Below are 72,089 nucleotides of genomic sequence, written 5' to 3' on the forward strand. Positions count from 1 at the left end.
TGGACGAAGGGGATTACATGGTATCACTGGACATCAAGTCCCCATTTACCCTCCTCACCAGGAGTACCTCAAAATTGTGGTACAGGACTGTCATTACCAATTCCAGACGTTGCCGTTGGTCTGTCCCCGGCACCGAGGGTATTTACCAAGGTAATGGCCGAAATGATGATACTCCTTCAAAAAAAAGGGAGTTATAATTATCCCTACTTGGACGATCTCCTTATAAAGGCGAGGTCCAGGGAGCAGTTGTTGGTCGGAGTAGCACTATCTCAGGAAGTGCTACAACAGCACGGCTGGATTCTGAATATTCCAAAGTCGCAGCTGGTTCCTACGACGCGTCTACTGTTCCTGGGTATGGTTCTGGACACAGAACAGGAAAAAGTGTTTCTCCCGGGGGAGAAGGCCAAGGAGTTGTCATCTCTAGTCAGAGACCTCCTAAAACAAATACAGGTGTCGGTGCATCAATGCACGCGAGTCCTGGGAAAGATGGTAGCTTTTTACGAAGAAATTCCATTCGGCAGGTTCCATGCAAGGATCTTCCAGGGGGATCTGTTGGACAAGTGGTCCGGGTCGCATCTTCAGATGCATCGGCTGATAACCCTGTCTCCAAGGACCAGGGTGTCGCTGTTGTGGTGGCTGCAGAGTGCTCATCTTCTAGAGGGCCGCAGATTCGGCATACAGGACTGGGTCCTGGTGACCACGGATGCCAGCCTTCGAGGCTGGGGGGCAGTCACACAGGGAAGAAACTTCCAAGGACTATGGTCGAGTCAGGAGACTTCCCTACACATAAATATTCTGGAACTAAGGGCCATTTACAATGCCCTAAGTTAGGCTAGACCCCTGCTTCAAAACCAGCCGGTGCTGATCCAGTCAGACAACATCACGGCGGTCGCCCCTGTATACCAACAGGGCGGCACAAGAAGCAGGATGGCGATGGCAGAAGCCACAAGGATTTTCCGATGGGCGGAAAATCATGTGTTAGCACTGTCAGCAGTGTTCATTTCCGGAGTGGACAACTGGGAAGCAGACTTTCTCAGCTGGCACGACTTCCACCCGGGAGAGTGGGGATTTCATCCAGAAGTCTTCCAAATGATTGTACACCATTGGGAGAGGCCACAGGTGGACATGATGGCGTCCCGCCTCAACAAAAAGCTAAAAAGATATTGCGCAAGGTCAAGGGACCCTCAGGCGATAGCTGTGGACGCTCTGGTGACACCGTGGGTGTACCAGTCGGTTTATGTGTTCCCTCCACTTCCTCTCATACCCAAGGTACTGAGGATAATAAGAAAAAGAGGAGTAAGAACTATACTCATTGTTCCGGATTGGCCAAGAAGAGCTTGGTACCCGGAACTTCAAGAACTGATCTCAGAGGGCCCATGGCCTCTGCCGCTCAGACAGGACCTGCTGCAGCAGGGGCCCTGTCTGTTCCAAGACTTACCGCGGCTGCGTTTGACGGCGTGGCGGTTGAACGCCGGATCCTGAAGGAAAAGGGCATTCCGGAGGAAGTCATCCCTACGCTGATTAAAGCTAGGAAAGAAGTGACCGCAAACCATTATCACCGCATATGGCGAAAATATGTTGCGTGGTGTGAGGCCAGGAAGGCCCCAACGGAGGAATTTCAGCTGGGCCGTTTTCTGCACTTCCTACAGTCAGGGGTGACTATGGGCCTAAAATTGGGTTCCATTAAGGTCCAGATTTCGGCTCTGTCGATTTTCTTCCAGAAAGAACTGGCTTCACTGCCTGAAGTTCAGACATTTGTTAAGGGAGTGCTGCATATTCAGCCCCCTTTTGTGCCTCCAGTGGCACCTTGGGATCTCAACATGGTGTTGGATTTCCTAAAGTCGCATTGGTTTGAGCCACTTAAAACCGTGGATTTGAAATATCTCACGTGGAAAGTGGTCATGCTGTTGGCCTTGGCTTCGGCCAGGCATGTGTCAGAATTGGCGGCTTTGTCATGTAAAAGCCCTTATCTGATTTTCCATATGGATAGGGCAGAGTTGAGGACTCGTTCCCAGTTTCTCCCTAAGGTGGTATCAGCTTTTCATTTGAACCAACCTATTGTAGTGCCTGCGGCTACTAAAGACTTGGAGGATTCCAAGTTGTTGGACGTAGTCAGGGCCCTAAAAAATTATGTTCCAGGACAGCTAGTGTCAGGAAAACTGACTCGCTATTTATCCTGTATGCACCCAACAAGCTGGGTGCTCCTGCTTCAAAGCAGACTATTGCTCGCTGGATCTGTAGTACGATTCAGCTTGCACATTCTGCGGCTGGACTGCCGCATCCTAGATCAGTGAAAACCCATTCCACGAGGAAGGTGGGCTCTTCTTGGGCGGCTGCCGCTGCCCGAGGGGTCTCGGCTTTACAACTTTGCCGAGCAGCTACTTGGTCAGTGTCAAACACATTTGCAAAATTCTACAAGTTTGATACCCTGGCTGAGGAGGACCTAGAGTTTGCTCATTCGGTGCTGCAGAGTCATCCGCACTCTCCCGCCCGTTTGGGAGCTTTGGTATAATCCCCATGGTCCTTACGGAGTCCCAGCATCCACTTAGGACGTCAGAGAAAATAAGATTTTACTCACCGGTAAATCTATTTCTCGTAGTCCGTAGTGGATGCTGGGCGCCCATCCCAAGTGCGGATTGTCTGCAATACTTGTATATAGTTATTGTTTAACTAAAGGGTTATTGTTGAGCCATCTGTTGAGAGGCTCAGTTATTGTTCATACTGTTAACTGGGTATAGTATCACGAGTTATACGGTGTGATTGGTGTGGCTGGTATGAGTCTTACCCGGGATTCAAAATCCTTCCTTATTGTGTCAGCTCTTCCGGGCACAGTATCCTAACTGAGGTCTGGAGGAGGGTCATAGTGGGAGGAGCCAGTGCACACCTGGTAGTCCTAAAGCTTTCTTTAGTTGTGCCCAGTCTCCTGCGGAGCCGCTATTCCCCCATGGTCCTTACGGAGTCCCAGCATCCACTACGGACTACGAGAAATAGATTTACCGGTGAGTAAAATCTTATTTTATCACCCTATTTGGTACTTCTTACCTATGTAACACTTTTAACACGTAGTTGCTACTTCTTATTAATGTCTTCTAACACGTTAACTGCTACTTCTCAACAGTTTGATTCCATAGGGTAGTTGGGTTGAACTGGCCCAGGGGGTCCCGTGCTCTGGACCTGAACCTTAGGAATGTTAGGGACCCACCTGATGAGGTCACCTGGTCGTGGTACATGGGCCCATATTTTTGGCCAAACATTATGCTAAGAATCTCAATTTTATACCATGTTAAATAAATTGCAGAGTTTATTACAATTGTTACCATTAGTACCAATGTTCTCAGTGTTTAGAGTGTGCACCTGCATTTTTTCTTTCTCCTGCATGACACTACAAGTGTCAGCATGGTAGCACCTCTTATTATGTTTATAATTAGGATGTGCAGTCCATCCCTCTGCCCACCCTGCCCCCCGTATTAATATAAGAACCAAGCTGAATCAGCTTATCCCTAATTACACACGTATGAGCTTCATAGAGCAGAATGATTGGTATGTCTGCTGATCATTAAGAAAAATATAATCATCATGGGATGGTGACGGGATCCCCGCACCTGGGATGCCATCAGTCAGAATACTCAGGATCCCGACACCTACCTGGTAAGTATACTACCCCTAATTCCTAACCTCTCTAACCCTCTTTTCCCGCTGCCTGACCCTACCCTTCCCACCCCCGCAGCCTAACCCCAACCCTCCCTCATGGTGCCAAACCCTAATTCTCCCTCCCCACAGCCGAAACCTAACCCTAACTCACCCACAGCCTAACCCTAACCTTCTCCTGGTGTGCCTAGCCTTAACCCCACCTACCTACATACCCATTTCGATCCATGTCAGGATACCGGCATCAGTATTCTGAGTAGTGTCATGATTCCAAGCGTTGGCATTCCAACTGCTGGAATCCTGAACTGATCCTCTTCAGTTGTTCCTTACAATAGGAGTCCTGAAGGAGTAGCTCCACAATAGCAGATGGGGGCTGTTTATCCTAACCTTAAGGGATATGGGAGCATTGTCTGACCATGTAAGGTGCCCAGTCACAGCCTCATGGAGCATGTGGAGGTGTTTATATTCTATGAACAGGTAATCTATCCAGGAGTAAACACTGTGGGGGTGGGTGAAAAAAGTATAATCATGGCCCGCTGGTTCAGGTTCAGAGCATAAATACTGACAAACATAAAGGCCTGATCATGAACTGTACAATTAACCAACAGTCCTCTTCCATCAATAGGGACATGTAAGTCAATTTAAGTGAGAAGGAAGTGATGGGCAAAAAGATTTGCCACTCCGAATTCTTACCCAATCTATTGTTGCTAAAGTATGCCTAGGGATATCTCCAATTGCGAAGTATCAGGTCTTTGCCTTCCCTAAAGTGGGTCTCCTGAATAAAGGCCACATCTACAGTATTCTGTCTGCCTTCCATGTATTATTTTAGAGTATATCTAATAAAATGTATATATTAAATTAAACAATAAATACAAAGAGGTTTACTTCTTTATTTTTTGCTTTCTTGCAAGAGAAAAAAAGTTATGTTGAGAAAGTGCTAAGATGTTGGGAATTAGTTTAAAACCACAAGCCTTGCGCTCAGACTTTGGGGTTTATTATGAAGTGTCAGGGTGTAAAACCCGTTGCTTCTGATGTTTATGGTTAAAAAGGGCAATGATTTATCTAGCAAAAATCGTTAGTAAAATCATTGCTCTTTAAAATTTTGGGTATAAACTTAATCATAAGCTACGGGTTTTACAGCCCGATGTTTCGTAAATAAACCCTTTTGTTACTCTGCGTTCACATTACTACCACCTGTGACTGCTCACTTCACTCCTACAATGAACATACACTCTATACACAAAAAAGGCACACGGATAAAAGCAAAGAGCTACACAATGAGAGCAAAGGAAGAAGCAACTTCATACAAAGAGAAGGTAGACACTGTGCACAGAAAGTAGCAGAGGATGGCACCATATAAAAAAAGATCAGCTTACTACTATAAAAGAATTCTGTGCATTGTAGTGCGCAATGTGCAGAGTAAGCTAATTAAAATCTTAAAGACAGCTCCATCCTACTGCTCACTTAATTGCATGTATTTTATACAGTTTGACAGTATAATCCTTATTCTCCCAACGTGTCATTGTCTTCATCATCCTAGTAAACATTCTTAATTGCAGTCATTTTGCTTTTTGTGTTTTTCCACAATTTTTTCCAGTCTTGTCAATGCATTTTTCAGAGCCGTCCACTATAATATAGCAGCTTCAGCAACTTTGCTGTGAAATTAAGAAAAGAAAGATTTAACTCATTTCACTCTAGAATAAAAGGCAATACTTGTGCTCCAGGCATTTTCTTTATTCTAGGGACTAAAGGGGGACATTTACTAAGCAGTGATAAGAGCGGAGAAGTGAGACCAGTGGAGAAGTGGCCCCATCAACCAATCAGCTGCTCTGTATAATTTTATAGTATGCAAATTATAGATGTTACTTCAGTGCTGATTGGTTGCCATGGGCAACTTCTCCACTGGCTCACATTTCTGCTCTTATCACTGCTTAGTAAATGTCCCCTTAATTGCTCTACTACTGTAAGTATCAATGCCATGGAGGTCCCATGGCTGTCCCCTCTGCATTTCCAGCGTAGCCCCTGGTGTCAGGCCATAGAGAATAACTGATCATTAGAGCCAACAAGTGTCTCTAACAGTACAAGTAGGGAATTCACTTTACAGAATAATTATATATCTGCGCCAGTCACATTACAGACGCCGGAATCCCAAATACTGAATAGCCCGCTGGTCGGCATGTTGACCAATAGGGACTGTTCCTACTCTTGGCTTTGTTGCACGCCTCCTTCATCCCCCACCACCGGCCAGTTAAAAGTCGGGATCCCGGCATCGGTATGGTGACCGGCGCTCTCCCAACCGCTGTTCACACGGACCCACCCCATATGAGGAACATGGGTATATTTTTCATATATTAAAAGACTGATTTCTTGAAGGTTTCTTCCCTTTTAAATCATTGACAGATTTTGGAGCTGCAGAATAAGCATTTCATTTCCAGATGTTACAAAGCTGATGCAGTGAATATGCAGCTCAGTAAAGCACAGCCTATGTGCCGGGTGATGAAGGACATGTCTTCACCATCTTCTGACTAATGTCTCTAACAATGCAGGGTTTAATTCCAAATAGTTTGTCTTCGACTATGATTTTTTTTATTTAGTGCAGAACAAATGTATAAACAATTTTAGTTAAAGCATAAAAAGTAGGAAATTAAGGATATTATAGGGGAATACTGTATAATGTAAAATATGTTTTTATTCCATGCATAATATTTGTGTTAAATATATGTTAAATATTCTTGCCTTTCTGTGCATTAGATTTTAAATGCTATATTGTCTGCAGGTTTCATATAATTTCTCTCCTCTCCTTTAGATTTTTTCCCATTGTTATAAACCTTTTGTTCTGCCAGTTAATAAGTAGGTCAGTTACATTAGTTCACGCATGGACAACCTGTGGCTGCCCAGATTTTGTGATACTGCAAGACTCTGCATGAGCTGCCACCAGTGTTGGACTAGGGCATGAAGGGCCCACCGGGGGAATGCAATAGTAGGGGCCAATGTTTTGGGGTGTGGTCATCCTCAGGTGGGGTGTGGCCAGCTACCACATAAGTTTGGCTAACCATTAGAGAGTGCATGGTCTGGGCCTCTTAATAAATATGTATAATAAATACTTCTAGTGCATGCATATTAATGTACCAAATTAATAACAGCAATGAACTGTAGAAAATACACATAGTCCTGTGCAGCATAAGGTATAATTCAAGTGCACAGTCTGGAACCTAATCCCTGGAGGAAGATGTGCCCCCTCCCCGGTAGTGGGGCCCACCAGGGGTTTCCCTTGAACCCCTCTGGGCCAGTCCGAACCAGCCTGCCACCTATAATCTGGCAGAGCATACTGCTGCACTTGTACAGTACTTGCACATATATGAGTTGGAGGCACAGGTTGCCCAAATGTGACTCACTGTAGTTGAGTGTATTTCATCCCTGTGTTGGCACTTGTCAGAAGAATGTGTGTGTCCTATACTTTCCATGCAAGTACATGGATTGTCCACCCCTGAGTACCAAGTAGAAAAGGACTTTAGAGATAAAAGGAAGAGATACCCTTGAGTAAGGGCAGAGAAATGCAAGTGAATGACCCAGGATACTGAAGCTAGTGAGTAAAAGTGACAATCATACTTGCTGACTTTTTGTGTCTCCTCCCTGTGAGAAGCCTGGAGAGGAGATGATGTGATGCCTGCCATTATCTTCCGCATCCAGGACACTTCACTAGGAAGAAGGTGGGCTGCAAGAGATCCACCTACTCTTCCGGGGGTGCTGCGGACTACCCAAAAAATTGTGAGTCTCTGCAACTTCCAGGACAGTAGCCAACTATGGTGACAAATACAGCCAGCGACATCACTGGCCAGAACTTACTGTCAGCGTGAAGCCATCAGGAGCTGGATGCAGCAACAGCAGACAGCCCGCCCCCCAGCCTTCGTAGCCTACAAACTTTTATTCTCTAGCTAAATATCTGTCTGGCCTATCTATGACACATGAGTCTGGGGCTGGCCAGATCGCTGGATTATAGACGTTTGTTGACTATAGACTTAGAGGCTTGGGGAGGACTGATGATTCAACATTGGTTTCAACCTGTCTGCTGCTGCTGCTGCACCCAGTTCCCGATGATTTCACGCTGACAATAAGTCCCAGCCAGCAATGTTTGGCAGCATTTGGGTGGTGGTGAGGTGCTGTCAATTGGTGTGGCTCTCCTATTTCAATTTTGGACTATGCTGCAGACCCACCACAGCAACCGCCACTGGTTACAACTGTAGCTCTGTAAACCAAGACCTGTGCAAGAGAATAAGTATTTTATCTCATTGGAGATAGTCTGGCACCCATTAGTCAAATATGGTTGTGCTGCACTGAAATACCTGTGAGTTCCACACCTTTCTGCCCCTCTTTGGGGCAGAAATGGGGATGAAGAGGAAAGGACTCTAAGCCTGGGTGGTGCATTACCTTAGCAAGTGGGTTAGAAAATGTTATTCAAGATGAAACCACCTAATCTATCTAATAATGGCTAAAATGACACAAAATTATCTTATACTACTATTAAATATTAATTTTGCCATCATTAACATTTGTTTCAAGAGATGACAATCTTTAGGAAGGGTGAGGATCCCGGTGGTCAGAATCCCAGCATTCGAAATACAGACACCGGACTCCCAACACTATTCGGAATGCCAGCACCAGCATCCCAAATAGGGTCACAAGCCCGGCACCTAAAATTCCATCCCCTGGGATCCCGAAAGTGGGTCTGCCTGCCGGCAGGAGAGGTGAACCGCAGGGTTGGGGGTGGAGAGGTTAGGTTTACGCTGCAGGAGGAGGGAGAGGGTTAGGCTTTGGCCCTGGGGGGGTTAGGTTTAGGCGCTGGGGAGGTGGGTTTGTTTTAGGCACCTCTGGGGAGGGTTAGGCTGCAAGGGGGAGGGTTCGGTTTAGGCTGTGGGGAGGGGGTGTTAGGATTAGTCACCACCAGGGAGGGTTAGGGTTAGGCTGCGGGGATTCTGAACATCGGGATGCCATGTCTGTATTTTGACAGCCGACATCCCAAGCATCAGCATTTCAATACCAAACCTTTTGAAGTCTTCAGATACTCACTGACTTATTCCAAGCAGTTGTTGGCCTTAAATGTATGCCATTCTAACATGTGAATTATTGTTATTATTTTTTTTAAATAATGTTTATTGATTTTCACCATAATAATAGATTACAGAACATGTGAATTATTTAAGAAAACAGAGACAGGCACTCATATGATATATTGTCTTCTCTCATATTACCATTGCATCTGTATATTTGGATTACTGTGTTTTTATCCCTGGTTTTTAGCCATCCATCAAACCTTTTTTACTGTTTTAAAAAGCTTTCAGTAAAAAGGTAATAATGAAAAAAATAACATAAAACGCAACATCATTAAATAGACTTTATTATGATGAACAAAGTCACAATGCTTATTGAACAAAAATGATGATAATTAAAATAGAAAAATAAAATTGCAAAATTGGAATAAAAACAAAAGCTACAAGGCTAAAAGGACGGTACAGTTTATCAATAGAAAGACTAAGCACCATGAAATTACAATTTCTAATATAATTTTAGCACTTTTTGAACAGTCTCCTTTCCACCAAAACCCCCTTTCTTTATGACCTCACTGAATGTAGTGTGTTTGTATGCATGTCTATTTTTTCCAACTAACATGCGCCTCTAAATTCTACTGTATACCATATTGCATAAACGTCAAAAAACATTAATATACAGTTTGACTATACAAATATTCAAACTTCCATATTCCCCAGTATTCCAGAGGATCATTCCATAATAACAATGCAATCTTGATGATGTTTATCACCCTCCAATTGTCAGCATGTAGGATACATAGAAAGAAGAAAACAAATAAAAATACATAGCTTAATATGTTTAATAGCAATGGTGGATAAAAATGGGGATAATATAACACTGTATCCCAGATAAAAATTTAGAGCACATGAAAGACAGTCCTGCAGTGGCAGACGTTAGTCAACTACTGGCTGTGCCAAGAACTGGCAATGGACAGTTCTTAAATGAGCTGCTTGTTATAAACACCAGAAGGCGTCCCCGGGAAGGCTCTCTGGTTTCTCACTCTGCTTGGTTGATGTCCTATCTAATGCCACTGCTGTCAGTTTGTCCCTCTCACGCCAACACACTTCAACCCACTCTGGGGTCTTTCTCAAGGCAATGTGTGCTCCTTAGGTCTCCAGTAAATCCTTAAATACCCCAATTCACTAATTATATCAAATCTGTAATCCTAACTACACTCAAAAACAGCTGTCTGAACACTCCTCCCCTTCCATAAGCCATCTGGACTAATTACAGTGTAAGCTCCAGGTCATGTGATCTGTTTTGTGGAGGATCTCTATGGCAACAACCACAGCACATCCCCACCTGTCACATCATGTATTCAGTCACGTAACCGCTTTGGCTTCTAGGGAAGAGGATCATGGTCCTGAGACCTTATTTCCGGTTACACATTGAAGCGATAAGTCACTTCTATTTTTCCAGTTGCCCAGAAACCATAGTCATTGCAATGGGCAGTGATGAGGCACCGTTTCTGAGTCTATCCCATTACAGTACGTCATTTCCGCTATTCCAGGTTGCTAGGCAGCTGTGTGTCCCTCAATTTAAGCACATCATTGCCAGCCACAATATATGCATAAATGTTAGAAGAGGTTTACGGTGCACCATGTTTAAGTATGGGGATCATAGACAATCCATTCTGGACAATATGTCTAAGGATGAGGGTGAACATATTGAACTATTAGATGAAAGTCTGGAGGAAAACACTTTACCAAAAGAGAAGAAAATATGGTGGGAAACAGTCACACATGAAAAGTATGTGGCCTACCAGATCATACCTAAGGGATTACAGATTAACAAGAAAGCTTCTTTTGATACTAATAGACTGTAAAGTTAGAAAATGTATTATAGATAAGAATGAGGCAAGTAAACAAAATGATGATGAGAATTTTGAGGGATCACCTCATGCCATTGACCATTACCATTCATCTAATAATCAAACTCCTAAAAGAAAACCTCCAGCTAGGACTAAGTATGGAGGAAGAAAGAGGGAAGAGATACAACATGAATGGACAGTAGTTGGAGAACCTAAGGTTTATCACAGACAGCACAATAAGGATACCCCATATATAACATCGGTATGCGGTTAGCATTCCGATCGTCGGCATCCCAGGCAGCGGTCTTACATACTGAACCCATAAGACCAGATGCTAAAAAAGGAGACCCATTTATCCTAATTGGAATAGAACAGAGGACTATTTACCAGATCCCTTAGGAGAGGGAGGACAGATATCCAAAACGAAAGGAACAAACTTGAAGGAAGAATTTCACCAGAAGAGATGAATGTACAGTTGAAATTGGGAGGAATTGTTGATTATTTTGACACAGCCAAAATCTTTACATGTTTAATAAGCTATAAACACTCCCATTGTTAAAAAGCAGGTAAATCAGTATGTAAAGTGTTCAGAACATGTGTTACCCAAAAGAGACTAAGGCCCAGATTTATCAAGCCTTGGAGAGTGATAAATTGCACGGTGAAAAAGCACCTGTCATTTTTCAATCACAGCAGTTAGGAGCTGATTGGCTGGTACTTTATCACTGTGCCATTTGGGCCTAATTATCCATTGCATTCTGGACAAAAAAAAGTCTTCAATTATTAGAGCTGATTCTAACTAATAATATTGTTTGTACAGTATGATGGGAGCTACTACCTACAAACAGCAGGCTGCACAATCGTCATAAGCAAATGCCTTCAAGGTTAACAATGAAGATTTTTTTATTTTCTTTCTGAACAGGCGGTCTCTAACAACATTGTAATCTTCATCAAAAACATAGACAATCTCCTTATTTCTGACAGGGTGACAATGTTTATTTTGCCAATTTGCTGGACAAATAAAATGCTACAGAAAACCCTGTAGAGTTTACCTATGCCATGGATAAACAAACCGTCAGTTCTTTGGAAATCACAATAAGCAAAACAGCGGGTCTGAAGTCGGACATTTATTAAAGGGGCAATCACTTACAAGGCATGGTTTTGCGGAATACCGCACGTCGGACAAATTTGGGCGCAATTACATCCCGCCCCTTGTCTGGTTACAATTGATGCCCTGAAACAAGTGTCAAGAGATTTGAAAACAATAAAAATTATGTGGCAAACGCCATTTGACCTTAAAATGTGTATTCATATGTAATGTAGTATACCATAATATAAATTGAAGTATATTAAAATATAAATGTGTTAAAATATAGATGTCATTTCCTATAGGTAACAGAATATGAATGTGTTGTTCTTTTAATACTATAAAAAAACATTCACTTCAATATCTATATTTAATCCGTGGGGTCTCAGTGTTTTCAATTCATAAATACACCTTTTAAGGTCAAATGTTGAATAAACAGGTGCTTGCAGCCTTTTAAAAGAAGTTCCTGTTTTGTAACTTCCTTTTTTCAAAAAAAGTTTTTTCAATAAAGTTGATTCAAGAATTCCTATAAATAAGGATTCCAATACAAGCACCAATCACCCTAGACGAAGTGCCGCAGTGCATGAAACGCATTGGACACCAGAAGCCCCGCCGCTACGTCACCCGGAAGTGACGTTCCGCAACGCTCCCTGAACTTCCGGCTGGAGGGGGAAGATGCCGGCAGAGTAAGAGAACCCGCTAACGCAACCAGGGGACCGGAGGTAGGGTAGGGAAGTTAGAATACCCGCCTGGGCCCTCACAATTGTGTTTATGGACGTGGATGCACTCTGAATTATCGGGACTTTTTAAAAATATCTCCCTAAAAGAGCTTAAACATTATTCTATTAACATGCTTTTTCTTTTCAGCATTTGACCGAATATAATTACATCACACTTTTTAATACCTCAGTGCTTCATTTATTTATCTAATTAATTTATCTAGTCTAATATGAAGCAGCTATAGAAGGGTGCAGAACACTTATTTTTAATATATTGTATGTTTTTAACATAGTGAGCTGCTGCCTAAATACACTAACACAATGACCTCACATATAACATATTCATCAAAAAGACGAGATTTGGAAAATATCTTTTCCACAAATTACAGAAATGAACAAATAGAAGTCCCAGTAGAGGATGAACGATTTTGCACAAAATTCCTAATATTGGAAAAAAATTATATCCAAGAGGTAAAACAATGGTGGGAAATCACCACCCTGACAAAATATCTAGATAACAATATGATCCCTAGAGGATTAAGGATCCAAAAAAATCCTACCTTTGAACCAATAAATAAAGAATTTTTTTCCAAATTGAATGTTGAATTGGATCGATGTTCAAGAAACCTCATTAGGCTCATTATAGAGGATAGAAAAATTTCCATGGATAACATAAATAACTCTATTAAGAAGACCGAGGAAGAATTTTCACCCCTACACAACATGGATGACTATAACAATTTAATGAAAATGACAAACGACAAGATTGTCAAAATAGAGGAGGACATCATTCAATTGAAACAGAGAAAATTTCAACGAGATATAAAAGAAAACCAGAACTATCATGACAACAAAAATAAGAAAAGAACAACAGCATGGATGAAATCGTCCGATAATCACCAATTTCATCAAGACAAACACAACAAAATTGACCATACAAAAGACAAGAAAATGGGCAATATCAGCATATTCAAAAGAAATACAGAGAACCATTAATTAAGAACCGACCACAGACAACAGGACAACAGAGACAATACCAACCATATAACAAAAGATTTTTTTCATATCAGAAGAACAATAACAAAATCACCATCAACTCATCAAAGACTCATACAAAGCATGAATGCAAACAGCCATAACGGAGGAGAAAAATCAAGTACAACACCTTTTGAACAACATAGAGGTTAACCAGAAAAACCCTAGAAAAAGAAGCATTCTTGATAAAGACGAGGAGGATTTTTTAGAACTTGTCTGGGGGATGGCAAACCATCAGAGAGAGAGACCTCATGCAAACGACCCAAAAGAAATACAACCACAGAAAAAGAGGAACGAGAGGGGGCTCGAAGAAAAACAAATCAGTAGATATACAAGAACATGAGAAGGAAAAGGAAATAGTTTTCAATTTAAGCAATAAAACCCTAACTGAAGATCAAGTAAATCTATTAAGAAAGGGGTTGAAGTTCGCACCACATTCCATGATCAATAAATTTGACGTTTTCATTGATATACAAAAATTAATCAGAAAATTGTGCATAAAAATTTTTTCAATAAGGAAGAACAAATCAAACCCAATGTCGAACTAACTGAATTCCAACATACCAATTATAAACCGAATTCAACATTTTATCCCGCACACATCAAAGGTTCACACATAGAAACATTTCAAAAACTCATAGAAAAAGAAGTACGAGAATTGCCAGAAAAAACAAGGATACAATATAATCTCACGAAAAAAGAAAAAGAAGCAATAAAAGAACTCAAGCAGGAAAAAACAATAGTCATCAAACCCGCGGACAAGGGGGGAGGAGTAGTGATTTTAGACAAATCCCAATATGAGAAAGAAGCAAATAGATTGCTGTTGGACGTATCCACGTATAAAAAAAACTAACTATGGATCCAACCACAAAATTTCAAGAACAACTAAATAGACAATTAGAGGAAGGTTTCCAGATGGGCATCCTTACGAAAAAGGAATATGATTACATCACCATAAAATACCCGAAAATTCCCAAGTTTTATCAATTGCCCAAAATCCACAAGGACATCAGAGAACCTCCAAGATGGCCCATTATCTTAGGTATTGGATCACTAACAGCTAATCTATCCCACTATATAGATCACTTTCTACAGCCAATAGTACAATGACAAATGAGCTATCTAAAGGACACTATACACACTCTACAGATTTTAGAAGAAATCCAATGGGAAGACTCATACTTCATCTGCACCAGCGATGTCGAATCGTTATATACATGCATCCAATATCCATTAGGCTGTGAAGCTACAAGACACTATCTAACGCAACAAACTGCAATTCCAAACAGACAAATGAATTTTATCATGGAGCAGATAGAATTCATACTCTATAACAATTATTTTTGGTACGGAGGAGAGTTCTTTCTACAAATTAAGGTAACCGCAATGGGAACCTCTTTCGCGCAATCATATGCTAACCTGATTGTTGCACATTGGGAACATGAAATGATTTGGAACAAAGATAACAACAAATATCTAGACAAATTACTATGTTGGAAAAGATACATAGACGATTTGCTCTTGATTTGGAGAGGATCTGAAGAAGAACTGAAAGAATTCACAACCTATATGAATGAGAACAACGTTGGATTGGAATTCACAACAATTACCAGCAATACGAAGGTTATTTTTCTCGATTTGGAAATTTATACAGAGAATCATCAACTACTCACTAAATCACATATCAAAGAGGTAGATGGAAACAACATCTTACCATATAACAGCAACCATCACAAAAACTGGCTCAATAACATCCCAGGCAGCCAATTAAGGAGAACTAGAAGAAATTGCACACTGACAGAGGTATATGAGGAACAAAGCTTAGAAGTGAAAAGAAAATTTTTCAAAAAGGGATACAAGGAAGAAAAACTAAATACAGAAATGGAGAAAACAACAAAAATTGAAAGAAAAGAAACACTTCAGTATACAAGAAAAACTAAAGAAAATAAAGAATTACAGATGGCATTCATCACACAATACAGTTCAAATCACAAAGAAATAGAAAACATCCTATGGAATAATTGGCATATCTTAATCTTGGACGAAAACTTGAAAACAATCATCCAAAAAAAAACCACAAATAGTTTACAAACGTGCCAAAAATCTTAAACAAGAACTCATTCAAAGTTACATTCCAACAGACCAACGGCTTTTTCTCGTGCTTAACATGCATGGGATGTAAAACAATGAATATAAAAACAACAAAACCATTAACTTAATTTAAATCAAATCAAACAAACAAGACATACCACATAAAGAAAGAAATATCATGTGAAACAGAAGGAGCAGTATATCTATTGGAATGCCACTGCGGCAAACAATACGTGGGTCAAACAAAATGAAAATTAAAAATCCAACTTTCTGAACATATATACAACATTAGAAGAGGATTGGAAATACATAGTGTGATCCACCATTTTGCTATACATCATGGAAAAGACCCTAGTGGATTTAAATTTATTCCCATTCAGAAAGTCGAGCAACATTGGAGAGGAGGAGACTTAACTACAAATCTAAAACGAGTTGAAACTAAGTGGATTTATGAATTGAAAACACTGAGACCCCACGGATTAAATATAGATATTGAATTGAATGTTTTTTTAAAGTATTAAAACAACACATTCATATTCTGTTCCCTATAGGAAATGACATCTATATTTTAACAAATTTATTATATTTTAAATATATTTTAATATACTTCAATTTATATTATGGTATACTACATTACATATGAATACACATTTTAAGGTCAAATGTTGAATAAACAGGGCTTGCCGTCTTTTAAAAGAAGTTCCTGTTTTGTAACTTCCGTTTAAAAAAAAAAGCTTTTCAATAAAGTTGATTCAAGAATTTCTATAAATAAGGATTCCAGCACAAGCACCAATCACCCTAGATGAAGTGCCGCAGTGCATGAAACGCGTTGGACACCAGAAGCCCCGCCGCTACGTCACCTGGAAGTGACGTTCCGCAACGCTCCCCGAACTTCCGGCTGGAGGGGGGAGACGCCGGCAGAGGAAGAGAACCCGCTACCGCAACCAGAGGACCGGAGGTAAGGTAGGGAAAGTTAGAGTACCTGCCTGGGCCCTCACAGTTGTGTTGATGGACGTGGATGCACTCTGAATTATCGGGACTTTTTAGAAATATCTCACTAAAAGAGCTTAAACATTATTCTATTAACCTACTTTTTCTTTTCAGCATTTGACCAAATATAATTACATCACACTTTTTAATACCCCAGCGCTTCATTTATTTATCTAATTAATTTATCTAGTCTAATATGAAGCAGCTATAGAAGGGCGCAGCACACTTATTTTTAATATATTTCAGGTAGGGTTTCTGTTTGCCCGCAAACCCCATTCCGATTGGCCAGCGGCTGCATTGATAACAATGTCATATAATACGATTACTATAGCTGCTGCCACAATATGCAGTTTAAGGGACAGAGCAGAGTTACTGCACATGCCCAGTGTAGCAGCTTCTTCTACTACGTTTTCTATGTGTGGAGATCTGAGTGCTCCATCAGTGCACTGGACCAGTTCTATTATATTTGTGTATTTATTTATTTAATTATTGTGGGATGTTTAACCTTTTACCGCCCACTTCTTGTATCTATATTAGTTAAATATGTTTGATACATTCTATACTATGATCATTTCCCAACCAACAGGATGCCGGCGGCCACAATACCAACGCTGGTATCCTGATATTTGAAATCCCTGCAGGGGGGAGGTAAGTATGCCCCCCCCCCTAACCCTCCCTTCCTGCAGCCTAACGCTAACCTCCACCCTTGGAGTTTAACCCCAACCTCCCACACCGGTGGTGCCTAACCCCCTCTGTCCCTCAGCCTAACCCTTACTTCCCCCAGGTGGTACCCAACCCTAACCCCTCAGTCTAACCCTAACTACCCTTCCCCTCCCCCCGTTTCAGCCTAACGCTAATCCCCCCGGGTGGTGCCTAACCCTGAACTCCGCCCCCCCAGTTCTATCCCTAACCTTCCTGCTATACTTATGGTCAGGATGCTGGCTGTCGAGATTCCGGCATTGGTCTCCTGAACCTGTCGGGATTCCGGCGGTGGCATTCTGATGGATGTTGGTATTCCGGCATCTGTATTCTGACTGCCAGGATCTCGACAGTGGGCATATTAACCGCATCCCAGACCATCTATAGTGTTAAGTATTAATACTGTATTCCATACACTATCTAGTGTAACAAAAAAACTAATGTGCACACATATGTTCTATGTGTTTTATGGTCAATACTAACAGGGTCGGTTCTAGACCTTGTGGTTCCCAGGGCGAAAGTTTCCTTTGCCCCCCCCCCCCCCCTACACCCGACAGGCAAAACAGGGTTCAAAGCATGTAAAAAAATAGGGGTGTGGCTTCATAGGGAAGGGAGTGGCCCCTATAGTTGTACCCCCAGTAGATGTGCCCCCCAGTAGTTGTGCTCCCTGTAGTTATGCCCCCTGTAGATTTGCAACAAGTAGATGTGCCCCCAGTAGTTGTGCCCCCTGTAGATTTTCCCCCCAGTAGTTGTGCCTCCATTAGATGTGCCTCCAGCAGTTGTGCCCCCTGTAGATGTGTCACCAGTAGAGATGCCTCTGTAGTTATGGCCCCTAGTAGTGCCGCTTATAAACACACACACACAAAAAAACAATACTCACCAGCCCCGCTCCTGCTTCCCGACCACTGCTGCTGCTCCGTCTCTGGCCGCCCACTCCCCGGATCTCTCCCATTGCGCCGCACAGACACTAAAGGTCAATTAAGACCTCTAGCGTCTGACAATGGCGCCGGCTACAGCGGGCACCCACACAGCCCACGGCGCTTGCTGCAGCCGGAGTGTAGGATGTGGGTGGGAGGTGGGTACCTGCGGGGTGACTGCGGCCGCGGCCCACAGCACACCAGGTGTCCACCCTGCTTGCCCGTGGCTAGATCCGCTCCTGAGTACTAATTTCTTCTACTTCTCCCTCAGACTCCCACACTTGCTCCAATGTTCTGCAGAGTGACCTATAGTATGTGTGCTACTTACTATTACGTGGTGTTTGTAGTTGTTTCTTATGTTTTTAATCAAATTAAAACTGTGTTTAACTTGCATTTAGTGGTGGTAAAATACATTTTATTTGGGATTGCTTTCTCCCACCCACACACAGTTATCTCTCGTTTGCTTTTAACAATTGTGCAGTGTTAAGACAATACACACAATACTCTCTACTTTTGTTTTCTTTTATATGTACCTTGGCAATCTGGTGGTCATGTGACTACTTTTTTCCCAAAAAATATTTATTCACTCTACAACACTTTAGCACTTTTTTTTTGGAAAGTTCTGTATATTGGTGGTCATACCGACCCGATTGCTCGCTGCAGTTTATCGCAGCACACCGATTGGGTCGGAACTGCGCATGCGCCGTTGCCTTGTGATCGCCTCTGAGGCAGAAGCGGTCGTTGGGAGTGGGAGTGGGCTGTGGGAGTGGGCGTGTGGGCATGTGGGAGTGGGCTGTACGGCGGCACGGTCTGGCCAACGCAGGCATGGCCGGACCATTGGGGGGGGCGGGCCGCAGCGGCTGCATGAAGTCACGCGCAGCCGCTGTGGGCTGGGGAGCGATGAGTAGCTCCCGGCTAGCACGCTAAAGCTGCGCTGGCCGGGAGCTACTCCTAAAGTGCAAAAACATCGCCGCCGGGTGATACTTTTGCACTTCTGCGGGGGAGGGGGGGCGGCAGTGACATGAGGGGCGGGATAGCCCTGTGCTGGGCATCCCCCCGCATGTCTTTATGATCAACTCGGAATGACCCCCATTGATTTGCACTAATAGACGCTTTAAGCATACCATTGATCCTAACACTTGCTTATGTTTGACTCACATTTTGATTTTTGTTTGGAGTAGCCACCCATATATACTAAATGGAGAGTGCTTTCTGTAACTGTTTCCATATGAAAAAATTGTTTTTATATTTCACGTTTGATTAATTTTTACCTGTATGCTTAGTTCTACATTTTTTTTCTCATATTTGCATTGATGTTTATATTAATAGCACTGACAGTGACACTACATTTTTATATATAATTTCACAAACTAATTTTACAAAGACAGTAGTGCCATCTATTATTGTGATGTATATTTTATATTGTAGACAGTGATCACAAAATTTCTTGGTAAACAGTATTTGCACTTTTTCCTTCAGGGGTTAACACAAAAAGATACTTGGGGCTACTAACTCGTGAGGAGCTTGAATTTAGAAGGAATAAGGGGTATACATGGTATAACACAATCTCACCTGCACCACATCCTGTTAGAATCTCTGCCTCAATAAGGTTCCTCTGCAGAGCAGTGACTAAGTCGGGTTCCGTTTTCATAACTTGGGTGGAGTCAAGTTCCGTAGAAACATGATCGGACACCAGCTTTCAGTGCAATGCTGTGCGCTGGAAGTCCAGCTGCATTAAGTAAGTTCAGAAACCCCACTCATATAGTCATTTTGTACTTGAGGAGCCTGCACGCGCCAAGTGTCTGGTTTTTTAGTGTTCTTCTCCCTTATACATACCTTAGTTTCTTTCTAGGTCACTAAGGTTGGACACAGGTTGGCCCCAGCGCTCCTTATCTTCCAGGGGCCATCTCCCATGTCATGATTCTGCAAACCATTCAAACACAGTGATTTGGGACGGTGCTTTCTCCACAAAAGCAGCTCACAGTCGGTCAATACTCTCCTGCTGTCACAGGCCACTCTTGTAGTCATAGAAGATCATGGCTCTCCACTGGCCTCTGTTGAGCTCCATAACAAGTTTGTGAAGGAAGTGAACATGTGACTTCTTCAGTGTGCAGTGCTGCTTATATACGGTTCTGTGCCCTGACATTTCACAAGTACTTTAGTCAGAAATTTCAGTTCACAACCAAAAAGTCATATTGTGTCTACTCAACCTATGCACTACACATCCGGAAACTTATTGCACACCCCTCGTATATAAATAAATGTTAATAAACAATTTTAAACACATAAGAGTATTACTTTATTTCTATTAAACATCGGGGCTCAGATTCTCTGAACTACTGCACATAGGACCTAATTCAGACCTGATTGCTCCCCTGCAGATTTGCAGAGGTCTGCGTTCAGATAGTCGCCGAGAGTGAGAGAGTGAAAACCCGCCCGTGCAAGTGTGTGAATGCATGCAAAAACTTTGCCAGACAGCGGACATCGGCAAATCCGTTCGCAACTCACTCACCATTGAATGTTGTCTACAGTCTGTGCGTAGCCCAGGACTTACTGCTGCAGTGCGATAGAATCAGGTTGTTCGGGGCCGGAGCTGACGGCACACACCCGCCCTGAAAATGCTTGAGAACGCCTGCGTTTTTCCTGACACTCCCAGAAAACGTCCAGTATCCACCCACAAACATCCGCTTCCTGTCAATCACCTTACGTACGCCTAGCGATCAAAGTTTTCACACCATTCTGTCGCTGTTTGGCCTCGCGCCTCCGCATTGCGGTGCATACGCAGTCATTCGATAATCGGCCACTGTGTGATTTCGCACAACAGTTATTAGAAAGTCTCACCTGTTTCCTATTTAAACTGAGATTATTCTGTAACATAGGATACATGAGAAGAGAAAATGAAAATACTGGAATCTGCAGTACTGGACATAAAATAAGTTCTGGTTTTGAGTATGATATTGACACTTGATGATATTTTATCTAGCCACAGCTCTAATTACTGTCAATAGGCATTTCTGCAGCATTAACATCCTCATCATACATTATCTCTAGCAAATGAATATCCCAGTTACAGCCAGCATTGTTAACATCCATAAAATGTCAAATATTGTCATTTTAGTTTGCAGCAATCAATATTCACTCTACAAAAGTAATTCATACATTTGATTAAAAATAGTGTAATGTATAATTGCCATACCTTACTCATTAATCAAATGCTTTGATGCCAAGTAGCAGCACTAACTATAACCTTTACAGAGCACTTTCCACCCACTGATACAGAGTATAATTTACTTTCTAATCAGATCTGTTTTGCACATTTGCTGCATAATCTGACACAGTAGGGTCACCCCAGTGCAGGGTGAAGATCACTTGCGAGAGGGAGGGAGGAAGATAGATAGTATCAGCTTCCTCTTCAAATATCCCAGTGGTCTTTAACTTGGCTTTCCTAACTGCTAATGTATGTGTCTGGAATATATGTTAATAGACTCACTGACAACAGGGACATTGAGAAATGCCTTTTGAATAATATGCTGCAACTGTCAGGGCTGGAACGATCACTTCAAATGTCATAATGAAATGTAGTGAGAGGGACTTAAAAATACAAGAGTGGATTTCCCCCAAGAGATACTTTTAATATTGCAGCTGCCTTACTCATAATAGACTTCACTAGATAAAGTCAAAGGAGATTTAACTTAACGTACGTATTTTATTGTTATCAGATAAATGGAGTAAATTGAAATGTCGATCAGTGATATAACAATTATAACATGATCTTAAATTGAGCTACTTTATAGTCATGTCATGTCTTTATAGTATTGTGTGACTATTACGGCATTTGGAAAAAGTCTGGTTTTATAATTACTTTATATGGTTGTTTATTATAAATACATATGGCCTTGCTGATTCCCTTATAGTAGGTGTGGTTATTGTAGGAAGTGTTTTGCAAATATTAATGTTAATTATAAAATCAAGAGCAAGTTAAACACCCGGAAATACAGCTTTAATATCACACAAGTCAGCTAGAGGTCATTTCAAAGGAGCTGTGCATGGATGGTAAAATGTAGAGCAGGTAAATGTCGTATCCGATGAAGTCAAAATATCAACAATGACCATGTCCTCATTTTTTAATGTCACCAGCACAACGTCGACAGGTACAATGTCCACATTGTCAAAATGCCGACAGGCAATGAGTTGACCTTCTCAAAATGGATTTTTGACAGTGAAATGTTGATATAGTCAGAAAGAATGTCGACATTAGGGTTATGCTGCAAGGGGAAGTTAGGGTTAGGCAGCGGAGGGGGTGGGGTTTTAGGAATATGCGCTAGAAGGAGAGTTATGGGTAGGGGTTAGGGCCACTGATAACTGGCACACTGTGCCCATGTAAAACTCCGATCAACCAGCATTTTTGTTGAGCAGTTCCCCAAAATCTCCCTAACCATAAAAACAGTGTTCCATACCTGCAGGTCAGATATAGTGCAGGTTACAGTACAGGAGAGATACAGTGTTGGATGCATACTTTTCAGGTTACAGTTCAGGTTGGAAACAGTGTGGGTCGGATATGGTGCAGGTCGTATACAGTGCGGGTCGTATAGAGTGCGGGTCGGATACGGTGCAGGTTACAGACAGTGTGGGTCAGATGCAGTGCGGGTCAGATACAGGGCTGGATGTAATGACGGGTTTGTGCGAAGAATCCATTTGTACGGGCGTTCGCAAGGAGATTGGCAGGAAGAAACCATGTGTAGGTGTCAAATGACCGTTCCCTGGGAGTGGTTGGAAAAACGCAGGCATGTCCATGCGTTTGCAGGGATGGTTCCTGACATCAATTCCGGACAGGCTGATGTGTTCGCAGTGGCTGAGTAAGTTCTGGGCTACTCAGAGATTGCGCAAAATCTGTTTGTACAGCTCTGCTACACATGTGTTCGCACACTTGCAAAGCGAAAATACACTCCCCTATGGGCAGCGACTATGCGAACGCAGGACTGCACAAAACCTCTAGCGAGGTCTGAATTATGCCATTAGTTCTTATGGTGTGTAGACACGGTGAGATCCTTGCTATGCCCGATTTTTACTTTGCGATTTCCCTTGAACTCCCTGGAGCCCAGCACCACCGATTTTGACTAACTTTTCTTGAGATCTGGACTATGTGTGCTTACGATTTTGGCTTATGTGAGATTTTGGCTTATGTGAGATGTCATTGACATGTGAGATGAACTAGATAGTACACCGATCTAGCAAGGATTGACTTGCCTGCACAGTCTATCTTTTCTTGCGATACCGACCTGGTGGGACCGCGCATCTGGATCGAATTGGGATCGCAAGTGGCATAAAACCTTGCAATTTGCACTAACTTTTCTTACGATTTTGACTATATAGTCTAAATCGAAAGAAAAAATCTCACCGTGTGTACACACCCTTACAGTTACAACAGTTTGAACAATTAAAGCTTGCTTAAAAATTGGAATAAGAACAAAAGTAACAGAGATACTAGAAGTGCTTTATGTACCAGAAAACTAAACATATTGTATAGCAATCAGTGTCCTAAAACAGTGAGGCCACAAAATTTACTTTGCTAAAGTGCACTGCAAAACAGGGACCATCACACCTAAAGTCACTGGAACTCTGGCATATAAGATTTGATCACCTTGGATATGACCATGTTCAGAAGTTACAGAATGCGATGGTCACAGGAATGTTAGTAAGTGACACAAAGAAACCCATATGTGAGGGCTGTATATTAGGGAAACAAAGTCATCAGCTATTTCTCAAGTCAGCAAGCAGAGCTACAGCACCATTCCAAATAGTACATACAGATTTGTGTGGATCATGGAAGTACAGTCAGTAAGTGGATAATGATACTGTATTTTGTGATGTTTATAGATGACTTCACAAGGAAAATGCATGTACTTCATCAGAGAGAAATCTGAAGTGGTGGAAAAGATTGCAGCCATATTACAAAAGATTTGTAGATAATCAAACAGGTCACGGATTCAAGAACCTGAGATATGATAATGGTGGAGATTATCTCAACAGAGAGGTGGAACAAATGTTAACAAAATATAAACTAGAGCATCAGTTGACCATTGCCTATATTCCTGAACAGAATGGTGTCAATGAACAGGAAAACTGCAGACTATTGGATAGAGCAAGATATACAGTATGCTAAAGAACACAGGCCTAGACAAGCAGTTTTGGGCAAAAACCATGTTAACAGGGGTTTATCTAAAGAACCATTTTCCTATAGTTCCCTAAAGGACATAACACCTATTGAATCTTGGTCAAAAAGAAAACCATGTGTATATACAGCCTACAGCCTATGTACTGTACATATACCAAAAGAAAGAAGATGTAAGATGGTTTCAAAATCAGTGAAGTGCATCATGTTTAGCTATTGCCATAAAAGCAAAGGCTTATTGATTCCAAATACAAAACAGCGCAAGTTGTAGCAAAGTTGGAAGTTGATATGGAGAACATACAGTATTTCATGCACGAATTGTTTTTTATCATACATGTTGCACCTAAAAAGAAAAGGTTAAGCAGCATAAAGCAGCTAAACGCATCTAAACTAATGGGCGCAACGTAAAAAGTTCTGTTTGGGCACCCAAACACCCCACCTCGGAAGGCTGAGAGCTGAAATGTGTTTGCCCACAGCTGTTTGTGCTTGACCAGAGCAACAACTGACTTGCAGATTGCGAGGAAAAACAATTGAATTCCCCCCAGTGAGCTTCAGGACATCCAGAAGTCAAGATCCGATTGATGTGAATGGAAGGCCAAGATAGCAAAAAGACTGTGAGATTTAACAGTGTGACATATGCTAGGAATTGTAACAATGACAGCAGTTCCAAGTATGTGACTCAAGAGATTGTTGCCATGGTCCATGCTGTCAGTGAGAACATTCTTACTGATATGTTTACCAAGATGTCCAGACCAGGGTCATGTAATATGTAAAAAATGTTTAATGTGATTAACCCTACCTTTGTTACAGTCTGCTACAAGAAACTGAAATTAAATATTTGTGTACCATGGAAAATCACCAGAACAATTCAATATTGCTATGGTATGAAGACAATTGATCCGAAGAACAGCTGTCCCCACGATCCCTATTACCACTATGTTACTTACTTGGCAGTGCTAGGGCACATGTGTGAACTTGGGATGGAGTCGAACAAGGGTGAAGGGATTAGATCCTCTTTGCAACTCTGGACCTCCTTACTAGAGGAAGGAGCAAGGGTGCAGGAACAAATGCCTTCTGAAGATGGCAAAGGGCTCTGAAATCTAACTCTGAAAATTTGGTATTTTCAGAGCTTGATGAATTTAGGACCCTATACTAGTTTATGGGGACCAGGTCCAAAAAGGGAGGGGGGGGGGGGGGAAGGGTTGTAATTACCCAGCATGTTGGAGAGGCCTGGCAGTGGCCCGAGTTGGCTGACACTCCCCCTTCCCCCCTGTCTACTCTCTTACCTGATAGTAGTCTCTCACTCCAGGGCCGAATTAATGCTGGGGATGGCCCTGGGAAATTAATGTCTGGGGTCTCCCACTACTAAAACTGCTGGCAAAGCCCCAAGTGCAACACACACACACACACACACACACACACACACTTACAGTACCTTAATGTCACAGAGCAGCAGCCTGGGCAGAGACAGCACGCTGGAGCAGCAGACACTGCTCACAGTCAGTGTCTCATGGCATTTCCCTTTACTATCCCAAGAGACTGACTGTACACAGATCAGCTCCTCGGTGACTACTATTAATGAACAGGTAATCTGCCGGAGGGAGACTGCTCCGACTGAAAAAGCAGTGTGTGGGGGCACGTGTCACTGCTCCCTTAATATACTGTAGGTCTGTCCTTCTCCAGCTCGGCTGCTATGTGCTAGGTTGCAGTTAGAACAGAGAGGCACCTGCAGCAGCACAAGTCTCTGCCTGTGTAGGTGGGAGGAGCGATTACACTGATGCCCCCCCCCTGGATTTACCTCTGGCTGAGGGGCTCAAGGCGCCCCCCCCCCCCCTGCTCGCAGCGCTACAAATACAAATAATTTTTTCCTAAGGGGGCATTTTTTACCCAGGCTGGCAGAGCTCTTTATAGCACTGATGGGGACAGCGGGCATTGCGGTGCATGCGCAGTTCGGATCTGAACGCCCGCTGGGCAAAAACGCACAGCATCGATCAGATCTTAACGACCCCTTTAGTTTTCAAACTTCTGGATAACAATAATAATAATCTTAATAATAATAAATTGCTCATTTAGTTATCTATTTTAGAAAACGAAGGACCATAAAATAAACTTGATACAGTAATTGCCATGGGATTTAGTAAAAATATATAATTTTTTATGCATTTGAAACATATACTGTACAACTGAGTCACTGTAAATGCAATCAGGAAAGAAAATGTACTCCTACAAGTATGATTCATATCAGTTACATAATGATTCAGACTAATCATGTAGGTGTAACATTCAACATATAGATTGGCTTTAAGGAATAAATAACTGCTAAATAACCATAATAACATACTTTAGTCTTGCAGAGGAAAGTGTCTTCCTTCAAGCATTAAGTTAATTATATATATAGTATCATACATTCACTGCTCTGTGACTTTTATACATGTTCTTACCCAAAATGGAGTTGGGTACAGGTGGGTACATTAATAAATTCACCTTTACTCTTAGAATTCATGCAAAAGTTCATATGTTATTATTAATGGCATAATTAATATTGGTGATGATGTTAAAGTCATGCCGCCTAAGATTGTATAGTCATACTGTACTTCAAATATGAGGTGAACAATCTTTTTTAGGGAGCTTCAATGTTGGTTTTAGTTAACCAAGCACAAGAGTACACTGAGGGGGTCATTCAGACCTGATTGCTCGCTAGCATTTTTTGCAGCGCTGTGATCAGGTCAGAACTGCGCATGCGTATGCACCGCAATGCGCAGGCGCGTCGCACTGGTACAAAGCGGATCGTTGCTGTGCGATAGATTTTACGAAGAATCCATTTGCACAGCTGATCGCAAGGACATTGACAGGAAGAAGGCGTTGTGGGTGGCAACTGACCATTTTCTGGGAGTGGTTGGAAAAACACAGGCGTGTCCAAGCGTTTGCAGGGTGGGTGTCTGACGTGAATTCCGACCCCGGACAGGCTCAAGTGATCGTAGCGGCTGAGTAAGTTCTGGGCAACTCAGAAACTGCAAAAACTGTTTTTTTTGGGGGGGGGTTTTGTACCGCTCAGCTGCACATGCGATCGCACACTTGCACAGTTAAAATACACTCTCCGGTGGTCGGCAACTATGTGAACGCAGGACTGCAAAAAACAGCTAGCGAGCGATCAGGTCTGAATGACCCCCTGAGTACATGTACACTGGTTTGTGAAGGTCATGTTTAAATGTAATCCACATCGCCGAATACATTCTTGCATATAGCCCAATATTATAAGTAAGATGTATTCTATTTGCCCAAACAGTTAACTCATCTGTAGTTGGCTGATCAAATACCCCATCAAGTCATGTCTGTTGAAATATGGAGTGTGCTACTGTGCGGTCTCCATGGTGCTCCTATAGGGAAGCATCAGTCCTTTACCAAAATAGCTGCTGTTTGGTCTTCTGTGCATGTTTGGCGCCATGTTTTCACAGTGAGGCGACTTGTCCCTGCCATACCACTACCGATTGTGCCATCATACATCAGTGGCTGGGGATCTTTATGTTCCACTCCAGCTCTGCTCCATCCAGATGCTGAGTATATGTAACTGTGAGTATGGTTGTACAAACATACTACTGCTCAATAAACCACACTACTGGTTAAATCCTGGGCTGTTTGGTGGCACTGGTGGATCAGCTGGTGTATACTTCTACTCTGCTTATCACCATTGCCAAATAGTACACTCATATTCAACAATGTTTAGGTAATCAGGCAATTATGTACTATTTAAAAGCAGAGATAAGCGGGTTCGGCTCCCTGAGAACTGAACCCCCCCATCCCCCCCCCCCCCCCCCGAACGCCACGCACCGAGTCCGGATCCGACTCCAGCTCGGACTTTCCCACCAGACTCAGAAAATAGAACGAGGCAAAACATCATCATCCTGCTGTTGGATTCTTGTGGGTTTTGGATTCCATATAAACAACCGCGCGTCACCGCCATTTTCACTCCAGTCCTGGAGAGTGTAGTGAGAAATCGTGTCTCCTCAGTGTCTGTGCGGGAAAGTGGCGTGGCGCGTGGGGTGGTGACCTGCTCTTTTGTATCATTCCTGTGGTGCTGTCTTGTGCTGCATCAGTCCAGTAATGGTGTCTTGTGCTGCATCAGTCCAGTCACAGTGGTGGTGTTCTGTGCTGCCATAAGTCCAGTGCTGCTGTATAAGTCCAGTCCAGTGGTGCTGTCTTGTGCTACATCAGTCCAGTGGTAGTGTCCTGTGCTGCCATAAACCCAGTGGTGGTGTCCAGTGCTGCTGAATAAGTCCAGTCCAGTGGTGTTGTCTTGTGCTGCATCAGTCCAGTGGTGGTATCTTGTGCTGCATCAGTCCAGTCACTCCAGTGGTGGTGTCCTGTGCTGCCATAAGTCCAGTGGTGCTGCTGTATAAATCCAGCCCAGTGGTGCTGTCTTGTGCTGCATCAGTCCAGTGGTGGTGTCCTGTGTTGCCATAAGTCCAGTGGTGGTGTCCTGTGCTGCCATATGTCCAGTGGTGCTGACGTATAAGTCCAGTCCAGTGGTGCTGCCGTATAATTCCAGTCCAGTGGTGCTGTCATATAAGTCCAGCGGTACTGCTGTATAAGTCCAGCCGTACTGCCGATTAAGTCCAGCGGTACTGCCTTATAAGTCCAGTCCAGTGGTGCAGCCGTATAAGTCCAGCGGTACAGCCGTGTAAGCCCAGCGGTACTGCCGTATAAGTCATGGGGTACTGCCATATAAGTCCAGGGGTACTGCCGTATAAGTCCAGTGGTACTGCCGTATAAGTCCAGTGGTGCTGTCCTGTGCTGTATATTATTTACTCCAAATAAAGAAGTTATTAATATTTAATCCAAATAATTTTTACAGGGTTTGCCCTATGTGGTGTAGGGGTACGCTCTCCTGTGCTGCATATTATTATAATAACTCCAAATAAAAGGGTTATAATCCAAATAATTTTTACAGGCTTTGCCATGTGTGTGTGGTTAAGGGGTACGCTCTCCTGTGCTGCTTATTATTATTATTATTATTATTATTATAACTCCAAGTAAAAGGGTTATTATTATCCAAATAATTTTTACAGGGTTTGCCCTATGTGGTGTTGGAGTACAATCTCCTGTGCTGCATATTATTATAATAACTCCAAATAAAAGGGTTATTATCCAAATAATTTTTACAGGCTTTGCCGTGTGTATGTGGTTTAGCGGTACGCTCTCCTGTGCTGCATATTATTACAATAACTCCAAATAAAAGGGTTATTATTATCCAAATTATTTTTACAGGGTTTGCCCTGTGTGGTGTAAGGGTATACTCTCCTATGCTGCATATTATTATAATAACTCCAAATAAAAGGGTTATTATTATCCAAATTATTTTTACAGGGTTTGCCCTGTGTGGTGTAGTGGTACGCTCTCCTGTGCCACATATTGTTATATAACTCCAGAAAAAATAAGATTTTACTCACCGGTAAATCTATTTCTCGTAGTCCGTAGTGAATGCTGGGAACTCCGTAAGGACCATGGGGAATAGCGGCTCCGCAGGAGACTGGGCACAACTAAAGAAAGCTTTAGGTCACCTGGTGTGCACTGGCTCCTCCCACTATGACCCTCCTCCAAGCCTCAGTTAGGACACTGTGCCCGGACGAGCTGACATAATAAGGAAGGATTTTGAATCCCGGGTAAGACTCATACCAGCCACACCAATCACACCGTATAACTCGTGATATTAAACCCAGTTAACAGTATGAATATAACTGAGCCTCTCAACAGATGGCTCAACAATAACCCTTTAGTTAGGCAATAACTATATACAAGTATTGCAGACAATCCGCACTTGGGATGGGCGCCCAGCATCCACTACGGACTACGAGAATTAGATTTACCGGTGAGTAAAATCTTATTTTCTCCGACGTCCTAGTGGATGCTGGGAACTCCGTAAGGACCATGGGGATTATACCAAAGCTCCCAAACGGGCGGGAGAGTGCGGATAACTCTGCAGCACCGAATGAGAGAACTCCAGGTCCTCCTCAGCCAGGGTATCAATTTTGTAGAATTTAGCAAACGTGTTTGCCCCTGACCAAGTAGCTGCTCGGCAAAGTTGGAAAGCCGAGACCCCTCGGGCAGCAGCCCAAGATGAGCCCACCTTCCTTGTGGAATGGGCTTTTACAGATTTTGGCTGCGGTAGTCCAACCGCAGAATGCGCCAGCTGAATTGTGCTACAAATCCAGCGAGCAATAGTCTGCTTAGAAGCAGGAGCACCCAGTTTGCTGGGTGCATACAGGATAAACAGCAAGTCAGTTCTCCTGACTCTAGCCGTCCTGGAAACATAACTTTTCAAGGCCCTGACTACGTCCAGTAACTTGGAATCCTCCAAGTCCCTAGTAGCCGCAGGCACTACAATTGGAAAATCAGATAAGGACTTTTATATGACAAGCCGCCAATTCTGATACACGCCTGGCCGAAGCATAGGCCAATAACATGACCACTTTCCGCGTGAGATATTTTAGATCCACGGTTTTTAGTGGCTCACACCAATGTGATTTTAAGAAACTCAACACCACGTTGAGAACCCAAGGTGCCACTGGAGGCACAACCGGGGGCTGAATATGCAGCACTCCTTTTACAATGTCTGAACTTCAGGTACTGAAGCTAGTTCTTTCTGGAAGAAAATCGACAGAGCCGAGATCTGTACCTTAATGGAGCCTAATTTTAGGCCCATAGACACTCCTGCTTGTAGGAAATGCAGAAATCGACCTAGTTGAAATTCCTCTGTTGGGGCCTTTTTTGGCCTCACACCAAGCAACATATTTTCGCCATATGCGGTGATAATGTTTTGCAGTTACATCTTTCCTGGCTTGAATCAGCGTAGGAATGACTTCCTCCGGAATGCCCTTTTCCTTTAGGATCCGGCGTTCAACCGCCATGCCGTCAAAACGTAGCCGCGGTAAGTCTTGGAACAGACAGGGCCCCTGCTGCCGCAGGTCCTGTCTGAGCGGCAGAGGCCATGGGTCCTCTGATATAATTTCTTGAAGTTCTGGGTACCAATCTCTTCTTGGCCAATCCGGAACCACGAGTATCGTTCTTACTCCTTGCCTTCCTATTATTCTCAGTACCTTTTGTATGAGAGGCAGAGGGGGGAACACATAAACCGACTGGTACACCCACGGTGTTACCAGAGCGTCCACAGCTATCGCCTGAGGGTCCTTTGATCTGGCGCAATATCTTTTATAGCTTTTTGTTGAGGCGGGACGCCATCATGTCCACCTGTGGCCTTTCCCAATGGTGTACAATCCTTTGGAATACTTCTGGATGAAATCCCCACTCTCCCGGGTGGAGGTCGTGTCTGCTGAGAAGATCTGCTTCCCAGTCGTCCACTCCGGGAATGAACACTGCTGACAGTGTTAACACATGATTTTCCGCCCATCGGAGAATCCTTGTGGCTTCTGCCATCGCCATCCTGCTTCTTGTGCCGCCCCGTTGGTTTACATGGGCGACTGCCGTGAAGTTGTCTGATTGGATCAGTACCGGCTGGTTTTGAAGCAGAGGCCTTGCCTGACTCAGGGCATTGTAAATGGCCCTCAGTTCCAGAATATTTATGTGTAGGGAAGTCACCTGACTTGTCCAAGTCCCTGGAAGTTTCTTCCCTGTGTGACTGCCCCCCAGCCTCAAAGACTGGCATCCATGGTCACTAGGACCTAGTCATGTATGCCGAAACTGCGGCCCTCTTGAAGATGGGCACTCTGCAGCCACCACAGTAGAGATACCCTGGTCCTTGAAGACAGGGTTATCAGCCGATGCATCTGAAGCTGTGATCCGGACCACTTGTCCAACAGGTCCCACTGAAAAGTTCTTGCATGGAACCTGCCGAATGGGATTGCTTCGTAGGAAGCTACCATTTTTCCCAGGACTCGCGTGCAATGATGCACCGATACCTGTTTTGGCTTCAGGAGGTCTCTGACTAGAGATGACAGCTCCTTGGCTTTCTCCTCCGGGAGAAACACTTATTTCTGTTCTGTATCCAGAACCATCCCCAGGAACAGTAGACGTGTCGTAGGAACCAGCTGTGACTTTGGACTGTTTAGAATCCAACCGTGCTGTTGTAGCACTTTCCAAAATAGTGCTACCCCGACTAGCAACTGCTCCTTGGACCTTGCCCTTATAAGGAGATTGTCCAAGTACGGGATAATTAAAACTCCCTTTTCTCGAAGGAGTATCATCATTTCGGCCATTACCTTGGTAAACACCCTCGGGGCCATGTACAGTCCAAACGGCAGTGTCTGGACTTGGTAATGGTAATCCTGTACCACAAATCTGAGGTACTCCTGGCGAGGATGGTAAATGGGGACATGCAGGTAAGCATCCTTGATGTCCCGGGATCCCATGTAATCCCCCTCATCCAGGCTTGCAATAACCGCCCTGAGCGATTCCATCTTGAACTTGAATTTTTTTATGTATGTGTTCAAGGATTTTAAATATAAAATGGGTCACACCGAACCATGCGGTTTCGGTACCCCAAACCGTGTGGAATAGTAACCCCGTCCTTGTTGAAGTAGGGGCACCTTGAGTATTACCTGCTGGGAATACAGCTTATTAATTGCCTCTAGCGCAGCCTCCCTGCCTGAGGGAGTTGTCGGCGAGGCATATTTGAGGAAACGGCGGGGGGGGAGACATCTCGAATTCCAGCTTGTACCCCTGAAATACTACTTGAATGAAACAGGGATCCACCTGTGAGCGAGCCCACTGATCCGAGGTCCCAGGGACCATCCCCAAATAATTCCTCACCCTTATAAGGCAGAATCTCTATGCGCCTTTTAAAGTCAGCATCACCTGTCCAGTGACAGGTCTCTAATACCCTCCTGACAGAATGGACATTACATTCATTTTGGATGCCAGCCGGCAAAATATCCCTCTGTGCATCCCTCATATATAAGACGACGTCTTTAATATGTTCTCATGTTTGACAGGGTCACCGACTACGCTGCAGCAGCACGATCTGCAGGTCTCAGTCTAGTACCTGAGTGTGTAAATACAGACTTCAGGATAGCCTCCTGTTTTTTATCAACAGGTACCTTCAAAGTGGCCGTTCCTAAAACGGCAGTGCCACCTTTTTTGACAACCGTGTGAGCGCCTTATCCACCCTAGGGGATATCTCCCAGCGTAACTTATCCTCTGGCGGGAAAGGGTACGCCATCAGTAACTTTTTAGAAATTACCAGTTTCTTATCGGGGGGAACCCACGCTTTTCACACACTTCATTCATTCATCTGATGGGGGAACAAAACACTGCCTGCTTTTTCTCCCCAAACATAAAACCCTTTTTTAGTGGTACTTGGGTTAATGTCAGAAATGTGTAACACATTTTTTATTGCCGGGATCAAGTCACGGATGTTCCTAGTGGATTGTGTATATGTCTCAACATTGTCGACACTGGAGTCAGACTCCGTGTCGACATCTGTGTCTGCCATCTGAGTGAGCGGGCGTTTTTGAGCCCCTGATGGCCTTTGAGACGCCTGGGCAGGCGCGGACTGAGAATCCGGCTGTCCCACAGCTGTTACGTCATCCACCCTTTTATGTAAGGAGTTGACACTGTCGGTTAATACCTTTCACCTAACCATCCACTCTGGTGTCGGCCCCACAGGGGGCGACATCACATTTATCGGCATCTGCTCCGTCACCATATAAGCCTCCTCATTAAACATGTCGACACAGCTGTACCGACACACCGCACACACACAGGGAATGCTCTGACCGAGGACAGGACCCCACAAAGCCCTTTGGGGAGACAGAGAGAGAGTAGGCCAGCACACACCAGAGCGCTATATAATGTGGGGATTAACACTATAACTGAGTGAAATTTCCCCAATAGCTGCTTGTATATATAATATTGCGCCTAAATTTAGTGCCCCCCCTCTCTTTTTAAACCTTTGAGCCTGAAAACTACAGGGGAGAGCCTGGGGAGCTTTCTTCCAGCTGCACTGTGAAGAGAAAATGGCGCCAGTGTGTCTGAGGGAGATAGCTCCGCCCCTTTTTTGCGGACTTTTCTCCCGCTTTTTTCTGGATTCTGGCAGGGGTATTTACCACATATATAGCCTCTGGGGCGATATATTGTGGTATTTTTGCCAGCCAAGGTGTTTTTATTGCTGCTCAGGGCGCCCCCCCCAAGCGCCCTGCACCCTCAGTGACCGGAGTGTGAAGTGTGTATGAGGAGCAATGGCGCACAGCTGCAGTGCTGTGCGCTACCTTGGTGAAGACTGATGTCTTCTGCCGCCGATTTTCCGGACCTCTTCTTGCTTCTGGCTCTGTAAGGGGGACGGCGGCGCGGCTCCGGGACCGAACACCAAGGCTGGGCCTGCGGTCGATCCCTCTGGAGCTAATGGTGTCCAGTAGCCTAAGAAGCCCAAGCTGGCTGCAAGCAGGCAGGTTCGCTTCTTCTCCCCTTAGTCCCTCGCTGCAGTGAGCCTGTTGCCAGCAGGTCTCACTGAAAATAAAAAACCTAATTCTATACTTTCTTTTTAGAAGCTCAGGAGAGCCCCTAGTGTGCATCCAACCTCGGCCGGGCACAAAATCTAACAGAGGCTTGGAGGAGGGTCATAGTGGGAGGAGCCAGTGCACACCAGGTGACCTAAAGCTTTCTTTAGTTGTGCCCAGTCTCCTGCGGAGCCGCTATTCCCCATGGTCCTTACGGAGTTCCCAGCATCCACTAGGACGTCAGAGAGATAATGGACAAAAAATTTGGAGGATAAACTAAGGAGAGAACAAGAACCACTTCCTCCTAGTGCTGAAGCTGCTGCCACTAGTCATGACATAGACGATGAAATGCCATCAACGGCGTCTGCCAAGGCTGATGCCCAATGTCATAGTAGAGGGCATGTCAAATCCAAAAAGCTAAAGTTCAGTAAAATGACCCAAAAAAAGAAATTTAAATGGTCTGAGAAACGTAAACTTGCCAATATGCCATTTACAACACGGAGTGAAAAGGAACGGCTAAGGCACTTGCCAATGTTCATGACTAGTGGTTCAGCTTCACATGACGATGGAAGTCCTCATCCTCCCGCTAGAAAAATGAAAAGAGTTAACCTGGCAAAAGCACACCAAAGAACTGTGCATTCTAAGATCGTATCACAAATCCCCAAGGAGAGTCCAAGTCTCTCGGCGGTTGCGATGCCTGACCTTCCCAAGACTGTATGGAAAGAGGAGGCTCCTACCACCATTTGCACGCCCCCTGCAAGTGCTGGGAAGAGCACCGCCAGTCCACCAGGATGAGGAGGATATAGGTGTAGCTGGCGCTGAGGAGGAAGTTGACGATGAGGATTCTGATGGTGATGTGGTTTGTTTGAATAAGGCACCAGTGGAGACAGTTGTTCTCTGTGGGATGAGAAAGCCCATTGTCATGCCTGGGCAAAAAAAACAAAAAAGCCACCTCTTCGGTGTGGAATTATTTCTCCACAAATCCGGACAACAGGTGTCAAGCCGTGTGTTGCCTTTGTCAATCCGTAATAAGTAGGGGTAAGGGTGTTAACCACCTAGGAACATCCTCCCTTATACGTCACCTGCAGCACATTCATCAGAAGTCATTGTCAAGCTCAGAAACTTTGGGTAAGAGCGTAAGCAGTCCACTGACACCTAAATCCCTTCTTCGTCTTGTACCCAAGCTCCTGCAAGCCACACCACCAACTCCCTCAACGTCAATTTCCTCCTCAGTCAGGAACGTCAGTAGTCCTGCAGGCCATGTCACTGGCATTACTGACGAGTCCTCTCCTAACCGGGATTCCTCCGGAGGATCCTTGAGTGGTAAGCCTACTGCTGCTGCTGTTGTGTCACGTCTAGCAAGGTTTGGGGATCCGGCAGCTGATATTTGCCCAAGGAGGTAGCAGGCTATGGAAGAACAAGATGAGGGGGTTGGATATAGTTCCTTCGCATGGGACACGGAGCAATGAAGGACGTAGGCGGGGTTTGAGAGTCAATGGAAAGTATTTATTATGTACAGAGCTGAGGTAGAGAACTGAGGTTGGTGAACGGTGACTTGAGAACGTGGTGGTAGACAAAGAACTGCGGAACTGTGAGTGAGGGTAAAAAACGAGGCTGAAGACAAGAACCGTGGACTGTGACTTATAAGATGAGACTGCGGTAGAAGAGCTGAGAACTGTGGACGGTAGTTTGGGTCGTGACTGGAGACTGAGAACTGTAGACTGTGGCTTGAAAGATGAAGCTGGAGATAACGAGCTGAGGACTGTGAACGGTGGTTTGAGGACTTGGCTGGAAGCAAGAATCTGTGGACTGTGGCTTGGAGGATGAGGCAAGAGACCCGGGGTCGTCCGTGCCCAAAGGGTCTTACTGAACCGGGTTTTCCAAGAGCATCTCCATGGGCAGCAGCAGGCTAGGGACGGGAAAACTGCAACAGCAACTGAGCACTGGCAAAGCAGGGTTAGAAGTACCAGAATACAGCAGGAATCCTGGGAGCACAGGCTAAAGCACCTACAACAGGGTTGTAACTTGAAGCACTGGCGTCCCTGTCCTAAACCAGCCCCCTTTTATAGGAAGAAGTCTCCCTGGATTGGCTGGAAAACTAGGAACAAGAATTATGCCAGAAACTTGGTCTCCAACATGGCGGCACCCAGTAATGCAGACCTCTTCTGACAACATGCTGCTCACTGCCCCTGGTCTCCTAGGCAACGGATTAGCGAGAGGGAGCCGCTGCAGCGGCGTCCCGCCGCCACGAGCGGACCCCTTTAGCGCCATTACCGCTGCCTGTACTCCTGAACCCAGCGCCGCAGCCCTCCACCACCGCTGCCCAGCCGCCCATGAAGCCCGCCTCGTGGCCCCAGCATTCCGGTAAGGCCCCGGACGCTGACATGTTGTTGCTGTTGGGAGTCGATCGTCATCCCAGAAGGGAAGTTGGAAGACCACTTGTACTACTTCAACTAAGCAACCGACTGTCCTCCTTTGCGAGGAAGATGAAATATGACAGCAGTCATCCTGTTGCAAAGTGGATAACTGAGGCCTTGACAGCTATGTTGGTGTTAGACGTGAACCTGGTATCCATTAGTGCAGTGGGATTTCAACAATTGATTGAGATAGTGTGTATCCCGGTACCAAATCCCATCTAGATTCTACTTCACTATGCTGTGTATCAGTGGTTTCCATAAGAGGCACACCGCTGATAACCTCTTACGGAAACTGAGGGGCATCATCGTGCAATGGCTTATCCCACGAGGACTCTCATGGGGATTTGTGATATTGGACAACGCCACCAATATTGTGCATGCATTACATCTGGGCAAATTCCAGCACGTCCCATGTTTTGTACGTACAATTAATTTGGTGGTGCAGAATTTTTTTTTAAATGACAGGGCCGTGCTGGAGATGCTGTCGGTGGCCTAAAAAATTGCAGGCCACTTTCGATATTCAGCTACTGTGTGCCGAAGACTGGAGCAACAGCAAACACTCCTGAACCTGCCCTGCCATCACTTGAAGCAAGCGGAGGTAACAAGGTGGAATTCAACACTCTATATGCTTCAGAGGATGGAGGAGCAGCAAAAGGCCAATCAAGCCTATACATCCACCTCTGATATAAGCAAAGGAGGGGGAATGCACCTGACTCAAGCGCAGTGGAGAATGATTTCCGTGTTGTGCAAGGTTCTCCAACCCTTCGAACTTGCCACACGTGAAGTCAGTTCAGACACTGTCAGCTTGAGTCAGGTCATTCACCTCATCAGGCTTTTGCAGAAGCAGCTGGAGAAACTGAAGGAGGAGCTAAGATGGAGCGATTCCGCTAAGTATGTGGGACTTGTGGATGGAGCCGCATTCGCTTTGCCAGGATTCAAGGGTGGTCAATCTGTTGAAATCACAGCATTACATTTTGGCCACCGTGCTCGATCCTAGGTTTAAAGCCTACGTTGTATCTCTTTTTCCGGCAGACACAAGTTTGCAGAAGTGCAAAGACCTGCTGGTGAGAAATTGTCAACTCAAGCGGAATGTGACCCATAAACAGCTCCTCCTTCATTTTCTCCCGCAACTGGGGCTGCGAGGAAAAGGATACAATTCCCTAGCCCATCTGCCGGTGGTGATGCAGGGCAGTCAGGAGCAAGTGTTGACATCTGGTCCAGACTGAAGGACCTGCCAATGATTACTGATATGTCTACCGTCACTGCATATGATGCTGTCACCATTGAAAGAATGGTAGAGGATTATATCGGTGACAGCATCCAAGCAGGCATATCAGACAGTCCGTGTGTATACTGGCAGGATAAAGAGGCAATTTGAAGGCCCTTGCACAAATTGCCTTTATTTTACCTAAGTTGCCCCCCCTCCAGTGTGTACTCCGAAAGAGTGTTTAGTGCCAGCAATCGGCGTAGGAGGTTACTTCCACAAAATATGGAGAAGATGATGTTCATCAAAATTAATTATAAATTCGTCCAGGAAGACATTTACCAGCAATTGCCTCCAGAAAGTACACAGGGACCTGTGATGGTGGATTCCAGTGGGGACGAATTAATACTCTGTGAGGAGGAGGCTGTACACAATGAAAGGGGTGAGGAATCGGAGGATGAGGACAACATCTTGCCTCTGTAGAGCCAGTTTGTGCAAGGAGAAATTAATTGCTTCTTTTTTTGTGGGGGCCCAAACAAACCAATCCTTTCAGCCACAGTCGTGTGGCAGACCCTGTCGCTGAAATGATTGGTTCGTTAAAGTGTGCATGTCCTGTTTATACAACATAAGGGTGGGTGGGAGAGTCCAAGGACAATGTCATCTTGCACCTCTTATTTTTATCTTTGCATTATGTGCTCTTTGGGACCTAGTTTTTAAAAGTGCCATCCTGTCTGACACTGTAGTGCCACTCCTAGATAGGTCAGGTGTTTGTGCCGCCTACTTGTGTCGCTTAGCTTAGTCATCCAGCTACCTCAGCCGTGGCCAACCTGTGGCTCTTGAGCCGCATGCGGCTCTTTCTTTATTCAAATGTGGCTCCCGACACTCAAAGTCACTTGACCACAACAGATCCTGGAAACTGGTGCACTCCAACCAGACACACAGCAGCACTACGGTGACTGAAAACTGAGGGAGCCAGATACTGGGCTGTAGTGACATATGAAGGTGGGCTGGAGTGACACAAGGGGGAGCTGGCTGGAGTGATACAGAAGGATCCTGGTAGGAGAGACATAATGGGGGAGCTGACTGGAGTGATACAGGAGGGTGCTGGCTGGAGTGACACAGGAGGGTGCTGGCCGGAGTGACACAGGAGGGTGCTGGCTGGAGTGACACAGGAGGGTGCTGGCCGGAGTGACACAGGAGGGTGCTGGCTGGAGTGACACAATGGGGAAGCTGGCTGGAGTGACAAAGGAGAATCCTGGCAGAAGATGCACAATGGGGAGCTGACTGGAGTGACACAGGAGGGTGCTGGCTGGAGTGACACATTGACACATGGGGAGCTTGCTGGAGTGACACATGGAGGAGCTGAAGTGTATTATGTGAATATGGCTTTTTCAATATATTTTATGTGGATCTGGATTCTCAAATTATTTTATGTGGAAGAGTCTTTTTCAGTGTATTTTATGTTGATTCTGGCTTTAAAATGTATTTTATGTGGATCTGGCGTTTTCATTGTATTTTATACAGGGGTGTGGCCTATCAGGCACAAGGTCACACCCCATTTTTGCACACGCTCCTTCAGCTTGATGTCGGCTCTTTGTCTCTGACTGGTTGGCCACCCCTGAGCTACCTTATTGCACCTCTTTTTTTTCTTTGCATTATGTGCTCTTTGGGGCCTAGTTTTTAAAAGTGCCATCCTGTCTGACACTGCAGTGCCACTCCTTGATGGGCCAGGTGTTTGTGCCGCCCACTTGGGTCGCTTAGCTTAGTCATCCAGCAACAGACTGTAGGTGCAGCCTTTTGGCCTAAAAACAATATTGTGAGGTGTGATGTGTTCAGAATAGACTGGAAATAAGTGGAAATTCATGTCATTGAGGTTAATAATACCATAGGATCAAAATGACCCCCAAATTGTGTGATTTTAGCTGTTTTTTTTTTTAAAAATTTAAATCATCCAGATACAAAACCAAAACCAAACCCGAAAGTGTGGTTTTGGCAAAACCAATCCATATCCAAAACACGAGCGGGGATCCAGATCCAAAACCAAAACTCGAAAAGTGTCCGCCACACATCACTATTTAAAAGGCATTATGATAATTTAAAAAATTAATTATTAATTTAAAAAAAAAAAATAGACTAAAGTGATACATGTGTTTTGCAATATAGTTTGTAGACTGTAAAATCATTTTATGCAGTTACTGGTGTTTAACTCCCGAATGCTTGTGGTGCTACCACTTCTATGTACAGTGCAATGTCTATGTATGACATTTTTTGGTAATAATTGTTGGGGAGGAGTGACATCTGAACCCTCAATCATTTTTAAAAGTTGGCTCCTATGGTCTCACCAACTTTAATTAGCAGCAACTGTACTGCAAAACAGCACAGCACAAAAAAAAACAAGAAACACATTGCACCCATGCAGGGCACTACCTCATGGGTATGGTATTACTTCCCATCAATCATAGGTCGACCGTCATCAAATCAACACTGACCATGTTGTCATTTATGTCTACTCAAATAATACGTAGGCATGATGAGCTGTAAAACAGTCCCCGGTGATCTAGTGGCTTCTTATCTTCTCCCAGTTGCAGCAGCGGCTCCAGCATCTTCTTCCGGGTCCTGGTGGCAATGTGATCGTCACTTCCAGCGCAGATCTCTGATGCTGCAGCATTCTGGTTAGTATTTCTTTCCCTTTGCCTAATCCATACTTCTAGCCCTCCCCATAATGCCTAACCATACACCCCCTCTCCCAGTCTAACCCTAACCTCCCTCCACAGGCTAACCCTAACCTGCCCGTCGGCATCCTGAAACTGTTAACATTTCACATAGCAACATTTGAGATGTCGACATTGTGGACCTGTCAGCAGCTTGTGGATATTGAACTGGTGTCTGTTGACAAATTGAACCACTACAGATGACGACATTGTGGTATCGACCTTATAAATGTCAACATGGTTATTGTCAAACATTCTACTGTACACATTACCACACTTATTAGTCACTTTCACTATAGTCCTCACATTGCCAGGGTTCTCTTTTTAGTTATTGTTCTCTCTCTCTCTCTCTCTCTCTCTCTCATCTCTCTTGAGTTCCTACAGTATCTGGTGAAGCCATTGTTTTTTTTGGAGGAGACTCTGTCCATTTCCTGCAGTGCCTCAGAAACACTTCCTCTTGCAGGTAGCAACACATTGTCACTTGGCTGTCTCTTCAGCTCCTTATTTAGCTTCAGATGTGGTTAGACATCTTTTCAAAAGATATACTATGTACAAATTGTGTACAGATCTCCTAAAAGCAACATGTGTAAAGAAATAATACACACATGATTAAAAAGCTCCAGCAGCACATTAATCATGTTTAGATACCGTCACCAGATTTCTCCTGTCTACATAGCCATTGTCAACATAGTAACTGCTGACTTGCTAACCACATCCCTATGTTTAATCTGTGGTGCATCCCAAACTCCAGAGCAATAATTGGTTGCAAAATAACAACATGTAGCCTGCAACCATCACACATCATCCTAACTAGTTTGATAGGTCTTTTATACTAAACCTAGGATGGATAACTGATTTCCACTTAAGAACCACTGGAGTAAAAGGGTCAAGGACTTACTTGATCTTGATTTTAAGTATTAATACTGACAGCAAACACAGAGTTCATGACCCTTCTGACTTTGGGTTAAAAAGCAGGTATCAGAAAAAAACATGTCTTTTAAACAAGACCTTTGACGCTGAAGGCCATCTTTCATTACTTGACCAGGGTTTTTACATAGTCAGGCTCGTCCTAATTCTTCTCTAATCTGATGGTCTCATTGTGGATGTTCCATGTCACAGTCTCACTTGGCTGTCTCCTCAGCTCATTCCGAAGATCCAACTGGGAAACGTCAACAATTTTTAATCTTATTGGGTCAGTTCCAAAACTCTAAGGCACCTTTGTATATTACAGTATTTGTACTGCACAGCTCCATCTGATGAAGTCGTGTCAAAATAAGTCAAGGTGCTGCTTGGCTCGCTATAAGTTCTATATACATTGATTCTGAACAAAATGGTTTTTACACTATACAGCACTTTCTTTGTTTTGTATAACATATACAGTATATACAGTAGATTTGTGTTAAATCTTTTGATGGTTCAACTTTTAGTTATACATGTTATGATTGTAAGCCCCCCTGATTGAATTCTGCACTACCACACTTCTGTCTAGTGATAAATTAGTCATAGAAAACCTTGGCGTCTGGTCTGTATAGTGTGCCATGTTATTAATTTCATTGCTATTAAGAGGAACAAAGGGCAACATATAAAAGAACAAACAAAAAGGCCGAATTCAAGAGAGAAATAACAACAAAGTGGCTACAGCACCATATCAGACAGTTGTGGGTTCCTTCAGCTCAAGTACCTGGTGGCCTGTATTTTACTGTAAGTTCTCACTGTGTAGTCACTTTTTGTTGTGAGAAGGTTCCCTCTCTCAGAATTGTTCAATATAAAAAGAAGAGCAACAGACAAATGTCTGCTTCCAAGCAGGAAGATAAAATTACACTCATGGGTCATTCCATGGTAACAAACGTTACATTTTGAAATATATTTCATGTGAAATATATTTTTTTGAGCATGTGTTTTGAATATTTTGTGCAAAGTAAATGTTGTTTGTCTGGTACATGATATGCTTTCATTTTGATGCAAAGCTTGTCATGAAAACTGGTAACAAACGTTACATAAAAAGACCGGAATGGATCTTTTGAAGCAACAGAAGGTCATCTGTCCCATTGCTGGTGTATAGATTCAGAAGCAACAAGTTGCATGTTGAGTTATATAAACTTCTTCACAAAGATAATTTCACGCATGAAAGTAGTATTACCAGTAAAGAAATTAGTCACCATCTACACGTGTGATCCAATATAAACAGAAACAATCTGGCTGTATCAGCAAATGATGTGCTGTACTGTATGTTTCTAGCTTGGAAAGTGGACTCTTGCCTGTAAGACACATGGTGGCTAAAGGACTCCTTTATAGAAGAAAGGTGATTTATAGCTAAAGCCATGTTAACAGTGGAGTGCACTACTATGCATACTCCATATTGGTCCCTGAGGTGAGTCTTCATTCCCTTACCAAGATGGCCAGCAAGGATAGTACTGTAAGGTATGCGTTTAAAATACCCCCGTCGGGACCCTGGTGGGCACAATACCGACACCGGAATCCTGACAGGGGTACAATGCCGCCGCCGGAATACCGGCGAAGTAGGTGATTGTCCCTCTGTGGGTGTCCACGACACCCGTAGAGGGAGAATAGAACCTGTAGCGAGTGAAGCGAGCCACCGTGTCCGCAGATGCGCTCGCCCTGCTGCCGACATTGATATGCTCACCCAGCTGCCGGCATTCTGGTGGACGGGATGCCAGTGCCACTGTAGGTATAGTGACAGCCAGCATCCCGTGCACCGGGATCCCATACTGATCCCTACTGTAATCCTGTTCCACTCAATTTCCCCTCCATTGCTATCTGGTTTACCACAGTGAGTACAGCTGTACAAAACGTCTATTAAATGAAGCATCCACTTGATAAGCAATTGGGCTGGCTACAGTGTCAGGACATTCCGCTGGTGTGTACATGACTCAGCCATACTACCACACCAGTACACACATATTTCCAACAAGCCAAAGTGGATGAACACTTGTGTCATCTCAAACCTGCAAAGAAAGAGAACAAACTAAAAGTACACAGGGGGTAATTCTGAGTTGATCGCAGCAGCAATTTTGTTAGCAATTGGGCAAAACCATGCGCACTGCAGGGGGGGCAGGTATAACATTTGCAGAGAGAGTTAGATTTGGGTGGGTTATTTTGTTTCTGTGCAGGGTAAATACTGGCTGCTTTATTCTTACACTGCAATCTAGATTCCAGTTTGAATACACCCCACCCAAATCTAACTCTCTCTGCACATGTTATATCTGCCTCTCCTGCAGTGCACATGGGTGGTCATTCCGAGTTGTTCGCTCGGTAATTTTCTTCGCATCGCAGCGTTTTTCCGCTAATTGCGCATGCGCAATGTTCGCACTGCGACTGCGCCAAGTAAATTTGCTAAGAAGTTTGGTATTTTACTCACGGCATTACAAGTTTTTTCTTCGTTCTGGTGACCGTAATGTGATTGACAGGAAGTGGGTGTTTCTGGGTGGAAACTGGCCGTTTTATGGGAGTGTGTGAAAAAACGCTACCGTTTCTGGGAAAAACGCGGGAGTGGCTGGAGAAACGGAGGAGTGTCTGGGCGAACGCTGGGTGTGTTTGTGACGTCAAACCAGGAACCAAACTGACTGAACTGATCGCAGTGGCAGAGTAAGTCCCGAGCTACTCAGAAACTGCAAAGAAATTTCTATTCGCAATTTTGAGAATCTTTCGTTCGCAATTTTGCTAAGCTAAGATTCACTCCCAGTAGGCGGCGGCTTAGCATGTGCAATGCTGCTAAAAGCAGCTTGCGAGCGAACAACTCGGAATGAGGGCCCATGGTTTTGCCCAACTGCTAAAAAATGTCCTGCTGCGATCAACTTGGAATTACCCCCACAGACAAGATGATTGCACAAACACCTGAGGCAGACACCTAGAACACATACACTAACACTACATTGCAAAAGCGGGACTGGGCAAAGGATCTTATATAATCATCTTCTCCAGCAATTATGAGGTAACAATTGTGATACAGCACAGGTTCTCAAACTCGGTCCTCAGAACCCCACACAGTGCATGTTTTGCAGTTCTCCTCACAGAATCACAAATGAAATAATTAGTTCCACCTGTGGACCTTTTAAAATGTGTCAGTGATTAATTAATACACCTGTGCACCTTCTGGGTTATCTGCAAAACATGCACGGTGTGGGGTCCTGAGGACCGAGTTTGAGAACCTGTGTGATACAGTATGAAAGCATATGCAGAGCAAGGGCAACAATTCTGAAAATAAGTATGAGAATAATCTCAAGGACACCTGAGGTTAGAGTTAGGCTGTGGGGAGTAGGAGTTAGGTTTAGGCAACACCGTGGAAGGTTAGGTTTAGGGACTTAGGGGGACATTTACTAAGCAGTGATAAGAGCCGAGAAGTGAGCCAGTGGAGAAGTTGCCCCATCAACCAATCAGCAGCTCTGTATCATTTTAAAGTATGCAAATTATAGATGTTACTTCAGTGCTAATTTGTTGCCATGGGCAACTTCTCCACTGGCTCACTTCTCTGCTCTTATCACTGCATAGTAAATGTACCCCTAAGATGGGTGGATTAAGTTGCGGAGAAGGGGGGTTAGGTTTAGACACCACAGGGGGTAGGTTAGGGTCAGGCACTAAGGGGAGGACATTAGGGTTAGGTGGTGGGTTAAGTGGTAGGGGAGAGGGAATAGCATACTTACCTCCCCCTGTCAGCTGGCGTAATCACAGGGCACACTGATGATTCTGTATTTCTGCACAGCTTTCTCTGATGACTGGCAGCGCGCAGCAGAGCACCAATCACCGCTGGTGAGTATGAGTGCAGCAGTCGGGGAGGGGGCCTCGGCAAGTGGTGGGGATGCCGCAACGGGGAGGGGTGTGCCAGTGGCAGTGGTAGCGATTGCAATGTGGATTGGCAGTGTATGAGCAGTACACACTCTGGGGGTCATTCCGATCCGATCGCTCGCTGCAGTTTGTTGCAGCGCAGCGATTGGGTCGGAACTGCGCATGCGCTGGCGCCGCAGTGCACCGGCGCATGGCAGCCGTCGTTACCTAGCGATCGCCTATGAGACAGAGGTGGTTGCTAGACGGGAGGGCGCTGAACGGCAGCGTGAAGCCGCCGTTTAGGGGGAGTGGTCGGACTATTCGGGGGGCGGGCTGCGGTGGCTGCATGACGTCTCACGCAGCCGCTGCGGCCAGCGGGAGCGACGAGTAACTCCCGGCTAGCCGCAGGAGCTGCGATGGCCGGGAGTTACTCCTCAAATACAAAGGCATCGCCTCTGTGCGATGCTTTTGTATTTGTGCGGGGGGGGGGGGGGGGCTCTGTGCTGGGCGTCCCCCCGCATGTCTATGTTTACGTTCGTAGCTGTGCTAAATTTAGCACAGCTACGATCAACTCGGAATGACCCCCTATGTGTATATTTCACAAAAAATACCCTGATAGTGCTGTGGAGTGGCACCACGGGGACAGACCTTTCTCGTAAGCTCTGTCCCTGCATGCAATTATTGATACATCCGTGCAATGTAATTAATAATCGCATTGCAAATTGGGTCGATTTTATCACCTCACATCCGCATCCTCAGATGGGGAAGGTGATAAATTGGCCCCTAAGTATCTGTGAGAGTTGGATATTATTTAATGAGGTGAGAGGAATGAAATAGGCAAAGCTGCAGAGAAAAGTGTAAAAATCATGTGGGAATTTACAAAGGAACAGGATATGGGGCATATGTAGCAAAGGCACTCAGTGGCGCAGAGAGGGGGGAGGAGGAACTCTTTACTGCCCACTGGATTGGACATCAGCACCCCCTGTCAGCGTGGGGTCTGGTCACACCTCCCCAAATGACCACGCCCCCTCCCAGTAATGAGGCACGGCAGAGCTGTCGGCGCACCTCAATGCATATTCCTCTCGCCCAGATATATTAAACCTTCTGAAGAGAAAAAGTGAAGTTGTCCAAATCAACCAATCAGCTTCTGTCTTTTTACAGAATGTGCTAGATAAATGATAGTTAGAAGCTGATTGATTGCTATTAGCAACTTCTCCACTTTTTCTCTTTATACGATTTGATACATCTCCTCCTCTGTCTTTTACAAATGAGCTTAACTTGTATTGGAAATGTGGAATTGTAATGCAAATGAGTACAGAGCTTTTAGGAGACTGTTATTCATTTTTGTTCCAATTATATTTCCCAATCGATGGTAAGATAATTTACAAAAATGCTTGCTACTTCGCTAACATAAAAACCAATATTTAAACTTTTCAGCTCTTGGAAGCACTAAAGGTTATATGTTGTGTAGAGAGCTGTAAACTGGTATATATTGACTCCTAACAATAATAGCGACAGCATATCAAGTTAAACTCAAAATGGAAGTTAGCGATATATGAGAGCTGAGACCGATCATTTTAAATATATTTAATACATGTCAGCTGAAATCTGTCGCTCCTAAGAAAATAGGTTAGAAAGAAAAGTTAAATACGTGCTTGTTTCCCCTCACATGAACACAAAATACTAAAATAATCAAATCATTTTAAAATCAGTGAAAGGCAATATTAAGAAAACAACTGTAGTTATTAAGGCAAATATTGCCAGAGATGTGTCCCAATAAGCAAAACATTGTAGTTATCAAGTCGAATATTTTAAAATCTAGTTGTATTACTGATTGGTTTATTCCCTGGTGAGAACTTTAATATAAATGGATTGCAAGTACTAACTCATGTATAACTAGTTGCCTGAATGCCGGAAACATGATTCCACTTCATAAATTACCAGATTTTCATTTCACACCACAGCCCTCATAATGCCCATTTCCCCTGAGAGCTGTTTAATACGATGAAAGTGGTCCTGCTTTTGGACGATCCTGTTAATTTTAAATTTTAGGTCCTCTCTCTTAATCATGGCTAGGAAATTATATCCGTTCCCTGTATTTTACTGTAAACAGCTGGTAAAATACAAAGTAAAAATTCAGAATAAGAAGTACATGTACAGAGGATAGAATTTAAACTTTTATTGCAAATTTGAGTGAAATTTACTCTTAAATAATTTCTAGTTGCACCAATCAGGGGAGTCCAAAATTTGCAGGGTATATTAACATTTATTAGCGATGAGAATTGTTGTCTGTGCTGTATAGTGCGCAAATCAAGAATAACAGTCTCAAAAATAGCATTCCATATAAATTAAAGTTTCTTGGACCTGATGGCATTGCTTATGTTACTCATTATTATACAGATTTTATATCTGCTATTGATATTTTGTCAGTAGGAACCACCCACATAACCTTCAAAAGCTGTCCTACCTTAATACAGCCCAGTGGCGTAACTAGAAATTTTTCTCCCCCAAGGCAAAAAATTCTCTGGCGCCCCCCCATAATTGGCACTAGTAAAGCGATGAATCTGCGCGAGCGTCGCAAAAAGGGGCGTGGCTTTGTTGAAATGAGCATGGCTCTGCATAAAGGGGCGTGGCATTGCAGGAAAAGACTACCTTATACCCCAGTTTTGCAATCTGCACGCCCAGACATTGGCCACCACAGGAAAGAAAAATAATCTTGATTCATGCCTCTTACATTATTTGTCATTTTTCTTCCTTATAGTAATGCCCAGTATACATTATGTACATACTGCAATGGCCCTTGGACATTATGCAACACACCATAATGCACATGACACAATAATGCACATAACACAATATGCACACACCATAATGCCCCCGACACATTATGCCACACACCGTAATGCTTGTGACACATTATGACAGAAATCGCAATGCCCGTTATACATTATGCTACACACTGCAATGCCCCTGGTACATTATAGCACATACAATGCCTGTGACACATTATGACACACACCGCAATGTCCGTGATACATTATGCCACACACTGCAATGTCCGTTATACATTATGCCACACACTGCAATGCCCCTGATACATTTTAGCACATACAATGCCTGTGACACATTATGACACACACCGCAACGACCCTGAGACATTATACCACATACCACAATGCCCGTGATATAGTATACCACACACCGTAATGCCTGTGACACATACCGCAATTCCCATTATACCCTATGCCACACACCGCTATGCCGTTATACATTATGCCACACTGCAATGCCCCTGAGACATTATACCACAATGCCCGTGATATAGTATGCCACACACCTTAATGCCTGTGACACATACCGCAATGCCAGTTATACCCTATGCCACACACCGCAATGCCCGTTATACATTATGCCACACTGCAATGCCCCTGAGACATTATACCACATACCACAATGCCCGTGATATAGTATGCCACACACCGTAATGCCTGTGACACATTATGACACACACCGAAATGTCCGTGATACATTATGCCACACACCGCAATACCCATTACACATTAAGTCCTACAGTAAGGCTTCTAATTACTTTTAAATTACCTGCTCGTTGCCAGGGGTTTCATGCTCTTGGTTCCATGCACGGTGCCAGGGGTTTTCATGCTCAGGGTGTCATGCTCGTTGCCAGGGGTTTCATGCACTGAGTGTCATGCTCGTTGCCAGGGGTTTCATGCACTGGGTATCATGCTCGTTGCCAGGGGTCGCATGCACTGGGTGTCATGCTCGTTGCTAGGGGGTAATGCTTGTTGCTAGGGCTGTGCTCCCAGTGCCCCATATGCCCCCAGTGCCAGATATTCCCCCACAGTGCCAGGTACACATATGCCCCCAGTGCCAGATACACATATACCCCCAGTGCCAAATATGCCCCCCCCCCCAGTGCCAGGTACACATATACCCCCCAGTGCCAAATATGCTCCCCCAGTGCCACATATGCCCCCTCAGTGCCACATATGCCCCCCCAGTGCCAAATATGCTTCCCCAGTGCCAGGTACAACTCACCCCCGCTCCCCCGCTGTTTTGTGAAGGAGGGACACAGAGGGCACAGCGCGTGACTCTCCTGTGTCCCTCCTGCGTCTCCGGCATGTCTGTTAAATGAAGTGCCGGTTCGTGAGCCAATCAGAGCTCACGAACGGGCACTTCATTTAATAGACAAGTCGGAGACGCAGGAGGGACACAGGAGAGGCGTGCGCTGTGCCCTCCGTGTCCCTCCATCACAGCAGAGATCAGTGGCGGCTAAGGTGCCCCGCAGCCCTGCACTCCCCCAAGCGAGCGCAGTGGCTGCGGACCCCTAGTTACGCCACTGATACAGACCCTCTTTACAATCCCCACATAGCTTTATACATTTTTTATTTTTTTCACTTTCACGTCCTCCTGACCCCAGGGCAACACTGCTGTGTGAGCCTACCAAGAACCTCTACTATCTGGCTGGACCATTATGCAATAAGTAGCATTTATTCTTGTGAATCAATGCCTATTTCCCTATAGATTGTAAGCTTGTGAGTAGGGCCTTCTTACCTGTTATAACCCAGTCTTGTTGTATTGCTGTTTATACACCAATGGAAACAATAAAATACACAGCATATGTACAATTCAACTATTGTAGAACCTTTTTTTATAAGAAGCTAAAACCGTGGGGGTCATTCCGAGTTTATCACTCGCTAGGTACTTTTAGCAGCCGTACAAACGCATAGTCGCCGCCCACGGGGGAGTGTATTTTCGCATTGCAAGCGTGCGAACACGGGTGCAGCCCGGACGAAAACGTGTTTTTGCAGTTTGAGTAGCTCTTTTTGGTCCCGGAACTGACGTCAGACACCCGCCCTGCAAACGCATGGACACGCCTGCATTTTTCCAAACACTCCCAGAAAATGGTCAGTTGACACCCCACCCACAAACGCCTGCTTCCTGTCAATCTCCTTGCGATCGGCTGTGTGAATAGATTCTTTGTTAAATCCATCGCTCAGCAACGATCCGCTTTGTACCCGTACGAAGCGCCTGCGCATTGCGGTGCATACGCATGCACAGTAGTAACCCGTTCGCTGCGCTGCGAAAAACGGCAGCGAGCGATCAACTTGGAATGACCCCAAGTATACAGTAATTGGACAATCCACACCCTGATATACTGGCAAATTTTAATATACAGTACAAACGAACCAAAGAATAATTAAGGCCTTCACCTCAACACCCATCCTGTGCTATCTTAACACCAATCAGACCTATACACTTGTAGCTGATATACTGTATACAAGAGTGGAGCTGGATTCAATGATGATGACAAGAATCTCTTTCACCCCTGCTCCTTCTTTTCAAATTTCCACTGGGATCAGCAATGATGCATGATTTGGGAATCATCATAGGACTCATTGAGTGACTGCACCTTTTTGAAGGTCCAAAATCCCTATCTTTGTATTCAAGGGGTGAAGAGGTTGAACTCTTGGCAGGCACAGTGGCATTCTTCTAAGTCAGGTTTGACTACAACATAATATGCCAGCTTAGATCCCACAACATTAAGGATAACACACTTAACAAACAATTCAATCACATATGAATTGTTATAGAGGGGATTGCCTATATACAGTACCTCAAGACTTGACTTTTGAAAGTGGCCATATCTCCCCTATTCTTAAAAAAAACCTACAATTGATCCACACACTCTCTCCAACTATCGACACATCTCTCTCCTTCCTTTTGCCTCCAAACTCCTTGAGCATATTGTCTATAACCTCCTTACTGCCTTTCTTTCCTCCCAGTCACTGCTTGACCCATTCCAGTCTGGCTTCCATCCTCTCCACTCCACTGAAACTGCCCTCCATTCTGCTAAATCCAATGTCCACTACTACTGATTATTCTCCTTGACCTCTCTTCTGCTTTTGACACTGTGGACCATCCTTTCCTTCTGCAAATCCTTCACTCCCTTGGTCTGCATGATACTGCCCTCTCCTCGCTATTCTCCTACCTCTCTGACCGTTCCTTCTCTGGGAGTAATTCAGACCTGATCTCTAGGCTGTGTTTTCGCACAGCGGGCGATCAGGTCTAAACTGCGCAAGCATATGCACTGCAATGCGCAGGCGCGTCGCACGGGTACAAAGCGGATCACCGCTCAGCGATGGGTTTGTGCGAAGAATCCATTTGCACAGGCGATGGCAAGGAGATTGACAGGAAGATGGCATATGTGGGTGGCAACTGACAATTTTCTGAGAGTGTTTGGAAAAACGCAGGCGTGTCCAAGCGTTTGCAGGGTGGACGTATGACGTCAATTCCGGTCCAGAACAGGCTGAGGTGATCACAGCAGCAGAGGAAGTCCTGGGCTGCGCAGAGGCTCCACAAAATCAGTTTGTACAGCTCAGCTACACATGCGTTCGCACACTTGCACAGCTAAAATACACTCCCCCTGTGGGCGGCGACCATCTGATCGCAGCAGTACAAAAATCACTTGCTAGCGATCAGGTCTGAATTAGGCCCTCTGTCTCCTTTCATGGCTCGATCCCCCCCCCCCCCCCCCCCCCGCTAACTGTAGGTGGCCCCCAAGGTTCTGTTCTAGGTCCTCTCCTTCTCTCTCTCTATAAAGATGTGCCTGGGTGTGCCCGCCTAGGCACGCTCATCCCAGCGTCTGGGCCGAGCGTGCGTCTGTGATGTGTACGCGCCCCATTCACTACAATGGTGCGTCTCTGGGCAGTCCTGTAGCGAGGCTAGGCGCAGGATCGCCTAGTCCTGCCGGAAGTGCACGTTTGCGATGGAGCCGTACTAGATGAGTTCGGCTACATCTGTACATCCTCTTTAGGTGAACTAATTAGCTCTTTTGACTTACAATATCATCTCTATGCTGATGATACTTAAATCTACCTTTCCTCCCCTGACCTCTCACCTGCTCTCCTCACTCGTGTATCCAACTGTCTCTCTGCTATCTCTTCTTGGATGTCCCAGCGCTTTCTTAAACTTAACATGTCTAAGACTAAGCTGGTCATCTTCCCACCCTTTCATACAACCTCACATCCCATAATTTCATTATCTATTGATGGCACTACTATCTCCTCTAGCTCCCAAGTGCTCTGTCTTGGAGTAATCTTTGACTCCCCCCTCTCCTTCAAGCCACACAGTCAGCACCTCTCACAAACCTGTAATTTTCATCTCAAAAATATTTTCAGGATCAGACCCTTTCTCACCCAGGATGCCGCTAAGACCCTTATCCACTCACTGGTCATTTCCAGAGTGGAATACTGCAATCTCCTTCTAACTGGCATCCCTAACACATACCTCACTTCACTCCAATCTATCCTCAATGCTGCTGCCCTGATCATCTTCCTCACCAAACGCACTAAATCCACCTCCACGTCTTACTAGTTCTTCACTGGCTCCCCTTCTCCTTCAGAATCCAATTTAAGCTTCTCACACTCACTTACAAAGCCCTCACCCACTCCTCTACCAGTTACATCTCTGACCTTATCTCCCTTTACACTCCTGTCTGTCCTTTTCACTCTGCTAATGCCGCCTCTCCTGCCTATTGATTACATCCTTCCACTCCTACCTCCAAGATTTTGCATGTGCTGCTCCCTTTCTCTGGAATTCTCTACCTCTCCTCCTCAGACTCTCCACCTCTCTACAAAACTTCAAACGGGCTCTCATGACACTTCTTCACCAAACCCAGCCGTCTCTCATCCTAAGCCCTCTGTGTCCCACGCTCACTTTTTACCACAACTGTGTCACCCCTCAGTGGCGTAACTACTGCCCCCGCAGTCCTCGCGGTGGCTTGGGGGCGAGGGGCTGCGGGGGCGCCACTGATTTAGAACAGATTGACATGCGGACGAGCGTCCGCATGTCAATCTGCGATCTCCTCTCCCGCCCTGCGGTGCCTGCTCCCCCGGCCCCCCCCTATGTGTTGGAGGGACACAAGCGCATCGCGCTTCTCTCCTGTGTCCCTCCTGGCTCTCCCCCGGCCGGTCTAAGGAAGCAAGTGCCGTTCGTGAGCTCTGATTGGCTCACGAACGGCACTTCCTTTATTAGACCAGCCGGGGGAGAGCCAGGAGGGACACAGGAGAGACGCGCGATGCGCTCGTGTCCCTCCAACACATAGGGGGGGGGGGGCCAGGGGAGCAGGCACTGGGGCATATACCCGGCACTGGGGACATATACCTGGCACTGGGGGGGCAGATCTGGCACTGGGGACATATACCTGGCACTGGGGGGGCATATACCCGGCACTGAGGGCATGTACCTGGCACTGGGGGCATATACCTGGCACTGGGGGGGCATATACCCGGCACTGGGGGCATGTACCTGGCACTGGGGACATATACCCGGCACTGGGGGGGCATATACCTGGCACTGGGGGGGCATATACCCGGCACTGGAGGCATATACCTGGCACTGGGGGGGAATATCTGGCACTGGGGGCATGTACCTGGCACTGGGGGGCATATACCCGGCACTGGGGGGGCATATACCCGGCACTGGGGGCATATACCTGGCACTGGGGGGGCATATACCCGGCACTGGGGGCATATACCTGGCACTGGGGGGGAAGCAGGCACTGGGGGGGGGATATCTGGCACTGGGGGCATATACCTGGCACTGGGGGCATATAACTGGCACTGGGGGGGCATGTACCTGGCACTGGGGGCATATACATGGCACTGGGGGCATATACCTGGCACTGGGGGCATATACCTGGCACTGGGGGGGAATATCTGGCACTGTGGGAGAATATCTGGCACTGGGGGGGGCATATACCTGGCACTGGGGGCATATACCTGGCACTGGGGGGGCATATACCTGGCACTGGGGGAATATACCTGGCACTGTGGGGGCATATACCCGGTACTGGGGGCATATACCCGGGACTGGGGGGGCATATACCTGGCACTGGGGGGGGGGAAGCAGGCACTGTGGGGGAATATCTGGCACTGGGTGCATATACCTGGCACTGTGGGGGAATATCTGGCACTGGGTGCATATACCTGGCACTGTGGGGGAATATCTGGCACTGGGAGCATATGTGGCACTGGGAGCACGGCCCTAGCAACAAGCACTACCCCCTAGCAACGAGCATGACACCCAGTGCATGAAACCCCTGGCAACGAGCATGACATCGTGGCACCGTGCATGGAACCAAGAGCATGAAACCCCTGGCAACGAGCAGGTAATTTAAAAGTAATTGGAAGCCTTACTGTAGAACTTAATGTGTAATGGGCATTACGGTGTGTGGCATAATGTATCACGGACATTGCAGTGTGTGTCATAATGTATCTGGCATTACGGTGTGTTGTATACTATGTCACGGGCATTGTGGTATGTGGTATAATGTCTCAGGATCATTGTGGTGTGTGTCATACTGTGTCACAGACATTGTATGTGCTACAATGTATCAGGGGCATTGCAGTGTGTAGCATAATGTATAACGGGCATTGCGATTCCTGTCATAATGTGTCGGGGGCATTACGGTGTGTGGCATAATGTGTCGGGGGCATTACGGTGTGTGGCATAATGTGTCGGGGGCATTACGGTGTGTGGCATAATGTATCGGGGGCATTACGGTGTGTGGCATAATGTGTAGGGGGCATTACGGTGTGTGCATATTGTGTCATGTGCATTATTGTCAGTGATCGCAAAAACGCGCTATGGCGCGTATTTTACCCAGAAACAGCCGCCTGGGACTCACATTTAGAAGATGAGCGGGTCCCACAGGACGCGCTCATCTGAATATGTGTTTGCATGTGTTAAGCCTGTCAGCGGAATGCAGGAGGTGACTGGCTGTTTCCTCGGCCAATCACCTCCTGTAGTCTCCATCCAATCACAGCCTGCAGCATTTTCCGCTTTGAATCCTGCTCCCCGCCAGCACATGAATCTGTGCTGCAGGGCTGACAGACTGGCCCCGCTCATCCGGCTCCACTGCCGCTCTGCCGCCAGCACCCTCCTCTGCGACTGGGAGTACAGCTCCGGATCTGCCCGCCGCCACCCCCCTACCCGGGACCCGCTCAACGCCCCACCGGACCCGACAACTACCTTCCAGCAGGAGCCGGCCGGGCTGCACAGCTCCCGCTGTAGGTAAGCAGTAGACAGTGCTGCATCGCCCCGCTTCACCTGGAGTAGCTGGTGCAGATGCGGGATGTCCGGGGGCTGCAAGCTCCGTGTGTGCAATGTGAGGCCGCTCAGAGTGTCAGGGCCTCACTGACACCATTTTTCTGACAGCACAGTGCAGTGAGTGCACTGGCACAAGTAGCCAGCCGGCGCCGCAGCATGAAGGAGCTATCTGTGAAATCGCAAGCAGAGGCTGGCAAGAAGGAGCTCCTCCGATCGCTTCCCCTGACGGGCTGGCCACTGCTAAATATACCAGTAATCAGTACAACTGTGCAGTGACACTGACTTTCCCATTGCACCTGGGGCTCCACTACTTTGACACAGTTGGAACTGATTATCGGTATATTTAGCAGTGGCCAGCCCGTCAGGGGAAGCGATTGGACGAGCTCCTTCTTGCCAGAGAACAGCCTCTGCTTGCGATTTCACATAGAGCTCCTCCAGGCTGCGGCTACTACAGGCGCAGGCTGGCTACTTGTGCCAGTGCACTCACTGCACTGTGCTGTCAGAAAAAATGGTGAGTGTCAGTGAGTTGCTGCTGGGGGCGGAGCCACTTGTGTCAAACGGCCCCTTCGTGCAACTGGAGGTGATAAGTGAGTGGTTACTGCAATGTGCCTCAGTGCTCTACCAGGCGCATTGTGTATAATAACGTGCTCTACCAGGCGCATTGTGTATAATAACGTGTTCTACCTGGCGCAATGTGTATAATAACGTGTTCTACCTGGCGCAATGTGTATGATAACGTGCTCTACCTGGCGCAATGTGTATGATAACGTGTTCTACCTGGCGCAATGTGTATGATAACGTGTTCTACCTGGCGCAATGTGTATGATAACGTGTTCTACCTGGCGCAATGTGTATGATAACGTGCTCTACCTGGTGCAATGTGTATAATAACGTGCTCTACCAGGCGCAATGTGTATGATAACGTGCTCTACCTAGTGCAATGTGTATAATAACGTGCTCTACCAGGCGCATTGTGTATAATAACGTGTTCTACCTAGTGCAATGTGTATTATAACGTGCTCTACCAGGCGCATTGTGTATAATAACGTGTTCTACCAGGCGCATTGTGTATAATAACGTGCTCTACCAGGCGCATTGTGTATAATAACGTGTTCTACCTGACGCAATGTGTATGATAACTTGCTCTACCTAGCGGCAATGTGTATGATAACTTGCTCTACCTAGCGGCAATGTGTATGATAACATGCTCTACCTGATGCAATGTGTATGATAACGTGCTCTACCTGGTGCAAAGTGTATGACGTGCTGTACCTGGTGCAAAGTGTATGACGTGCTGTACCTGGTGCAAAGTGTATGACGTGCTGTACCTGGAACAAAGTGTATGACGTGATCTACCTGGATCAGTGTGCATAGGAGGTTCTACCTGGTGCAATGTGTATAAGCGCCACTACTGTGTGGTGTAATGTGAATTGACACTATTATGTGGTCACGCCCCTTCCCTATGAAGCCACACCCCTAAAATTTTGCGGCGCGCCTACGGCGCGCACTACCTGTTCTTTGTGGTCTAGGTGGTCTAACACCAATTCACTTTCTGCCTAAGGGCACCAAAATGTCTAGTTACAGCTCTGGTGCAGGGTGTCCTGCATGCTACACAGCCCAGCAGCATTGTCACCCCATCCCCCCCATCTTGCAACACTTTTGTAGTGTCCAAACAAGATTAAAATTAATAAGAACCTTCATTCCGATGGGACCCAGAAAAAGACCGGTAGGACCCCAATTTTTAAAAGTGAAGGGTCCCTGGGACCCACTTTTTTTTTGGCTCAGCGCGATCACTGATTGTGTGTGGAATAATGTCTAAGGGCCATTGCAGTATGTGGAATAATGTATACTGGGCATTACTATAAGGAGGAAAAATGACAAATAATGTAAGGGGCATGAATCAGGATTATTTTTCTTTCCTGTGGTGGCCAACGTCTGGGTGTGCAGGTTGCAAAACTGGGGTATAAGGTAGTCTTTTCCTGCAATGCCACGCCCTCCACGCAAAGCCATGCCCATTTCGACAAAGCCACACCCCTTTTTGCCAGCGCGCGCCTGCGGCGCGCGCATTTTTCTACCTTTGCTAGTGCCAATTACGGGGTGTATGGGGGGGGGGGGCGCCGAAGGATTTTTTGGCTTGGGGGAGAAAAATTTCTAGTTACGCCACTGTCACCCCTGTCTGTGCCCCTCCTCTTTAGAATGTAAACTTTCATGAGCAAGGCCATCTACCCTCATGTTCTTTTACGTCTCTTACGTAACCTACCTTCTTTTCAACACTCCTTTTCCAAATCCCTCGGTTTTCTGCCACCCTGATACTTATTTCAGTGTTGTCTGCTGACGCAGCTATGTTTATTTATCCTGTACATGTTCTATATTGTATTGAATTGTAAGTCACTGTCTTCATGTTTTGCTTATTTGTTTACTCTGTAATTGGGCGCTGCGGATCTCATGTGGCACCATATAAAGGATAATAAAGGATAATAATAATAATAATAATAATAATAATAATAATAATAATCCCATCAGAAGGAAAACAAGCAATTTGGTCTTGTGGCAATTCTGGTAGCCAACAATTATGAAAAATGTTGCGTAAATCATTCAATCAAGTTTATGAGTTTTTTTATGCACTTCTGAGTTTGGAATTTCACACCACTTGTTATTTAGGCATCACAATTACTTGAATTGACAGATTGAGAGTAGTAACCCTTTCATTGAGCAGTATCCTATAGTGCTTGCTTTTAGTTGCCCAATATGAATGGTCCCAATTGCTTTCATGGGCAACATTTTTATGGTGCAAAATTCCACAATTAACGTTGATTAAAGATATATTCATTCAAACTGGGATGCAAAAGGAAGATACATGTTACTGCTTTCTGCAGAATAATTAGAAGCCCTTCAGGAATACTGTACAGTACATCATCTTGTTGATCAGTGAGTCCTGTAGATCTGGGAGAGGTGTACAATACAGTGTATTAGAAAAGCTTTGGTCCTGACCAAATCAGTCAAAGTTTAAATAGACTGAGGTTCATGTGCCTAATCTGCTCAATAAATTGGACCATGGTGAAGTTGCCCATAGTAACCAATCAGCTTTGAGGTAGCATTTATCAAGTACATTCTATAAAATGATACGTAGAAGCTGATTGGTGGCTATATTTCACCCCTGTTCCTTTAGCTTATTTTGAGACTAGTCCAATACAAACCATAACTCCTAGTCATTCTAACCAAAGTTAGGTGAAAGATATGGGAATTAAATCTGGGTCACCCTCTTTGAAAGAGGTGGTTCGGTTTTGAAAAGACTGAGCTTAGATAGCTATTACCTTTATATTGTGTACCTGCACAATGGAGGGAAGCCAAGACCTTGGGTTAAAGCAGGCACCCAATGAGGGTCCAATCCAGGGTGTTTCCTCTGAGCAGGATAAACAACAAGGACAACCCCTTAATAAATAATCCACTTAAATCAATTTCACATCACCAGATTTAAGCCTTGAGCGTCTTTTTGGGCAAGCATGGTTGGAGAAGCTGACAATACATACAGAACCTGCCTGGTGATAGTTAAGAACATGTAAAGTAACAAAATTATACATTGCAGTTCATAATACATAGGGGTTATAGGGTGATAGGGTTGGTCAGACAGGCTTAAACAAACATTTTAATATTTTCTGGTTTGGAAACAAATGACTTCAATAAAAAGATTACTTTTTTAAGAGTAACAAGTTAATAAGAGTAACAAGTTTATAATTGAATTGCTATGATTGTTTTACTGTAGGAATACCTTATCAGTTACAATTGAGAGTTTTCTTAATCCTACATCAGGTCTTGATGTTTTTAATAATTGATTTAACTAGGCTTACTACACACTTTTGATATCAATGTCTTGTTATGATTTATGTCTTATGTGTTTTATTTTAGGTGTAGGCTAGAATATTGCGCTGTCATAGGCACCTATGGTAGCGCTGCGACCCAGTCATTACTAAGAGGAAATGTCACTTACCGCAATCTGTCTTCTCCAGCAGCGACTTCATCACTGCCAACTGTTTAATCTGCCTCTCAGGGCAGGAAGTGAGCTCTGTCACTTTGGGCAGTTGTCAATAAAGTTTGTTTAAAAAAATATCTCTGCAACAACTGCACGGACAGTAGAGGGTGAGTCCAGTGTCTCTGCTGACACTGCTGATGGGAGGGGGAGGGGGGGGGGAGACTTAACGTTCACTCACCTCAGCTGGGCTAGTATTAGTAACAATTGCAGTAGCTGCCTCCTGCCCCAACACTACTGACAGGCGAAGCAGGAGCGGATTTATCTCCTCAATAATGTACTTGGAGCTACTCTCATATGACAGTTCTGCATGATAAGAAGCTGATAAAGTTCAGTGAAGCATATTGCGACATGGAAACCCACATTAGAGAAATAACACATGACGTCACTATGACCCCAATATACATTTCACATAAAATTAGAAATACCTGTGTCAGTATTTGGTCTGTAATGTCGGGCCTCAAACCAATACACATAAAGCCATAAAACAACGCTTGAGGTTCCTGCCCAAATAAAGAATTATGATATGCACATGAACATAATGATTATATGTCAGCATTAGAAACAATGGGGGTGATGTATGAAAAACGTCCTAACGGACGTTATGTGTCTGGGGGCGTATCACCACATTATCGTGGTGATACGCCCGCACCCGCCGCCACAATGTATTATTCAGGCCCCTGCCGATGTGGGAGTGCGTTATCTTACCTGTTCAGCGATAGCGCACCTTCCACATCGGCTGGGCTGGTATCACTGCTGCTGGCTCTCTGCGCATGCGCCCTTTTGCCCTTCGCCCGGCTCGTGCCGCTGGCGGCCGGAGGCGCATGCGCTCGCCGGCGCCGGATGTGTTAGGAAGGTCATAGAGGAGGAGGCGTGGGCGGGACTATTGTCCACGAACAATAAAGTTTTTATTTTTAAATTACCTTAAAAAAAAAACACCCACTTTTTAGTACCTGCAGTGCTGTAGCGCCAGCCCTGACCTGGCGAAGCGATGGAGGGGACTTAACGAGCGGTGAGTGACAGTCCCGCCGTTAATACATCAGGGAGGCAGCAAAAAGGTATAGGCACAGCGCTCAGGACGAAGCGGGACCATGCACAATGTAAATTCGTTAAAGTGCCGCATCATACATCGTGATGATGCGGTACCAGCAGCAGTTAGCGTGCGCTATTTGCTGAATGCACATAGCGCCCCATCATACATCTGCCCCAATATTAGCATCTATAGGAAGAACATTTGGCTTATAGGACTAAACTGATAATATTACAGTAGATACAATATCTACTAAAAAACCTTATACATGTTACCATATCTGTTTCCATATCTTTGTTACCGTCTCCTTAATGGTGTAGAAACTACTGTCCTCACTGAGCATGTGTGAAACGAATTAGGATGAATAATTATACAGAACAACAGGAAACATTCTTCTTAAAGAATAAGAATGAATAACCATCACACATCGATTTACTAATGTCAGACTTCACTGAAAGACATTCTTATTCTGTGATTTCACCTCTTGGTAAAATGGAATGCATTTATACTGTAGCACCAATATAATCTGTCACATATGCCAATCCAAGGGAATCATATTAATACATATAGGTACTGCACATTAATCATAATCAGTTTCAGGTGAGCCTAGTTAATTTTATTTATTTCTCATCTACACTTCTCTTTTCTTAACCATACACTTATCTATATAACATTTTGCATGAAATAATGCTTTATTAAAGAATTAATGTCATTTTTTTTGTATCAATAAATATTAATTTTTAATTGTGTATTTTGGATTCCTGAGTTCCCTAATTCAGAATACTTTTTTTTTGTTATTTTCCTTGTACAGTACTTGGTGTCATCCCTTCTAGGGGTAGACTATTCCACCCAGGGTAATCCTATGCAGTGCGCCCAAAACGGCTTCCTCACCTGGTACCTTGTGAGGGTGGAATACACAACCCTTGGAAGTTGTTCCCCAAAATGCCTACACCAATCCTGCATTATGCTTACCGTGGGGATGCAGTCAAAATGCTGGCGGTCAGGATCCCAGCATTCAGGAGACCGACATCGGAATCCCGACCACTGGCATTTTGCCAGCGCCGGCATCCCAACACTCGCCCCTAATTTCCACTTAGTTGGTGGGTCCACGCCACCAACCGAGTGGGAATTGAACCTGTGGTGAGCTAAGCTTGCCACCAGGCCCGCAGCATGGCAAGCACAGCGAGCCTGCAAGGGGACCCGCTGCATTTGCTGCCAGTATTCTGGCAGATGGGATGCTGCTGTCGAGATACTGACAGCCGGCATCCCAACAGCCGATATATATATTATGATTACACTCAGTTCCGTAGGTTTATAGGCGGTGCCTTGTGATGCTCACGCAATTACCCTCTGCCTAGCAGTCTTCTAGCCTCCTGCAATGCTAGGCTTCTTCTATAGCAGCCGCCTTTCCAGGGTGAATTAGGTCCACCCCATACTCAGATGCACCCAGGTTTTATGTTTGGACAAGCCCACTATTGGAGGCTGGGCAGGGGTAAATGCAGTACGGTGAGACGTTCACCTGACACAGCCTTGCTACTATACTAAGGCACAGACTGAGGAGTATATTCTTAACACAATCAATATGTACATGCAACAATGCACAGGGTGTTATAAGCTATGAGACTATATATATACAAATGATTTGTAAATGTAACAATGCACAGGATGTAATAAGCAACTTAATTAAATATTAATGCAACAATGTACAAGATGGATACAATAAAGAAATGTAGGCAAGACTGTGCCTGTGTGGAAACTCCACACCAAAACCTGAATACAAGGCTAGCTGGATCAGATCAGGAAATCAGTCAGGCAGGGTCTCAGAATCACGGTTATTTCAAAGACTGACAAGTTCTAACACGAGCTGACAGGTTCTCACAAAAGCAGGAACTATCACCAGCGATTTGGGAGAGGCCAGGAAGGGAATATAAATGGTGCTGCACCAATCAGAACCCAGTAGTCTTAATAAATGAACTCTATGCAGCTGCTCCCATCAGCCCCAGGAATCAGAGATGAGATAATAAATGAAAGGACGTGCAGCTGCGCTGCTGCACTTTCACTAGTCACTGCCAGACTAGATGCCCAGCAACCGGGAATGCTGCCTGCGTCTAGCGTCCCGGTTGCTGTGCGCTCGGCGGCTCCCAGCCCCCCCTGCAGTAACATTGCTAGGACCCGGAAGCGCCGGCTGACGGAGGAAGTGCAGCGTCCAGGTCGCTTGGCATCGGCTGGAACCTGCCTCCCCCACGAGCCGCCCTGCGGCTGATAACAATATAATAATGTGTCTGTGTAGCTTGTCTGTTGCTGTATTACTTAAATCTTCGTACTACTGTATGTGCATTGTTTTTGACGTCTGTAAATCGCCTGTTGGAGAAAGAGTGCTATATAAATAAAATGAATTATTATTATTATTATTATTATTATTAGTATCAGTATCAGAATTTATATAACTAAAACTGCAGTCATAAGGCTTGTATATGGTATAAATGGACAATATACATGTCAGATTTTAAAATACAAATTGCACTCAGTGCAAGGCAATCAAATTTAACAATTGATCATCCTAGAGTGATAGGGATACTTTCATATGCACAAAGAAATTGTCAGTAGTGAGAGAATTCAGTACATCAAGAAAAAAAATAATAATTGTATTTATTTCTGGTTTAGTGACTCCTACTAGAAATAACAAGAAAGAGCAGATCTGCCTCTTACACTGAGGTCGGCCACTTAACTCCCAAGAAAGCAGGGAATGTAATTTCAGTCCAGGCTCAACCTAGGAACTCCTGCACTGTCTTTTCCTACGCATAATATTTCTAGGTCTGCCCCTATAACATGTTATTAAGTGGGGTACACACGGAGAGATCAGTGCTTAAATTCTAAGCAATGTGACTAGATAGCTTAGAAGTTAAGCACTGATCTCTCTGTGTGTACCTCCCACAGCGATAGTGATACGCGGCCCCACGCGTTGCTATCGCCGCTGCTAGATTGGCCTGCATGCAGGCTCAATCAAGTACATCGCTCATTTCACCCGCTGGGTGAAATGAGCAGCCCCACCATCTGTCTCCTCGCTTAGCACACATTGCGCTGTGCTGAGCAGGGGGAGAGATGTGTGCTGAGCAGTCTGTGTTAAGATCGCTCAGCACACATCTCTCCCGTCTGTACTGGCCTTTACGTAGTATAATATACATATGATTCATGATAATAAACTTTGCAAACAACACCTATAATAATTCACTAATAACCATGCACTTCTAGCAACTGTTAATGTAGTTATGCTGCCTTATGCTATATGTGCTGCAGAGCTTTTGCAAAATGTTTAATTAGTCCATACATCAATGAGTGCGCCAACAAATGGTCTTTCTTTCTTGTGTCATATATTGACTACTCAGCAGTGTATTACTGTACCCTCGGTGCACCACCAACCTTAGATTTCTAACAATACCAGTACCTAGATAAATTAGAAGTTGGTCATCACTGAATATTATAACTATTTTTGCTCTTATTGTTTATTGGTGCGGAAACACACCTATTATTCCATACTGGCACTGAACACAAACATCAGTATCTAATATTTCAATCAGGGCGTAGCATGGTATGCCGGCGCCTGGGATCCCGGCGGACAGCATACCAGCGCCAGAATCCCGACCGCCGGCATACCGACAGCTGGGTGAGCGCAAATGAGCCCCTTGCGGGCTCGGTGGCACGCTACACGCGTCACACTATTTATTCTCCCTCAAGGGGGTCGTGGACCCCCAAGAGGGAGAATAGGTGTCGGTATGCCGGGTGTCGGGATTCCGGCACTGGTATACTGAGGATCCCAACAGCCGGCATGCTGATTACCACCCTTTCAATCACTTATACCTTTGATCAGTATCTGACCTGTCCCTTGAAATCTAAATCCAGGCTACAGGATTTCTCCCGTGCACTGCCCACCTGTGAAATTCCCTCCCACACCTAATCAGACTCACCACTGCCTTTACATCTTTCTGTTATCTTAAAAATCAGCTCTTTATTAAGGCCATCCCTAATCCCACTTATACTCCACAAACTGGTACAGCCCCAGCATACTCTACTATCTTCCTCTCCTCTCAGCTGTCTCCTTTTCCTACTACATTGGAAGCTCTCTCTTAAGCAGGGCCCTTACTACCCTTTGGATTCACGTCAGCAGTTTTTCTTCTGCCTCGTACGTAAGAATATTTTTTTCCCTTTCATGTTTGCTGTGTTTCCCCATTATGTTCAGTCCTAAGGAGTGCAGTGGCATTTTACAAATCAAATACAAAATGAATACCAACCACTTCACAGTAAAAGTTCCAGATATCCAGCATGCACAATGAGGCATATTACCTAATTACAATGGGGCGTGCATGTTTCAGAATTGTAAAGTTTTAAAAATGGAAATATGTGAAATCAGAGCCGGCCCTAACCAATATGATGCCCTAGGCAAGATTGTGGCTGGTGCCCCCTAGCACCGCTGCTAGTTCCGCCTCTGACCCAGCACCCCTTTCCTAACATGCAATGGGGCGTGCATGTTTAAATGGAAATATGGGCGTGGCCTAGCGGGCATTGAAGGAAGACGTGCTGTCGCTGTGCTCCGGAGCCCATCTCCCTTTACCATCTCGGGAGAGGAGCTACAGCAGCTTTCAGCACCCTGCCCGCACTGGCATCAAGCCAGCCAAGTCCAGGACATCAAACGGTGACCGTGCAGGGTCGGGGAACGCAGCTGTCGGCTCCTGCGAGCTGCGGCCTACCCCGCTGGAGGAAGCCGCGGCCTGGAGCTTGGAGCTGCGATCCTGACCTGTACCTCCGCGCGCTGGTGCCCAGAGACACAGCGGGACTGGGAGGGGATCTCAGAGCACACCCATATCTGGCTGGCAGTGGGGTTCTCAGCTGAGACCCCTGGAAGGACACTTTAACAAGTTTGCTGCAGACGTTCTCATCTACTTTTAGACGCAGCTGCAGCCACCTTGCTGGGGTAAGATGTAACATCCCCCTTCCCTCTGTTATTTTCGTGGCTCTGTTGTCCTCTCCTGAAGATCATACTACCTCTGATTGCTGGATACCCCCTACTTTCCCTTTACTCCTCCTGCTCGTATTGGAGGCTGGTGGGTGCGAGGAGAAGTGGATAGGAATCATTACAAAGCCATTCTTCACTCTGACAGCTGTTGGTGGGCCAGGCTATATGGAGTCTTTAGCTTCGGAGTAACACAATCCACCTATAATTGCTTTCCACATATTTCCCTCTTTCTACCACAGTGCTAATTATGGATAAGTATGTGGCCAGATCTGCCAGAGGCACTAAGGGGAGCCGGGCGAGCAAGGGTCGTGGCAGCGACACGTCATCTTCTGCATCACCCGCCTCTCCTGGTAATAGATGGGGCAACGTTGTTAGAACTCAGACCTCTGATGACACTCCTCATGCCGTTGCGGGCTCTTTCACCTCTCAAGAACTGACCTCCCTTCTAGCTTTACTTCTGGACCAGAAAATAGCTCCGCTTAAAGATTCTATCGACTTTGCACTCACACAACTCACGAAACATGATCAACGTCTCTCTGAAGCGGAACAGCGCATATCAGATTTGGAAGACGAGCTTACAGCGGCTAAAGCCACTCTCTGGTCAGGAGAAATCGGTATTGTCCATGGCGGAAAAACTAGAAGATTTAGAGAACAGGAATCGTAGAAATATTGTTCGCATTATCGGGCTTCCTGAATCTGTCAAATATGCGGATCTCATGTCGCTGGTTTCTGAATAGCTGCCACAAGAATTGGGCTGTGTTCCGACTGGTTCATCGTTGTTAGTGGAAAGGGTGCATCGGGTGGGCCCTGATAGACAGGCTACTAAGGATTGCCCTCACCCTGTAATATTGCGGATCTTGAATTATGCCGACAAAGTGCGTTTGCTGGAAGCTTATCGTAAACACGCCGATCTTCGTTACCACGGTGTAAAACTTTTACTATTTCAAGACTTTTCATACTTGGTGGCTATGAAACGACGTGAATATGCCCCGACCTGCAAGAAATTATTTGATTTGGGATGCCGATTTTCATTATTGTATCCTGCAAAACTTTGTGTTTTTCACAATGGCAAACCCCATTTCTTTGATTCGTCACAGGCGGCCAAGAACTTTGTGGACTCATTCTCCTTAAGATCCTTGAAACATAGATCAGACGAAGATTGAAGATGAGTAGTATTGTTTGTATTGTTATCTCTTCACTCCTTTTACATTCAGGTCTTCCAGTCTTCTTTTCAGTTTCACGGCCTATAATACCTGTCTCTCTATGGGGGTGATTCCGAGTTGTTCGCTCGCTAGCTGCTTTTACCAGCATTGCACACGCTAAGCCGCCGCCCTCTGGGAGTGTATCTTAGCTTAGCAGAATTGCGAACGAAAGATTAGCAGAATTGCGAATAGAAATTTCTTAGCAGTTTCTGAGTAGCTCCAGACCTACTCACAAATAGTGATCAGTTCAGTCAGTTTCGTTCCTGGTTTGACGTCACACACACGCCCAGTGTCCGACCAGCCACTCCCCCGTTTCTTCAGACACTCCCGCGTTTTTCCCTGAAACGCCTGCGTTTTTCCGCACACTCCCAGAAAACGGTCAGTTTCCGCCCAGAAACACCCGCTTCCTGTCAATCACACTACGATCAGCAGAACGATGAAAAAACTTTGTTACGCCGTGAGTAAAATACCAAACTTTTGTGCTAATTTACTTGGCGCAGGCGCCCAGCGTACATTGCGCATGCGCAGTTTGCAACTAATCACTCCGTAGCGGAAAAAAAAACGAGCGAACAACTCGGAATGACCCCCTATGTTTGGTATAGTGTGGCTGACTGTGAGCTGTAGTTATGCTGCACCTGAGTTTTATTTTTTGTTTTCATTGCTGCAGATATTCCTATATATGTGGTTTCACAATGTTTTATTATTTTATTGTTGTCACTGTTGGATTGCTATTATTGTGTTATTCCATACCTTACTCTTCCTTCCCCTGTCCCTTCTCCTCTGGTCCTACTATTATTATTCTAGATACTGGCAGTCTGATGGATTGCCCTTCTGGGTTCAGAAAAGTTATAAGATGTTTTGGTTATCGATTATTTGGTTTATTGTTTTGGATTTGTGGTATTTCTGTACAGGTTTGGCACAATGCTCTGGGTACTCATATTATTGTCCCCGCCCGCTCGCTGGGACGGGCTGGATACAACTGTTTTTCATACTCATGATAATTTTTTTGGCCTAGAGTAGGTATTGGATAATATGGATGCTCACAGTGATACTGTAGCTCCACTAGGACTCAATCCTCTTTAAAATGTATCACTTGGAATGTGGAGGGTCTAAACTCCCCTATCAAGAGACATAAAGTATTGTCACATTTAAAACGTCTTAAGCCCGATATTGCATTTTTACAAGAGACCCACTGGGATATAAAGGACCCCAACACCCTTAGGGGACCTTGGGTGGGAGAATTTAAAACTGCTTCATTTACAGCAAAACGTAGGGGGGGTTTGATTTTATTCAGGAAACACTTGCCATACAGAATCAAAGATACGTGGTCCGATCCTGACGGTAATTTTCTTTTTATTAATTTATCGCTTCTGTGTTCCTTGTATACGTTAGCGGTGCTTTACGCACCGACTGGCTCGACTAGGACGTTTTTTACAACTGTATATTATAAATTGCAGGAATGGGCAGAAGGAGAATTGCTACTTGGTGGCGATTTTAATTGTGTTATCTCCAGGGGTCTGAATCGTTTCTCTGGACGGGGGGTGGAGGGAGATGTCTCCTCATTGACCTTTTTAAAAGATTCTTTAAAGATATGTGATCCATGGAGATGGCAACACCCGGTCTCACCCGGTCTCATGGGAATATACTTTTTATTCTCACCCTCATCATACTTCCTCCCGTATAGATTTTTGTTTACTTTTTGACACACTATATAGTAGGGTGGTGGACTCAGGTATAGGCCCCATTGCTCTTTCAGACCATGCCCGGTTTGAGTAACTCTATCTATTAAAAATCCCCTGATTACTTCTTATAATTGGAGATTTCCTGCCTATCTTGCCAAGTCTACTGATTTTCGTAACCACCTGACAACTGCTTTCTGTAATTATGAACAGGATAATGCAGGCCATTTAGAAGATATTCAGCTGTTTTGGGCTGCGGCGAAGCCTGTAGTTAGAGGTCAGCTGATAGAGTATGTGGCCAGGAAACGGAGGAAACTTTCAAAGATTATTGAAGATCACAGTAAATTGTTGACGACAGCTTACGATGCCATGTTGCAATCGGACTCTATAGCTTCTCGACAACATTACTTAGATGCCAAACATTCTTATGATACCTTATGTACTGAACGGGCTCAATTTGCCCATGATGTCCAGCGTAGTAAATATTATTATGGGTGCAATAAATCGGGGAGACTGCTTGCTAACCTTGTATGTTCCCATAACGCCCCTTCACGTATATTGCAAATTGACCCTTCCAATGGATCCCCGGTTACTGATCCGGCGGAGATATCCGATCATTTCAGGGATTATTACCAATTGCTATATATATAGGAGAGAAATTTATTGACTGCACCAGTAACTGATTATCCTTATTGATAAAATCATTAACTAAAGGTAAAGCCCCAGGTCCTGATGATTTTGGCGTAGAATACTATCCACTCCTTTTAGATTGTCACGTCTAGCAAAGTTTGAGGATCCGGCAGCTGAGACTTGCCCGAGGAGGTAGATGGCTGTGGATGAACAAGATGAGGGGGTTGGATATAGTTCCTTCGCATGGGACTCTGAGCAATGAAGAACGTAGGCGGGTTGAAAGTCAATAAATAGTATTTATTATGTACAGGGCTGAGGTAGAGAACTGTGGCAGGAGCACGATGGTTACAGAACGTAGTTGCGGATAAAGAACTGCAGGTTGTGGCTTGAAAGACGAGGTTGTAAATAATGAACTGCGGAACTGTGGATGGTGGTTAAAAGACGTGGCTGGAGGTAAAGAACTGTGGACTGTGATATGAAAGATGAGACTGTAGATGATGAACTGTGGAACTGTGGATGGTAGTTGAAGACGTGGCTGGAGACAAGGACTGTGGACTGTGGTTTGGAGGATGAGGCTGAAGATAACAATCTGCAGGTTGTGGTCGGTGGTACAAAGACATGGCTGGTGAAGTAGAACTGTGGAGTGTGGCTTGAAAGACGAGGCAGAAGTCCTGGGGCTGACTGTGCCCAAAGAGTCTTACTGGACCGTGTTTTCCGGGAGCGCTTTCACAGGCAGTAGCAGGTTAGGAACGGCAGGACTGCAGCAGCAATAGGGAACCAACCAAGCAGGAGCAGGAGTAACCAGAATACGACAAGGATCCTGGGAGCACGGGCTAAAGCACCTACAACAGGGTTGTAACTTGAAGCACTGGCGTCCCTGTCCTAAACCAGCCCCCTTTTATAGGGAGAGCTTCCCATGGATTGGCTGGAAGTAACAGGAAACAGGAACTATGCTTAAAACTTGGTCTCCAACATGGCGGTGCCCAGTAATGCAGACCTTTCTGCAAAGCCACATTGCTCACTGCCTCTGGTCTCCTAGCAACGGGTCAGCAAGAGCGACCCGCTGTAGCGGCATCCCGCCGCCACGAGCGGACCCCCTCACCACCGCTGCCCACGGACCTGGCGTAGCAGCCCACCTCCGCCGCTGCCCGCACACCGCCAGAGAAGCCAGCCCCGCGGCCCCAGCGTACTGGTAAGACTCCGGAAGCTGACATAGATCATTTGTTACCCCACATGGTTACTTTGTTTAATTCCTTGCTTTCTGGAGAACAACCCCGCTCTAATTTTACTGAGGCTTTGGTATTCCCAAAGCCGAGCAAAGACCCTGCACAGGTCCAATCCTATAGACCCATTTCTCTATTAAATCAGGACCTGAAACTCTTCACTAAACTTTTGGCGCAGCGTATGCAAAGTTTTCTCCCTCGGATATTGCACCCAGCTCAAAATGGCTTTGTGAAGGGCCGGACTTCGGTCCACAATGTGCGTATGTTAGTAGCGGCATTGCATCGTTATCATCAATTAAACAATAAAGAAGCCATCATTGTCAGCTGTGATGCAGACAAGGCTTTTGATAGGGTTTCCACGTATACTCCATGCCCAACATTTTGGCCCGGCATTTATTGGAATTTTTAATATGCTGTACTCACATCCGATGGCTTATTTAACTATTAATGGACTGAATTCATCACCTTTCCTGCTGTCTAGAAGCACCCACCAAGGATGTCCCCTTTCACCACTGTTGTTTAATTTAGCACTTGATCCATTGATTCGCGTATTTTGTAAGGACGATACGTGGCAAGGTGTTAGATTAGGCATTTCTGAGATTAAAGTATCAGCCTTTGCAGATGATCTACTTTTATATTTTAGTAACCAAAAACAAGCCCTCCCTTCCTTACAAAATATTTGGGCAGATTTTTAAATGGTATCTGGTTTCACTATTAATTTTACTAAAACAGAAGCTTTAGCTCTACATACTATGGCTAAATCTGGATGGGGTGGCTCCTTCCTTTTCGTTGGACTCAGGATCGTCTCTTGTACCTAGGTTTACGATTTCCTAGTGATCCTACTACTATATATACTGTTAATTATACACACTTTGTCACTCAAATGTTGTTAGATTTTGAAAAATGGAGACATCTACCGTTATCATATATTGGGAGATGCCATTTATTTAAAATTATTTCTTTCCCTCGGTTCTTATATCCAGTCCAGATGCTACCATTTTTATTGAATAAAAAAGATGTTGCCACTGTCAATAGATCCTTATCCAAATTCATATGGGCAGGCAAACGTCCTCGTCTTTCACTTTTTAAACTGCAACAGCCAGTATCCTTGGGAGGAATCAATCTTCCCAACATACAAGACTATGCAATAGCTTCTAATCTGAGATATGCGCTGGACTGGATAGGTGAAACCTCTGCTTTTGTTAATTTAGATATTGAATGAGGTTTTCTTGTAAACGGCTCTCTGATTTCCACTCTCCACACCTCCCCACTTTCTCTTCCTATAGAGGTTAAAGGTAACCCACTGTTGTGCACTCCATGTATGGCATGGCGTATATCACG

General features: G+C 45.0%; 1 long non-coding RNA gene across 3 annotated transcripts; it reads right to left on the bottom strand.

Annotated features, from left to right (window-relative positions):
* Positions 1 to 4,518: 4,518 nt before the first annotated feature.
* On the bottom strand, positions 4,519 to 60,008 carry LOC134935531 (uncharacterized). 3 transcript variants are annotated; one of them, XR_010180225.1, is made up of 3 exons: positions 59,935 to 59,992; positions 59,276 to 59,349; positions 4,519 to 5,303 (listed from the first exon to the last, which is right to left on the bottom strand). It is a non-coding gene; the product is annotated as an uncharacterized LOC134935531 (long non-coding RNA). The 3 variants fall into 3 exon arrangements; XR_010180227.1 differs by having other exon boundaries at positions 59,261 to 59,349; XR_010180226.1 differs by lacking the exon at positions 59,276 to 59,349 and having other exon boundaries at positions 59,935 to 60,008.
* Positions 60,009 to 72,089: the final 12,081 nt, after the last annotated feature.

Source organism: Pseudophryne corroboree, chromosome 6, assembly GCF_028390025.1.
Source record: "Pseudophryne corroboree isolate aPseCor3 chromosome 6, aPseCor3.hap2, whole genome shotgun sequence".
In the NCBI taxonomy this organism is placed as follows: Eukaryota; Metazoa; Chordata; class Amphibia; order Anura; family Myobatrachidae; genus Pseudophryne; species Pseudophryne corroboree.